The sequence below is a fragment of the Pistacia vera genome, unplaced genomic scaffold (assembly GCF_008641045.1).
Source record: "Pistacia vera cultivar Batoury unplaced genomic scaffold, PisVer_v2 Contig144, whole genome shotgun sequence".
Taxonomy (NCBI): Eukaryota; Viridiplantae; Streptophyta; class Magnoliopsida; order Sapindales; family Anacardiaceae; genus Pistacia; species Pistacia vera.
The window spans coordinates 878,166-948,084 of NW_022195510.1; the positions used below are offsets into that span (position 1 = coordinate 878,166).

General features: G+C 35.7%; 9 protein-coding genes across 12 annotated transcripts in view; 3 read left to right on the forward strand and 6 right to left on the reverse strand.

The window, feature by feature from the left end:
* The window catches only part of LOC116123710 (formate dehydrogenase, mitochondrial), a 3,803-nt gene extending 1,340 nt beyond the window's left edge, over positions 1-2,463 (forward strand). The window contains exons 2-6 of the mRNA XM_031409463.1: positions 1-159; positions 530-1,070; positions 1,429-1,553; positions 1,785-1,897; positions 2,208-2,463. The exon at positions 1-159 is cut by the window's left edge and continues 13 nt beyond it. Of these exons, the coding sequence (XP_031265323.1) occupies positions 1-159; positions 530-1,070; positions 1,429-1,553; positions 1,785-1,897; positions 2,208-2,321 (1,052 nt within the window). The 3' untranslated portion in view covers positions 2,322-2,463. The remainder of the gene's footprint in view (positions 160-529; positions 1,071-1,428; positions 1,554-1,784; positions 1,898-2,207) is intronic.
* Positions 2,464-6,819: 4,356 nt separating this feature from the next.
* LOC116123715 (photosystem I assembly factor PSA3, chloroplastic-like) lies at positions 6,820-9,326 on the reverse strand. Its single transcript, XM_031409472.1, has 3 exons — positions 8,897-9,326; positions 8,578-8,742; positions 6,820-7,148 (listed from the first exon to the last, which is right to left on the reverse strand). The coding sequence occupies exons 1-3, from the start codon at positions 9,251-9,253 to the stop codon at positions 6,828-6,830; spliced, it is 843 nt and encodes a 280-aa protein (XP_031265332.1). The 5' UTR covers positions 9,254-9,326; the 3' UTR covers positions 6,820-6,827.
* A 1,603-nt stretch (positions 9,327-10,929) lies between these two features.
* Positions 10,930-16,322, forward strand: LOC116123712 (deoxynucleoside triphosphate triphosphohydrolase SAMHD1 homolog). Its single transcript, XM_031409465.1, has 18 exons — positions 10,930-11,149; positions 11,241-11,382; positions 11,880-11,986; positions 12,080-12,131; positions 12,209-12,293; positions 12,575-12,665; positions 13,084-13,122; positions 13,277-13,344; positions 13,448-13,510; positions 13,652-13,707; positions 13,791-13,864; positions 14,054-14,146; positions 14,237-14,338; positions 14,513-14,593; positions 14,699-14,790; positions 14,911-14,926; positions 15,634-15,744; positions 15,839-16,322. The coding sequence occupies exons 1-18, from the start codon at positions 11,024-11,026 to the stop codon at positions 15,938-15,940; spliced, it is 1,500 nt and encodes a 499-aa protein (XP_031265325.1). The 5' UTR covers positions 10,930-11,023; the 3' UTR covers positions 15,941-16,322.
* Positions 16,323-19,976: 3,654 nt separating this feature from the next.
* LOC116123713 (serine/threonine-protein kinase STY13) lies at positions 19,977-24,684 on the forward strand. 4 transcript variants are annotated; one of them, XM_031409468.1, is made up of 7 exons: positions 19,977-20,067; positions 20,301-20,694; positions 21,948-22,069; positions 22,824-23,020; positions 23,162-23,336; positions 24,004-24,138; positions 24,264-24,684. In XM_031409468.1, exons 2-7 carry the CDS (start codon positions 20,328-20,330, stop codon positions 24,468-24,470), a joined length of 1,203 nt encoding a protein of 400 aa, XP_031265328.1. In that variant the 5' UTR covers positions 19,977-20,067; positions 20,301-20,327; the 3' UTR covers positions 24,471-24,684. The 4 variants fall into 4 exon arrangements, with proteins under 4 accessions (XP_031265328.1, XP_031265327.1, XP_031265329.1 ...); XM_031409467.1 differs by having other exon boundaries at positions 20,000-20,096; XM_031409469.1 differs by having other exon boundaries at positions 20,049-20,107.
* A 337-nt stretch (positions 24,685-25,021) lies between these two features.
* On the reverse strand, positions 25,022-28,216 carry LOC116123698 (peptidyl-prolyl cis-trans isomerase CYP38, chloroplastic-like). Its single transcript, XM_031409445.1, has 7 exons — positions 27,858-28,216; positions 27,490-27,774; positions 27,204-27,403; positions 26,403-26,638; positions 25,846-25,988; positions 25,523-25,594; positions 25,022-25,429 (listed from the first exon to the last, which is right to left on the reverse strand). Exons 1-7 carry the CDS (start codon positions 28,011-28,013, stop codon positions 25,202-25,204), a joined length of 1,320 nt encoding a protein of 439 aa, XP_031265305.1. The 5' UTR covers positions 28,014-28,216; the 3' UTR covers positions 25,022-25,201.
* An 18,351-nt stretch (positions 28,217-46,567) lies between these two features.
* LOC116123726 (bidirectional sugar transporter SWEET6b-like) lies at positions 46,568-48,182 on the reverse strand. The gene is made up of 7 exons (XM_031409486.1): positions 48,140-48,182; positions 48,004-48,037; positions 47,902-47,905; positions 47,547-47,765; positions 47,021-47,182; positions 46,812-46,931; positions 46,568-46,705 (listed from the first exon to the last, which is right to left on the reverse strand). Exons 1-7 carry the CDS (start codon positions 48,180-48,182, stop codon positions 46,568-46,570), a joined length of 720 nt encoding a protein of 239 aa, XP_031265346.1.
* Positions 48,183-48,988: 806 nt separating this feature from the next.
* Positions 48,989-52,732, reverse strand: LOC116123689 (bidirectional sugar transporter SWEET4-like). Its single transcript, XM_031409432.1, has 6 exons — positions 52,690-52,732; positions 52,278-52,314; positions 49,653-49,869; positions 49,407-49,568; positions 49,202-49,321; positions 48,989-49,132 (listed from the first exon to the last, which is right to left on the reverse strand). The coding sequence occupies exons 1-6, from the start codon at positions 52,730-52,732 to the stop codon at positions 48,989-48,991; spliced, it is 723 nt and encodes a 240-aa protein (XP_031265292.1).
* A 2,038-nt stretch (positions 52,733-54,770) lies between these two features.
* On the reverse strand, positions 54,771-55,097 carry LOC116123690 (secreted RxLR effector protein 161-like). Its single transcript, XM_031409433.1, has one exon. It carries the CDS (start codon positions 55,095-55,097, stop codon positions 54,771-54,773), a length of 327 nt encoding a protein of 108 aa, XP_031265293.1.
* A 3,726-nt stretch (positions 55,098-58,823) lies between these two features.
* LOC116123691 (bidirectional sugar transporter SWEET4-like) lies at positions 58,824-61,562 on the reverse strand. The gene is given in 7 exon segments (XM_031409434.1): positions 58,824-58,915; positions 59,161-59,271; positions 59,313-59,448; positions 60,128-60,244; positions 60,329-60,490; positions 60,574-60,720; positions 61,545-61,562. Coding segments are annotated over 7 exon segments (783 nt in total).
* Between the last annotated feature and the right edge of the window lie 8,357 nt (positions 61,563-69,919).

Consider the following 69,919-nt stretch of genomic DNA (forward strand, 5'->3'; position numbering starts at 1 on the left):
GCAAGAAGATTGTTGGGGTGTTTTACAAGGCCGATGAATATGCTTCAAAGAATCCTAACTTTTTGGGTTGTACGGAGAATGCTTTGGGTATTCGTGACTGGCTGGAATCGCAAGGTCATCAGTATATTGTCACTGATGACAAAGAAGGACCAAACTGTGGTTAGTATTTTGACTTGAAGTACCTTTAAGCAAAATGATAGTAAACATCATAATTTGAAAGAATGTGAATAAGCTTGTATACAGATGCCACCTTGCTATGCAATTTATAAGGTTTTCCTATCATTCTGTTTTTTGAGCAACTATTGAGATTGATTGGCTGACCGGAAGGCCTCATTTGAAATCATGAATTCAATCTCTGGAGTAAATCATTCAAATTTTAATATCACTGCTTAATGGTTTATATAAGAACTATAATTCCTTGGATACCTTGAAGCATACTGATTGGTGGTTTCCTTATGCAGTCAAGTAGTTGATTTGGGAAGCTTCCTGGCAAAATTTATTGATATTCATTTTTGTGGTTTTGTTGCAGAACTTGAGAAACATCTTCCTGATACGCATGTCCTCATATCAACCCCTTTCCACCCTGCCTATGTTACAGCAGAAAGGATCAAGAAAGCCAAAAATTTGCAACTTCTTCTCACTGCTGGAATTGGTTCTGATCATATTGATTTACCAGCTGCTGCTGCCGCTGGTTTAACTGTTGCAGAGGTCACTGGAAGCAATGTAGTCTCAGTTGCAGAAGATGAGCTCATGAGAATCCTTATTCTTCTCCGTAATTTCTTACCTGGATACCATCAAATTGTCAGTGGGGAATGGAATGTTGCAGGTGTTTCTTATAGAGCTTACGATCTTGAGGGGAAGACAGTGGGAACTGTTGGTTGTGGACGTATTGGCAGGCTTTTACTCCAACGGTTGAAACCTTTTAATTGTAATCTCCTCTATCATGACCGGCTGAAAATGGATCCAGAATTGGAGAAGCAGATTGGGGCAACATTTGTGGAGGATGTTGACAGAATGCTTCCCAAATGCGATGTAATTGTCATCAACATGCCTCTTACTGATAAAACAAGGTATAATTGATATTCCCGGTCTGATTTTTTCAAACTTAGCTTTTCCAAATGTCTGTCTTTTTTTTTTTTTTTTTTTTTTGGTTTAAAAAAATAAAACTAAATTGAATCTTAACTAATCTTTGACTGCTAGGTTGGCATACATTATTGAGGTTGTTCACTGCCACTTCTTCTTTGCAGATGATTCAATTTTGGTTAAGGAGCTTGATTATATGATAGACAATAACAAATATTGTTTTCTAATTAAATATAGATTATATGATAGACAATAACTAATATTGTTTTCTAATTAAATATGGCATATTTATTCTTTTGGTCAATTAGGTTTTATGCTATGTCCAACATTTTCATTTTGTCGCAGAGGAATGTTTGACAAAAATAGGATCGCGAAGTTGAAGAAGGGAGTCATGATTGTTAACAATGCTCGAGGAGCCATCATGGATACTCAAGCAGTCGTTGATGCATGCTCAAGTGGACACATTGGAGGTAATTTTTATAAGTTAGTTTATGTCATTTGTGAAGCTGGTGTGCTACACATATAAGATATTGCATCCTGTTTGTTTTCTTTTATCTTTTAATTATTTATTTATTCCATCAAAAGACATTCCTCCATACTCTCAGAGAGGAGTTCTTGAATATCAATGTTACATTTACTAAAAAGAAGGCGTGCCAATCCTCTCTTTTATCTAATGGTTTTCTTTTTTACCACATTTTTAGGTTATAGTGGTGATGTCTGGAATCCACAGCCAGCTCCAAAGGACCACCCTTGGCGTTACATGCCAAATCACGCTATGACTCCTCATGTTTCGGGTACAACTATTGATGCACAGGTATTTTATTTATCAAAGTTTCCATTTCACGGGTATTAATGGGTATTGATCTAAAAAATCAGACTTAAAATATTTCATTCTGATGTGGCAATTTTGACAGTCAAGGTTAACCTTCACCTAGTTAAAAGTTCTACTTATTATAGCTCTTGTATTCCCATATCCAAAGAATGATAGTTTATGTCATAACTCATTTATACGGTGTCAGTATCCAGAGGTGAAGTATATACTTCTCAGCTCTTTTATTCTTGCTGAATTCATGCTTCTCTGTTTCATTTTTGGCTCACAAGTGAAATAATGTGAAATTTTACAGTTGCGATATGCTGCCGGAACTAAGGATATGCTTGAGAGGTACTTCAAGGGACAAGATTTCCCTGAACAAAATTACATAGTGAAGGCAGGCGAACTGGCACCCCAGTACCGATAAGTCCACGCTTCTCATTTATGCAGCATCTGAAGGTTTAACATTGGCAATGTTGTTCTTTCTATCAGCAAGCTCCCTCTGAAGTAATGTGCCTCAGCAGATGTCTTTTCTTTCATTCTTCAAGTAATAAACCTTTGTAATATCAGAACTTTGTGATAACTGCTCGGCGAACCTATACTTTATGATCTATGAATGAAATCACCAGTGAATTTGGCATTAGAGATGAGTAAATTTTTCGAAAATATAATTATTGTTGATCTCCCTTGTAATTCTGGTTAATGGAGATTTTCTTTCGTCACATACTTTACGAACGATAAATTAGGTAATGTGATGAAGTTTTAATTAAGATTTCCTTAATTTTAACCAAATCAAAATCGGGCAATCAATCCTTCATCAATGTTCTTTCATTTAACTCTTCCAAGTTTGAACACCCCAGTTAATCCTTCACAACATGTATTGCATGGAGTGCAGGTGAAAATAAGGGTGAAGAAACCACTACTTGGTGGCTAGCAGTCAACTAGGGTTTTTGGATGTATTACTTAAATGGTATTGAGTTCGATCTACGTAGTTAGGTTGCTAATAGGGGTAGCCTGAGGAGATTTATTCAACTATCAACTTTAAGACTTCAAATGATTAGTTGAGGTGCGTGTAAACTAGTTCGGACACAAAAAAAAAAAAAATAAGGGTGAAGAAATTCAAACTAGAGCGCTGTATGTTTAAACGAATTGAGGCTTGTTACATTAAGTTGTTTTGAAACGAATTGAGGCTTGTTACATTAAGTTGTTTGTCATAACATCAACGCTAAAAAACTTGAGAAAGTGCTAGTTTGTATAATGAATTTATACATTTAGTATTCTTAAAAAATTAGTCCCAAATCCAAACATTTGTGATTAACTAAATATTTATTCATTGTTCCATCAAAAGGTGGAAAAGTGGCCGGGCCCGCGGCGGGCCTAGCCAATTTGCAGGTTGGGCCTCCTCTTTTTCAAAAGGCCAGCCCAGCCTGGTCCAATAATCCTAACCTGGCGGGTTTTTGTGCGGATTGGGCCAGCCCACCAAAAAATTAATTTTTATTTTTTAATGTTTTTGTCTTTTGTGTAATTTTTTTAGTTAACTTTTCAAATATCAACTAAATTAAATTAATTTTTTTTAGTTAACATTTCAAATATTAATTTAATTTTAATACAATTAAATTATAATATCAGAAAAATAAGATTTATTTATTTATAAAAAAAATGAAATAAAAAATAAGAAATTACAATAATTATTGCCTCGTAAAATCCTTACCAAGAAAAACCCAATTAGGATAAAAACTTGGTAAGAAAAAAAGAGTGCAATGATTGACAGTTAATTTATAAATTACAAAGTTACAATTTACAAAACAACTAATTTGAGAGTTGATTAGGACCTTCATTATCTGTATCATTTAAATTACAAAATTGAAATGATTATATTAAAGTATCGTTGACAACCTCGTATTAATCATGATGGCACAACCGTTCCCAATCTCGAGGACATGTGATGACTTCAATCAATTTTGATAAAAATTTAGTCATCCTTTCATTTAAATTTTTTCACTTGCACTAAATGTTTGTTTGAATGAGACGGTAGAGACAAGAACAGAAAAAATATCCAGGGCGGTCTTGATAGTATCGGAAAAATATATTTTTTGGTTTTCCAATAATTTAAGAAATCAAAGTTGGCTCTTTCTTGTAGATCTGCTAGTAGCAAGTCAGGGGTTCCTAAATGTTGGTGAAGCTCATTACTCTACAGTTGCATGGAGGAGATTATATTCGTTGTTGATGCTTCTGAAGAGGAGGCTGTGCTTCGGGTTCGGGTCTTCTTTCGTGTTCGGGTCTTCTTCCGCCTATCAATTGCACTCCAGAAGTCGAAGTCTGCATTTGTGTCTTCTGCTGGTTCTTCTTCGGGTATTGCGCTTCTTCGCTAGTTCCCATACCTGCTTTCATATTGCAAATATACCTTTCTAAGACACTCTCTTATTAGTCCTAGTTGATTGGTATAGTCTTTTTCGTATAAATTTTCACTTAACATGTCTAAAACTTGTTCTAAACCCGCTAATTTAAGTCTAGGATCAAATATGACAGCTAAACAATAAAGAAAAGGAATGAGTTTCCAATATTTTTTAAATTTAAATTTCATTGCTTCTATTGGACCTGCTAAAATTTTATTGTTTCTATTTCGAGCAAATAAATTTGAAATTTCTAAAATTGTATGTATTATCAATTGACTAGTAGGATAATACACATCATAAAGTTTTAAAGTGGTAACATAAAAAGTTTTAAGAAAAGAATGAAATTTTAGAGTTATATGCTAATCACTTTCTATCAAAAAATGAAGACCCCTCTTATTTGCTACAAAATAACTAATTAAATTTGTATAAGGTAAACATGAATCAAGCATTAAATAAATATTATTCGACCTAATTGGCATGTCTAATGCAAAAGTTCTAGGAGACAAATTTGAAGTTTTACAAGCATCTTTAAATTTTGAATTTATTCTATTACTACTTTTAATCCACGTTAAACAATCTCTAATTCTATTAATATTATTTCTAATTCTTTTCACATTACTTTTTACAATTAAATTAACAATATGACATGCACAATATTGGTGAAAAAACTTCAAATTGTCATAAAAAGAAAAATTTAGTTTAAAAAAATCTACAGCTCTACTGTTATCACTTGTATTATTTAAAGTTGACTTATTACTTTGTTAACCAAATCATATTCTTCTAAAACTTCAACAATTTTAAAATAAATTTATTGACAACTATGATCTACATCCATTAATTTAAATCCTAATAAAGATTTATTTAATTTACATTCGTTATCAAAATAATGACTAATCACACAAATATAATCTTGTTTAGCTCCATCACTCCAAATATCGGTTGTTAGAGCTATACTAACATAACAACTATATATTTTATTTCTTAATTCTAATTTCATTTTGTTAAATAACTTGCATTAAATCATTCCTAGTTGCAGTTTTAGAATAAGTTTTAAATTTTGGTAAAAATGAATTTTTAATAAATCTTTCAAAATATTTATCTTCAGTCATATTAATAGGTTTATCAGTTGTAGTAATATATAAAGCTAATTGTTCTCTATATACATAAGAATTATAACGCCAAATATTACTCGTACTAGTTATTTGAGTTTAATTAGTTTCTCTATTTCCATGATGATTTATATGTTTACCAGCATGCCTTTTTAAAGTACCAATATCATTACCGGCATCAGCTTTATAAATATTTATACAATACTTGCATCTTGCTTTTTTCACTTGAACTCCATTTTTTGTCTCGTAAAATTTTACGAAATGCATCCAAACGTCTGATGTGTGTCTGTCGTTGGTTATGATAGTTGTAGTTGATGAACTCGCTTCTACTTTAGATGGAATTGGACAAGGACGATGATTACGAGAACAACCTCTAGAACCATTAGGAGCTGTAGCAACATGGGAGGAGGGGAGGAATATTATGAGATGTATCAGATTCTGAGAATGGGAAAACGGAACTGTTTGAATCTACTACGTTTGTGTTAGTAAATTCAGGGAGAATAGGATAATTTTCTTCATCATCAAAATTGATGGTGGGATTATGGAAATATCTTCATTCTAGTTACAGAAAAAAAAAAAAAATGGATATAAAAGAATTAAAGAAGGAGAATTGGAATTTTGAAATATGAATTGAAAATTGTAAAAAGTAATAAAAATTAAAATGAGAGCAAATTGACAACTGAGATTTGAGAGATTTTTAGAGCAAGAGCAAATAAAGCAATTGAAGAAAATAAGAGAATTTTGGATGTGAGGAAATATGAGAAGGTTATGCCTTATTTATAGAGAATAATGAGAAAGAAAATGATAAAAAAGACATCTACAACAGCTATAAAACGGTTATACTAAAGGGTAAAATTGGTTTTTGACGAAAGAAAATATACATATTCTTTTTAATTTTTTTTGTCAACCCGTTGGGTTGGCGGTTGACAGCCCGTGGGCCAACCCGTTGGGCCCGACGGTTTTTTTTTTAAGAAAAAAAAACCACCTGTCAAGCTTGCCTATGTAGGCCTAACCCACTCGACGGGGGATACCCAAGCCCAACCCACTCGGCGGGGGATACTCGAGCCAAGCCCGGGTTTAGCGCCTAACCTGATCCATTTTTTTCTACCTCTAGTTCCGTCCTAATTTTTGAAAATATGAATAATGTGATATAGACAAGTGAAGATATTAGGGTAATTTGTTACAAATTATTTACTTTTTTTTCTTTTCTAAAAAAAATAAAAAAATAAGACGTTACAAAAGCGTTGCACCGAAGAGCAATACTAATATCTCAACAATTTAATTTTCAGCCTGCTTATTAATTTCTTTAAAGTAAAATTTAAAGAAATAAAAGAAAAGTAAAAAAGAAAACGTCTTCAGTAGGCAATGCTTCGTTCTTTCTTTTTACTAACACCAAAAACTATTCAAATGTTATGATTAGTACTTGATTCAAGTGTCTCTATTTTGTTGAAGAAATTGAAGGTCCTTCATTTGAAGTTTTACAGCTTCTTCTGGTATAGGTGTCGGCTCTGGGAAACTGTTCTCATCGCTGCCTTCGGCTACCTTCCTTGCCTTGTCTTTCACAATTCTCTCTATCTCCGCCTGCTTAACTGATGGGAAAACAGCACTAAGCATAATAATTAGAAGTCTCTCGTCCTCCTCTTCTATGCCTTTCTTCCCGAAGCAACAAACATATACCGCTTCAAGAGCCTTCTCAGCGCGAACCTCCATTGGGACACTTGGGGTAGCAGCATTTAATTTAGCTCGTCGCTGTACAGCATTTAAATCAGAATTTAGATCATTATGCGTAGACATTGTCATACTTTTAACTAGTAAGATATTGACAGTTAATGCTGAGATGCTGAAACCTATAACATTTAGTTTAAATCTAGAAAGTCTTCTAGGTACCAATTAGTATTGAGACTATAACATGGATCAAAATAAAACAAAAGCTTCATGATACAATTTTTTTAATGACAGCCTTTTATGAAACATTTCTACAAGTTTGCATTTCAGATCTAGGCTTTATGAAATAATATGAAGAGATGCTACAAACTAATATTTTTATAGTCAAATACTGGCTTTAAGATACCCCCCAACCAATAGGCTATCCAGTAGGGCTACTACGTTTTCAATCTGAAGCAGCTATATCTGTGAAACTGAATAATCTCCATATTTAGCTTTCAAAAGGTGATCTTTCAATTAAGTAGCTTGTGAGAATGAAAAATAAAATAGCATAGACAGAATGGTTAAGTATCCCGACGACAGTGTGAGAAAGATTTGGTTACAAGAACAAGACTTCCTATATAGCTGGGAGACACCTTTACTAGATAAAGCTGCTAGTACCCCAAAACATGGTTAAAGATATGTTAATCATATAGCAGTAGTTATACTGTTACCTCTTTTAACATCAGTAGAACATAAGATAGAGAAAAGGTGTTCGTTCTCTGGACGGAATATGTATCCAAACAATATACAGACAGAATAAGTTTTTAACATCCAACAGCTACGACTAGCTGTATTTCATCCCCTAGCCAAAACTAGCTACTAGTCCTCCACCTCAGCTGTCTTGTTTCTCCAATCTACTTATTCTGAATAGTCAGTGTTAAAAAACTTGTGCACCCTTCCGCCCTGTGTACACTCGCAGTGATATACAGAAATAAAAGAATCATGATGATATGCAGACAAAAATTGTCCTTTCCATGATTCATTGTAATGAGTTTAGTGAAACTCGGACATCCATCTCATGCTATCTACAGGAATGCAGCCAACCAAAAAGAAAGAATAACAATTTGATTGGTTTGGGTAGTGATAGAAAGTCATAAGAAATACTAAATCTTTTTTCACATCAACACAACAAAATTTGGAGTTTCGAGACGCAACTTTCTTAATCCAAATTAACACCAGACAAAGCCTATCACTTTGAATCTCTCCCACCAGACATGAGCACAGTGAGTATACAAATGAGTTTTTGAACTAACCAAGTATTAATGTACATTACTTGCTGGAGTGCCAGCAAGTGGCTTTTGAACTAAAACTAGTGCTCAGTATTCCTAACTGAAAGAAGATCAAAACTGGGTATCTCATCCAACAAATTTCTTCCAAATAAACTCAATTCAAGCCTATAGTCTTTGACCACAGGAATTAAAAATGTTTGACCAACAATGGATATTAAGTAGGATATAAGAGATTAACCAACCTCTTTGGCCTCATTCATCAAGGCAATGAAGTTCTGCTCTTCAAATTCGAGATCATTCGAAATACGAAGCCTTGCCGCCCCCTCTAAAATGTCCTCAGATTTGAGTAGACCGGCACCAACAGCAGCTACCCAGCAGCACATCAAAACATACAAAGGATCTCCTGCCTACCCAAAACCAAGACCCAACTCGATAACTTAATTTCATAATCCATTTTACTCAATTTACAACCAATTAACCAGAAATAAAAAAATAAAAAACTATCAAACATATATAACCAAAAAGAAAAAGAAAAAGAAAGAAAACTTAAAGCACAAGTACCCGTCCACGCCGTTCTTGGAAGTCATAGAAAGCTTTAGAATCATTGATGCCACATTTATTCCCAACCCTTCTTCGAAACTCAGCAAAATCAATAGTATCACTACCAACACCACCTTCATCACTGAGAATTCTAGCTACAAGGCCAATAAGCGGCAGTGAACCAATGACTTTGTTTACAAAACCAGAGATAGAGTTCTGGTTCTCGTGGTAGGCTTTTATAGATAAGGCCCCATAAGAGGAGGAATTCGCAACTTTACTCGACGTGGGGTTGGTTTGAATGGGGCGGAAAACATGAAGCGAAGATGAAATTTGATTGCAAGAAGATAGACTCGTTAAGCTTAAGGATGTCACAACCATGGTGGTTGTGAAAATATTGGAAGTTAATTTCGTTGGTTTTTGTAATTAAGTTGTCATTTTTGGCCTCTCGTTTATATACGTTATCCAGTGAAGTGAGTTTGTGTTTTGATCAAACATTCATCTATACCAATGTAATTTGGGCTCATTCAAAGAAATTGAATTTGGGCCAATCTCATGCCAAACCCAACAATGCAAATACAATACTCAATTTGGACTACATCCATTTAGTACCCCTGAGTTATCCGATAATAAATCTTCTCCTTGTGGCATCCGAATTATCTAACCACCTCTCCTGCCGTTATTTTTTCCGTCAAAACTAACATTTGACCAATTTTGACCACTAAGTAACAATATCACCCTTAAAAATAAGCTTTTTAATTAAAAGAGCAAAAACGCATAATAAATTTTAGAAAAATTAACCAGAAATCTCCAAGTTAAAAAAATTTCTCAAATTTATCTTTTTTGGTTTTTTAAATTGCTTTCAATTTTCTTATGTCTTAAATAATTTTATTGAATTTTCAAGCTAAGTTAAATTTTTTTGAAAACTTTTGATATTCTTAATTTTATGGAACTTATTTTTAATTTTGAGTAAACGACATGTTCCCACCCAAGGTTTGACGAAATCCCAAGTTAGTCCTATTGATTCCATTTATTCAAGATTCCCACCCTTAAAGTGACGGAAAAACGTTTGATATAACGGTAAAGAGGTAAATTGGTCATTTTACATGAGAGGCGCACGTTAGCAGACCACCGCCTCTAACAGTCCTCCGGCGCACGTTAACAGCCGTCGTTCCCCGACGTTTTTCGCTCTTTTCCGGCAATTCTTCCACCCAAAATCACCCTTGTCACCACCATTTGAACCTCCATCCTCCCCTCTACAAAACCATACCATTCACAACCCCTCATCACTCGCCGATCTCTGGCCACGACAACGAAAAACGACCGATGAACATGAACTCTCGGCCGACGAATGACGACGAAACGGTTGCTGGGGACATAGGGGTTTTATAGATTTTGGGACGGTGGTTGCATTGGTGGTGTCCAATTGGATTTTCATTGCCGGAATCGACCGGAATCCGGTGAAGAACATCGAAACCCTAAGCCTAATGGTGCCGGCGATCGGAGGGGCAAATGAGTCGGGAACCAGAGGGGTTTTGAACGACGGACTACGGGGAAGTTGATAGAGGTGACCAGGGGGTTCGTCGTCGTCGGAAACAGCCCAGATCGGGCTGTTTCCGGCGAGGGTGTATAGTGACCGAGGGTGTTTTTGATATAATTTGAAAATAAAATTGTAAGTATTGTAATTTTACTAATTTAGGGGTTAAAACATAATTTATTAATTTAAGTTTAAGGGCATTATGGTAATTGTACCCTCTAAACCCTAAAAATTCATAACACTGTTACTTAAGGGTGAAAATCTGGAATAAATAAAACCAGTGGCACTAACTTAGGATTTTGTCAAACCTTGGGTGGGAATATGTCGTTTACTCTTTAATTTTTAAGGGTGATTTGATCATTAGATGAGTCAAAATGGGTCAAAAGTTAAGTTTGACGGAAAAACTAATGGGGAGGGAGGTGGTCGGATAATTCCGATACCACAGGGAACAGATGGATTCGTCCTGCTTAATTTAAGGAATTTTGACGCCACTTATAATTGAGTAGCTTAATAGTTAATGCTTTACAGTATTCCAGTAAACGTGGGGAATAAATTCTGGCGCAACGATTCGAACTCTAAATTCTCCATTCTCTTCACTCCAAAATCCACAAGAAATGGGCGCCATCTGCCACGAAGACCTCTCTCTCTCCCCGCGTCGCACCAATTTTGCTTCCTGTCAAGATCTCAGATTCTCCAAGCACGTGCACGACAATGTCCACGGCAACATTTATCTCGACCCGGTGATTTTTTTTTTCTTTTGGTTCTGTAGAAAATCTAATTAAAGGATAGTGTATTTTATTTTGTAGTTATTGGTTGTTTTTATTGTTGCAGCTGGCTTTGAAGTTTATTGATACAGAGCAGTTCCAAAGGAAAGTTGATTGTTCTTTTTTGTTTGCTTATTTATTTAATGTTATGTTGCTAATAGCTTTAAATTATTTTTCTCATTACAGGCTCCGTGACCTGAAGCAGCTCGGTGAGTTTTTCTGCCGTTTTCTTTTTATAGCGGATTTTCTAATAATTACGTGACTGGGATTTCTCATGTATTGTTGAGTTTTATGCAAATGTTTGTGGGAATATATGTATAAGTAACTCATAATTATTTTTGGAATCTTTTTATTAAAAATAGGGCTTGTATATTGGACCTTCTTTGCAGTTTTGCTTGATATCACAAAACCTCGTTTGGGTTAAAATTTTGTCACTTAGTTTTGCCCCTTCAAAAAATCTCAGTTGTGAGAATTTTAACTCAATGTTTGGATGGTAATTTTAGTCCTATTGTTGGATACTTATACAATCAACATTTAAACATTGCATATTTTTTTTTTAATTTTCGCTTGTTATAGTAGAAAGACTCTATTCTTGAATCAAGGTTTTCTTATTTAGCCATGTTGGGTTCAATACAGTGGCAAGTTATTCACTGAATTTCCTCTTCAGGAATAGTATTTGTTAAGAAGATATTTTTTCCTTTGCTAGGTATGACACACATGGTTTATCCAGGAGCTATGCATTCCAGGTTTGAACATTCTCTTGGTGTGTACTGTCTTGCTGGTGAATCTGTTCAGCAGTTCAAGAAGTACCAAGTGTGTAATTGTTCTTTATGTTTTCTGATTATTTGTAATTCCGTTATGTAAACCATCTTAAGACCTTTTACGTGAGTGGTCCAACTGTTGTAGGGTTTGGAGCTTGGTATTGATGCCTTCGACATTCAGACAGTGAAGCTTGCTGGTACTCAATTGTGTTTCCCATGAGTATCTCTTCACAGGCGACTGGTTCCTTACATTAATTGTTGTTTAAATCTGTAGGACTTTTACATGATGTGGGCCATGGGCCTTTTAGTCACTTGTTCGAACGCGAGTTTCTTCCCTGTGTTCATAGTGGCTCAAAATGGTATAGTATACATTATTTTACAGGATATGTTTATTATTCCTTTTCTGCGGCTAATAACAACATCAGAATTTCATTAATTATTTATGCTTTTGATTGAAAGTACTAGTTGTTATCAAGAAACCGTGTTTTTTGTTTGTATTTAAGCACCAAGTGATCTCATATATGTTTCTGTCAGTATCATATGAATAGATTTGTGTGTGTTTCTCTATCTCTGCCTCTCCTACCCAAGTGCTTCTTAGACAGAACTCTCTTTGTTTTTATGTGATTCTTGTACTTTTTAGGTCTCATGAGCAAATGTCGTTGAAGATGGTTGATTATATCGTAGATGAGCACCATATTGATGTTGACTCTGGAATGATTAAAAAAGTTAAGGTAAAGTCATCTTACTAGGAATCCTCTGTTTCTACTTTTTTTTTAAAAAAAAAAAAAAAAAAAAAAAAAAAAAAACTTTAAAGGGATATATGTCAATTTGAGGCATTACGAGAATAAATCTATATTGACTTTATGTCTTTGGAAATAAAGTCTTTGCAAGTTGTGCTCTTAGCAAGTGAATCAGAAGGCTGTTCATTCTCTTCTGTGGTATAAGAAAAGATTGAATCGTAAAACTGAAGTTTAAGCAATGCCATGAACACAAATTTTCTGACAAACTAACTTCTCTCTCTCTTTATGTGTCCTCCATCAGACTTTAACCCTGTCAGTGTTTTAGTACTGTTGAAGTGGGCTCTAGCCTTTTTACATAATGAGTAATTCGCAGATTAATTTTTGTTCATTTGTTTATTTATTGTGGCAGGAGATGATTGTAGCTAGCTCAGAGTTTGCACTTCCAAAAGTAAGATCTGTTTAGATTTTCCATTTACTTCCTATACTGTTTTTGATGGAAAATTTGTCACAGTTATACACTTAGTTTAATCTAATATGAAGTTATCATGTTATTTTGTTGTTGTTGTGCTGCTTGCCAATCATATTTAGCCCGTAATTTGTAGGGCACAAGGGAGAAGCTTTTCTTGTATGATATTGTTGCAAATGGTCGAAATGGCATTGATGTGGACAAGTGAGATTTAGTAATTTATTCATCTCACATTATATCTGAAGTTTCAGCAAGTGCCTGTTTTGTTTCAAATTTTTGATGCTTTGGCTATAATTTTGATATTTAGGTTTGATTACATCGTCCGAGACTGCAGAGCTTGTGGTGTGGGGTGCAACTTTGAGTTTCAGAGGTTAATATTAAATTGTGGTTAATTTTATTTGTTATTGGTGCCTTCAGGTTACTCTTATAACTAGTGTAGTAACTACCTCTGTCCCTCTGAAATAAAATGAGGAACTTATTGTCAGCACGGTACAATTTTCATCTCTTGCAGGTTAATGGAGACTATGCGGGTTTTGGATGATGAGATTTGCTATCGTGCTAAGGACTGTCAGTATCTTCTGTTTAATTTTATTGTCATAGCTATGTAGGATTTTGTTATTTCCCACTAAAATATTGGGTAATCTTTCTAGATCTGACCGTCCACAAGTTATTTTACACTCGTGCTGATCTGTATAGAACTGTATATACACATCCAAAAGTTAAGGTATGAAACATAATTGTTTTTCTATTTCAGAAAAATTCTACATCTGCTTGTTATGTTGTTCATTTATTATTTTTATCTATTTTTTACTCTCTTTTATTTATTTATTTATTTTTTTAATAATTTTTTTATCAGTGGCCTTTAAAGTAAGTAGTATATAACTTTCCTTAATGTGATACTATTTTATTGCAGGCAATTGAGCTTATGATAGTAGATGCCCTGTTGAAAGCAAATAGCTTTCTAGAAATTTCATCTGCCGTTGAAGATCCTTGTGATTACTGGAAGGTTTACAGAGCTGAACTATATTTTTTATTTACAGATTTTAGTTCCTGAACGTATGAAATTCTATATTAATATCGGTTCTTGACAATTCAGTTGGATGACACAATAATCAAATCAATTGAGATTGCTCCAGACCAAGAACTCAAGGAATCAAAGGATTTGATTTTACGCATCCGCAGAAGGAACTTGTACCAGGTATTGAAGCTTTGCTTATTATTTTGTTTTTCTCTTTAGTAATATCACATGGAACGAATTTCTAACATGTAGATAGGTTCCTGTGCTTTGATAATGTGCTCAATGTTTAGTGGACCTGTTATTTTGAAATTATATGTTGAAGCTTAAGATATTAAATTGTCTCTGCTGTTCCAGTTTTGTAATGAGTATGCTGTTCCGAAGGACAAACTAGAACATTTCAAAGATGTCACCGCGCAAGATATTGTTTGTTCCCAGGTATATATCTTGTTTGCATATTGACGTTTACTTACGTATTTGTTCTTTGCAGATCAAGCCAAGCAGAGTTTCTTACATTTATTATTTCAAAATTTTATTTCGCAGAAAAATGGTGGAGTGATACTAAAAGAAGAGGATGTTGCTGTTAGCAATGTCAGGATTGATTTGACTCGTGGAAGGAGTAATCCTCTAGAAAGGTATTTGAAGTATGACACATTTTTGCTGATTTTAGATAGTTCATTTGCTTTCATCCTGTACTTTTGGGTGCAATGACTAACTTTTGATATTGATTTTTTATGGTGCATGCTCGTTTCCAGAATCAACTTTTTCAAGGTACTGAAAATCCATTTGATATTTTTGTTAAACATACATTTTTACAGTTTTTTATTTATTATCATTACCATCTTTTTCAAATAATTTCTTTATCCTCAATGTATTATCAATTATGTACCCTGTTTCAAAAAGTACTGCAATCATTAGGTCTTTTCTTTTTCTTTTTTCAGTCCCTCCATAATGAGGATGACTGTAAATACCGATAATAATAGTGGATGGGCATGTGCAATAGCCCACTGAATAAAGTGACCACAATCTGTTGATAATTTTCTATGCCCACAGAATAAGATTTGGAAATGACTAAATATGAGCAAACTCTCTTTTTCGTTTTTCCTGTCATTTTCTTTTAATTAGTGACGGCAATCCACAAATTAACTAAGAATAAAAAAGGGATCTAGAGCTTGCCTTATAAGTTACTATTGACCTCGAAATTCCAAATATCTTCTTGGGGATCTTGATAATATTCATATAATAAAGATTGACTCATAATCCAATTTCACAAACTTTTTCTCACAATCCATACGTGACAACTCTTAGTTTTTTATTGATGAATTTTGAATTTTAGGAAATTCATCAGCAAAAAACTGGGAACTGCCACCTAAGGGTTGTAAAAGAGAGTTTATGATATTAGGTTGTAAATGTAGTATTGCAGGGGTCCAGTTCCATTGGTTAGGTGCAGCCTTTTAACAAGCTTAATGTCTTTTCAGGATTATGAGAGCGAGGATAAATTCACCATACCTGATGATCGCATTAGTCATTTGTTACCCACATGCTATCAGGATATGATAGTTAGGGTTTACTCCAAAAAACCTGAGCTGGTCTGTATATTTTCAGTAGCTTAATCACATTGTTTTCGTACCCTTTTGTCTTCTCACCAAGTTACTGACAGCAACTTTTCTGTACAATAAACAGGTTGGAGCAATCTCGGAAGCTTTTGAAAACTTTCAATTAAAAACATATGGGCTTAAAGCACAAGTACATTCAACACCAGAGAAGAAGAAAAGGCGCGTATGAAGTGACCATCCGCTTTCTTCAAAGAATGTAGAACTTATTTTCCCAGTCAGCAAATGAATACAGTTCACATATCATACAAGACATAGAAGCATATTGTTTATGAAGCTATTTTGGACACAGAGTTTCAGCCTTCCATCGAGGTGAAATCACGGCGGATTCACTTCCACCACGTAAAATCAATTATTTGTATATTTGATGTCCTTTTGTCATCTATCGAATCGATTTATTAAATATTTGAGGCGAACATCAAGTTTTGTAGCTAGTATTACTCAATACTGAAGGTGTAATGTCGAGAATTGTTTAAGCTGTTGTGAAGGAGGATAAGGGGCTTGACTTTGAGAGTCAAAATCACGGGAGTTAAGTTAAATTTTATTTTTATCTCTAGTGATTGTGTTTGTGTTTGGATGAAGAGAAAAAGTTGTGTCCTCGTGAAGTGAGCTTCTTTTGATGTGGAATGAAGTCAAAAAGGTAAGCTTTCACGTGCATGGTGATGTAGAGCAGAGCAGCAGCAATAATAGTGTTATTTCATGGGAAAGGGAAACACAACACAACACTAAAACGATAAGGTTCTTTTACCATTGTCGGTATGCCCACCCTTGTAGAACATCCATTTTTTAAATTTTAATTTATAACTTTTTTGGTTAAAAAATATCAAAAAGTAAGAATGGTTCTGTAAAATTCATTACAAAATCTCTTTAAAGTTTCATAAAAATTGTGAGAAGCTTTCCTTGCCAACAAGGTATATTTTTATGAAACATTTAAGGTTTGACTGAAATTCTAAATTTTTTAACGTACAGTGAAAAATTTATTAAAAAGAAGACACTATGATTGTTGATGAAATGACAATGCCTAAAAAAGGAGACAAAGTATACAAAATGCACTCCTTTTCTGCTAATCGTAACGTAAGCCTGTCAATGAATTGAGCCCCGAACTTACTCACCCAAAAGAGCACTCCTTGTCTTTTAATTTTAATTTTTTAAATTTATTTTTACGAGCATATCAAAGAATTAAACCAGCTACGTTTTATGGGATAACAATGACGTCAAACTATAGTAGTTAATTTTGGGATAAATTTAATCACTTCTTATATAGTTTGGGTCTCACTAGCTTGATGCCAAAAATAGTATCAATGTTTATGATAATTTTTTTAAATTTTTTTAAGCTGTATACTAATTTGAGATGATATTTATGATTTTTTTATAAGAAATTATTATTGTTAATAAATTTTTTCTTATATCATACTTATGATATCAAGAAAGTAGAAACATATTGGTATATTATATTGATCAATAATTACCCCATCACCTTTTTCATGAAAAAAGTATTTCTTCTTTCTTAAAAATCCCACCAATGCCTCTGTGTTACCCTATAATGAAAATGAAGAATTTATAAAACCATTAAAAAAATATATATTTTGCATCTTTATAATTATACACTCTAGCAGTGGCGGATCCAATTAATGACTTGTGGGGACTTGAGTCCCCACTCAATTTTTGAAAACAGTCCACATCTTTTATTTATTTAAATTTTACCCTTATAGAATTATGAGATTTTGGAAACAGCCCCCACGGTTAGTTTGGATTTTATTTTTGTAAAACCTTTTTTTTAATCCTAGTATATATATTTCATATTTTTTGTGATTTTTATTTTTATGCAAGAGGATCGGTTAGTTTTTAAAAGTTTTATTAGGAGTGAAAATGAAAGGAATAAGAACTGTTGGATTTGCATTTAACTGAGGGAAGAAATCTGAGCATTTTTACATCACAAAGCTAATGTGGTGAGGTCATGATGAGAATAAGAGAATCTTGGGTAGTTTTATAATTCAAAGAAGTTGTTTTATATATAAACTGGGTTGTTCGCCAAAAATAAAGAAAAAGAGAGAAAAACTCGTAAAGAAGAAAGGAAGAAGAAGCAAAGGAAAATGAAAAAAAAGAGGGAAGAATGGGTTTGATCAGTTTTATCCATTAGATTTTTCTGCACTTGAGTTGATGGTACTTGAGAACCAGATTGAGATTTATGTTATTAACATACGTTCTTGTGATAAATTTGCTGAGTTATAAGGAATTTGTGATTTGGTTAAGAATTTAGTTCGGTTTAAAAGCAATTTTGCATGCGTGGTGTATAGCTTGTGAAAGTTGCATTGGTTTTATCAGTTGCGACTGCGACTTTGAAAGAGTTTTTTCTATAAGAATCTTGTGAAAAATCGGTTATGCAATCGAATAGAGATCAATGGATGAATGATTGTTTGGTCATCTATATTGAGAAAGATGTATTTGATACAATTGACAATGAGATGATCATTATCCAATGTTTTCAGAATAGGAAAACTAGTCAAACAATTGTAGAAAAATGTTTTATTTTTACAAAAATTGTGTTTTTTGAAGATATTTATTTGTATTTTATAACTTCCATTGAAGCTCATTGTAATAAAAAAAAAAAAGTGTAGTTATATTGGTTATTTTTTTTTTTTTTTGGTTTATATTTTGCCCCCATTGCGGAAATTCCTAGATCCGCCATGCACTCTAGAACTAATTTTTCATATCATATATATGGTGTAGAAGATTCCTTCTTACAGAAATGATTGGAGAGCATTAAGTTGTCCCCCAACTATGTTTCTTAAATGATTTGAATAAAGAAGATGCAGAATTTCCTCACTTTATTTCAGTTAAAAAAAACAAAAAATCGATGCGCAACAATGCATCAAACCCACAATTAATTCTTCATTTTTTTTTTTTAACTCCTGCAAGCAACCCTAGCTTCCTTTGCTACTTTTGCACCAATCAATAATATATTTGTTGATTTGAATGAAGTGCAAAGTTGTTCCAGAAAATATTGCCTAGTTTGAAGCAGCCTTAAGTACAACCTCCCCCAAATCACCCATTTTCTTTTTTCCTTTATTAATTATAGAATTGCTTTCCATTTTGCTTTTTGCTCAAACATTCTTAACTTTTGTTATAAAATTAATTTAATTTTATTAATATTATATTTATGTTACAAAACAACCTAATTTGAACTGACGGTTAAAGAGGTTTGTTCAATTCCTTTAGTTCTTAGATTTAAATTATGAGTTACATACCATAAATACATTGTGACTTACTTGGTTCTTTGACTTGTGGGATATTTAATAGATTGTAAAGATTAATTGAGGTGCGCGTAATCTGATTCGAACATCCCATTACAAAAAAAAAAAAAAAATAGCCCCATTTTGCAATGTAGCTAGACCGACCAGTCAAATGTATAAAATTTTATGGTGTACGAGACACTGGATTGTGAAGGGTATGGTGAGTGATAATGTGAGAGAAAACTATTCAAGTGTTGCAGATTTATGAAACATGAAATGAAAGAAAGTACTGGAAAGGACTTCCTACTTATGGCAAAAGCCTATAAAGAAGTCAAATCCTTCGGAATCTCACTATGCTTTCCTTGCTTAAATCCATCAATTATTATTTATTCAGAAAATTCTGATCACAAATGTGAGATTCCTGAACTGTAATAAAATAATATTGATGCCATGAAATCATCAGCACCTTCAATTATTATTTTTGGTATGTAAACAACTTATGTTATATACATATCACATTGCCTTCCAGATATGGTTATGTTATTCATGCATAATTATTCTTTCGAAAAAAGTGTATTAAAGATCAAAATAAAACTTAAAATTTGAGATATTATTTTAAGATAATAGTAATACCATAGTCCAATAGAACTTGGAGATTGATTACATTAAATAGATAATTTCGATGTCCCGGATAATATGGAGATGGGATATGAGTATATTATGGTTAAAAAATAGTAAATAATAATTAAAGAATTAATGGAATATCAATACTCAGTAGAAGCATTAAAGTGTTTCAACTGTTAAGATAGAGATTGTTATTTAAAGAAGTTTTAAAATAAAGAAATTTACAACTCCCATGTAACTGTCTCCAGTTTCCAGTGTCAACTGCAGTGTTGAAAGAGAAAGATTACAGAAAAAGTGTATAATAAAAAAGGTTCATTGACCGTGAATACCATAAAATAACAATAAACAACAAAGCACGAGAGAGAGTTTGTGTTGTTTTTTCTTTTTTGATGATGAAATGAGTTTAAAGAAGAGGGAGATGAGATTATGAGAAGAGATCGAGGTGGGTCAGAAAACACACGTCGTCTTCAGGCAAAATCCATGTGCCCACATGCCTTATACTAACAAACAAACACATTAGTATTTCTACTCTTTTGTTTCTCTACTGCTACTCTTTACCACTCATCATAATAATATTAACAAACCAAAACTTCTCTAGTTAGTTTAGTTACACTTGTGCTGTGTTGTGTTATGATTTTGTTTTGTGTTTTCTGTTTGTGGGTTTGACGCTTTCAGGGGAGGCTGTTGATTGTTGAAGAAGCAATGAAGGAGAAGAGTGAAAGTGGCGGCGGTGGGTATGTGAGAGCGGATCAGATAGATCTGAAGAGCTTGGATGAGCAACTTCAGAGGCATCTAAGTAGAGCATGGACCATGGAGAAGAACAAGAACAAGAAAGAACATGAAGAAAGTGAAGGTGTTCATCCCCATCATCCTTTACAACTACAACTTCATCATCCTCATCAACAACCGCAATTACAAAGACCCTTCACCAACAACAACAACCACAGTAGTACTGTAGCTAGGCAAGAATGGGAGATTGATCCCTCTAAACTTATTATTAAAGGTGCTATAGCTCGGGGAACTTTTGGCACTGTTCACCGTGGCGTTTATGATGGCCAAGATGTTGCTGGTATTGATTTCTTGTTCTTTTTTTATTTATTTATTATTGTTATTTTTATTTTCATCTTTTTTCATGTGAATGCCTATTTGTCTAAGAAAAACCACCTATAGTTCAATAGTTATCATGTGGATATATTGTCGTTGGCTGTTGTTGCCATGGACACATATTTAGGGTCTTTCCATGTTTAGGAAAATTTATTATATGGGATTTTTGCTTTTGGCATACAATTAAATGCTTTTTGTTTGACCCTTTTGAATAAAAACAAAAAAAGGTTGAATTTTGAAGTGGATGACTGGGTTGAAGGTTCTGTGTTTGTTCTTTGGATAATGTTTTGGTATTAACAAGAACTACTGTTACTATAGCTCGTCAAGCAATAGAAGTCCTTCAACAGATGCAGACCAAATGCTCTTCATTTTGAATTTTTGTGTATTATTCTGATTCTTTTATTTGTTTTTGGCTGTAATTTGATGGGGTTATAGTTTTAGTTTTGAAGCCTTTGTGGATTAAGGACCTGTTCCTTCAATTTCTGTCTCAATATTCATTTTGAGTTGTTATTCCTCCCATTTCTAATCCTGGATTTTAATCGTTCGTGGCCTTAGACAATACCAGTTTCGTTCCCATTTATATGCCAATCTCTTACCGTGTATTTCCATTATTTTTAGTTTCTTTCACGTTCTCCAGATTTTCAGTGTGCTTTTTCTAGCAAATTATTTCTTGTGAAGGACCCCCCCTTACAGATCTATTCTTTCAAAATCCGTGATTCACGAGACTGGTTGAGTTGGCAGTTAGCTGCAGTAAATTCAGTGTTGTTATATTCTTTTTCTTTAACTTTCATGTGTCCTCACTTCTTGTTGGTTCACATTTTATAACTTCACCTTTTGGGGATAAAAAGCCAAAGAATTAAAAGCACCAAAATTAATATTGTGACTTGCAGTTCTGGCTGGCTAGAAAGCTGCCAAATGGATGCTTGTATCATCACTCAATCCCAGTTACTTTGTGACGGCTAAATGAATCTAATGGTTGAACTAATTTCTAATTAAAAGCTGTGAATAAGTTTTGATCTATTCTGTATTTTTTTTTCTTTTGGGTCTTAGGTTTCATCTGATTCATTAAATTTTGTTTTATGATGTGCTGTTGCTTTAACTATCAAACGATGAATCTTTTTCTTCTGAATGCAACTTATGTTGTTCTAATTTCAAAGTGAATCCTAGAACTTTTCATTTTCCGAAAACCATTAACTTTCACTTCCTTCTCAAGCTCAGTTAAACTTCTTGACTGGGGGGAAGAGGGCCACAGAACTGAGGCTGAAATAGCTTCACTTAGGGCAGCTTTTACGCAAGAAGTTGCTGTTTGGCACAAGCTTGATCATCCTAATGTAACCAAGGTAAAATTTTCTGCTTTGACTCTTTCTTTTCCTTTTCCTTTTCGTTTTCCTCTCTCATATACTCAATAATGGAACTAAAGGAGCAAAGGTAATATGCTAAACTGAAAAAATATAATCCTTTATGTGATGTCTCCAATGACTTGAGTGAATTCTATTAAGAAAGGCTAAATATTGAATGTTGGATAAAATGGTTATTTAACATTTCCATCAAAATGATCGTTCTTGTGTATTTCCCAAGTCATTTCTTTCAAGGTTATGTCTTCAATACTCTATCTTTTCTTGTCTAGATATATGAGTCTACAACTTTGACAATATTTCCTGAGTCCAGCATTATTAATATTCGATGTTTGATGCTGTAATGAATTAACATGGGTTGTAACCAACCCTGGGTGGCCTAGTGGTTCGATAGAGACTTTTGGATGTATTATTCAAGAGGTTTTGAGTTCGAGTCCCTCCTTGGTTACTAATAGGGGTGGTCACTAGAGCTCTTATCCGACCGGTAGTTCTAAAGTCCCGGAGAATTAGTTGAGGTGCGCATAAGGTGGCTCAGACATCCTCAGTCATCAAAAAATAAAATAAAATAGAATAAAAATAAAAAAATAACATGGGCTGTAACATGTGTGTCAGTTGTCACTGCTTGAAATTGTTTGGCACCCTAAATTTCTTGAGTGGGAGTGAAGTCTATTTGCTCCAGATTTTTAGGTACTTGTGTGAAACTAATCTAAAATTCTATAAGCCAAAATCCTTGTTGCAGTTTATAGGGGCAACAATGGGCACATCAGAGCTAAATATACAAACAGAAAATGGTCATATTGGTATGCCAAGCAATGTTTGTTGTGTTGTCGTTGAATACTGCCCAGGGGGTGCTCTGAAATCTTACCTCATAAAGAACCGCAGAAGGAAGCTGGCTTTCAAAGTTGTTATTCAGCTTGCCCTGGATCTTGCTCGAGGGTAAAATCTTCATGCCTTATTTTTACAATATATTCCATATGAATGTGCTGAAGCTTTGCACGTGTCGGTCAATTATGTAAATTGGATAAACTGAAGTTCCTGAGCAAACTGTAATTTAAGCTGGCTTTCTTCATTTTGTAGGTTGAGCTATCTTCATTCTGAGAAAATTGTCCACAGAGATGTTAAAACAGAGAACATGCTTCTAGATAAGACACGTACTGTGAAGATTGCTGACTTTGGGGTTGCTCGCCTTGAAGCTTCAAATCCTCATGACATGACTGGAGAGACTGGAACCCTTGGATACATGGCACCAGAGGTATATAACTAAGTATCACTAATGAACTTTGCAGTGAAATCTCTCTTCAATCTCATGCATATTTATGATTCCTTCTGTGGGGGTATGCTTTACATGTCAATTTGAACAAGACAAAAAGAAGCCGCTTATGCAACTTAGCTATGTAGGAACCTTTTCCAATTTATTTCTTGATCTATGTTGATTGAGAGCAAAAATTCTCCTAAGAAATTGAATCACAAAGTGCACTTTTATAATTAAAGTTATTTGATATATAAGCAAAGGCTATTAATATGTTTCTTCCTTGATTTTAAATACAGCCAAATAATATAGTCAACTCTTCTTATTTGGGTTTGTGTTATTGGACTATATTATTTGCGTTCTAACAAGACTGAATCAGCTACCTATGAAACAAGTGGATTCTTGGGGTGAACCTATATTTTTTAATTTTAAGTATCTTTTGTGAGAAACCAAAAAAGAAGAAAACAGCTCCACAGTTGTTTTTCCCTCTTTTGGGAGGTTTTGGAGGCAGGGGAATGTGGGGTTTAAATTTTTGCATAAGCTGTAATAATGATTGATTATCAGCAATGTCTTGTATTTTCTTAGGTATTAAATTAGACTGTATATGCTTTTTCTGCTCCTTTAGCATTGTTCCTAACCTAATTGCCAATGGCTTTATGGAGTGGTACAGGTTTTGAATGGCAACCCATACAATAGAAAGTGTGATGTGTACAGTTTTGGTATTTGCTTATGGGAGATATACTGCTGTGACATGCCATATCCTGACCTTAGCTTCTCAGAAGTGACATCAGCCGTTGTTCGCCAGGTAAATGATTCATTTCATGTCTTTTGTTTGCAATGTAAATGATGTTTTACGCTATTTATAATGATTGTAAAGCCATTCATAATATCGAAAGCTAAAGAGAATTCTAACTCATAATTGGACAACAGAATTTGAGGCCAGAGATACCTCGTTGCTGCCCAAGCTCCCTTGCGAATGTAATGAAGCGGTGCTGGGACGCTAACCCTGACAAACGACCAGAGATGGATGAGGTTGTGTCCATGTTGGAGGCCATTGACACATCAAAGGGTGGAGGCATGATTCCTGTAGATCATCCTCAGGGTTGTTTCTGTTTTCGCAGATATAGAGGACCTTGAACTAGTTGCCCTTTAAATTTGAGCAAAGATGATATGTTTGAGATATGGACTGCAAGTTTCGAAATCCAAGCTGTATTTAATTCAATCAAAGGAATGGCACCTAAGAGCTGATGGTATACAAAACTTTGGAGGCTATAGACTAGGAGGAAATCCCTGATAGTTGTTTGTTCTGGATAATGCATTCTGTAAAGCTTCTCTTTCTTTCTTCTTGCCCTTTGTTTAAGAAAACAATTACAGCATGGATTGGCCGGACACACTCTCTGAGATTTGATAACCAATTAATATGATCATGAGCTTCATCTATCTTATTTGTGGTTAGTAAAATGCCCTTCTGAATATGATAAGCAATTTCTTGGGTGATGATATTTGGTCGTTTGACGTTTAGAATGGGGATCAATATTCTGTTTAAAATTTATCTAACAATTAAAATGATCAGCAATTTCTATGCAGTGAAACAAAATTCCATTTCCAATGTTTTGTTAAAAATAGCATTCATTAGTTGGAAGTGAGCCAAGAGAGTGCTTATAAAAGAAATGATGAAATTGTCACCATTTAAAGTTCAAAAGAATACATTGTCGATGTGAATGCTACAATTCTCTCACAAGTGAAAGATTACAGAATATTATTGAGCAAACAATAAACTAAAGTTTGAAACAAATAAAGAAACAGTCTTCAATGATGAACCTTAGTAGAAAGTGACTAATATTATCCAATACCGGTGACAAAACGGTCTAGCCAGCAATCTTGTAGCTTGGATTGACTAGATTTTCCAGGCCAGAAACTACTTGAATCGACTCTATAACATCACCAACCTTAAGATCAGCCAAAAAGTCCTCGTTTTCTGTCACATAACCAAACACTGCATACCGGCCATCCAAAATATTGGCATTACTGGGAGTTAATTCACTTTCTTTCAGTAGCCAGAACACCTGGCTTGAGGCAGAATTATTCTCAAACTCCTGAAAAGTATTAAATTCAGGCGATTTCTAATTAGCTTTCAAACTAATACTTGGATACGTATGGAAAAAAAGTATTAAAATTCAAATTCTCACCTCTCTGGCCATGGCCATTGTTCCAAATGCATTGAATGGAAGCTTAGTTTGAGCCTTGTAGAGACCAAGCTCCTGTCCAGACACAAGTCATATTGAATTTCAGAAAGGCAAAGCAAAAATAAATTCTCAAGGGAATTAGGAAAACTTCTAATTGTAGAAGACAAAAAAGGTGTTATGAAGACTGGTAGATGGTGAAACTTTTCAATGCCTTAACATATCCTCTCAGAAAGACAGCTAGCATTCCACAGTCAACACTTCTGAATTATAACAGAGTATAAGGCTTTGGCATAATATATTAATGCAGAAAGAATTGAGAGGCTTACTTCCAAGGTTTCTCCATAAAAGGGTGATTTCTCCCCATCCACCATGATTTCTAATGGTATTGTCCGGGTTTTTTCTGTACTAGGATCAATGAAACCCTCAGCAGGGCCTTCTGGATCTCCAGTTTGAACAACAAACCCATCCGCTGCAGCCAATACAAAAAAGGCATTTATTAGTGTTGTGGCCACATAAATGAAAATTAAAATTTGCATCTTCAGACAATTCATAGCTCACAGCAATTAGAAAATTGGTCAAGTCTACAGTGAGAGAAGTTGTTAAATAAAAGGCGAGCTACGATGGGCAAGACAATCATTCAGATGAATCCAATTACATGCATGGCATCTAAGTACAAGTTTAGCAACCAGGTTATTCATCAATCTTGATACCAAATTTCTCTGATTAAAAACATTACATGATGGGATGTTTATGGCAATTCATGTTAAAAACATTTTCTCTTCTGAAGGCAACAGAAAAATTTAACATGCTTTTTTATTAGCATAGAAAATAAATATCAACACTTCAACAGCAGAATCAAACTAACTTAATATAAACCCTTTACCTCTTTGGATTTCCATGCCATCATAGAAGTTCCTTTCTACTAAGTCCACAAAATTTCCAGCAGTTACCGGCGCATTGTAACCATCTAGAACTATCCGGAATACACACTCATCTAAATTAGGATTGTCCTTGACCTTGACCTTCATATCAACAGCAGCTCTCCCCTTTAATAGAGGCATACTTTGGTATTCTTCGGGCACTTCGTATGGGAAGCCATCCACCATATCCTCTTCAACACTGCAGAAACCCAATGCCCCAGGAAGATCTCAGCTGCAGTCAATGACAAGGTATATATGAGAGTTTATTCTAAGAGGATTCACTTCTATTAGTCCTCCCAACTTTTTTGTTCAAAATAGGATACAGTTCTTATGGAAGGAAGACATTGTCAATTTTCATTAGTAATCTAGTTTCATGGGACGGACCTCTACAACATGAACAATGTCAGCACAATATTTTTTACTGTACTAACGACTGCTTGGTACCGAAGGAGACTGGTGATTGGATTGAAGAAAACATAATGATCCTAGTTCATAACTTGTGAGTCAACTAATAAAGAAAGAGAATTCTAGATAAATTCCCCATCTTAGTCACAGAACCTCATATTTGACTGAAGTGCACAAGTTAATGCCCTTTCAAAGAAGGAAGAAAACCCTGGGGATAAAATCTGATTTATATTATCACCATAGATATTTAGCTTAACCTAAATATGAGCAATTTAGAACAAAATATGAGTTTTCAGCAACAATTTTTCTAATGTTTTTTTCAAGCCTCTATGTTATTGATGCAATAGAGTGATACTCACCCGCCAACATAATTAAGCAGCTCCTTCTGTTTAGGTGCAACAGCATCTCTATTCCTATCCTCCACAATCTGTTGTAACTCATCCATTCCAACTTCCAATTTGTCAAGTAGTTCAAGCCCATGCTCCTTCTTCGATTCAGCTAAACCCGTTACAATCAAACTCTTACCTTGTTTAAGTGCTCGTGATGCCTGCCTCACATTCTACACATTTCACACACAAAAATAAGCTTTTTTTTTAAGCCACAATTAATTATCCCAACTATAAAAATAAAAGTTGAAATGCTTACTCTCTCAACAGAATCAAGAGCTTTAACCCCAGCAACCTTAAGACTGTCTGTAATATCTTCAAGTGGTTTTTGTACTTCCCTCACAGCTTTATTGTTAATAGGCAAAGCGTATCTCAACAATGCACCCGGATCCTTAATTGGCGGACCAGAGATTAACACAGACAAATCAGGCAACGCCAAGTTATTTGCATTTACATTTACATTTACATTTGCATCAGCAAATGAAGGTGCTCCTGTAATCAATCCGACAGCTAAAGCTAAAGAAATAGCGCACTCCTTCAATTTCTGCTTAAAAAATGCAACTTAGTTATAGTCCTTACATAAAACTAAACAAGACCCATCTAATAAATCATGGAAAATGTACTTACCTGACATGGGTTACGATTAAAAGAACAAGTAGTCGGAGTAAAACGCTGAGTCAACCGATCATTATTGTTGGTGGCAGTGGTGTGAGTTGTTGCAAAACGAACACGGTTGTTGGGTAATTTCGGAGTGATTAAGTTACAGGAAATAATAGCTGCCATAATGAAATTTTGAAAGCTTGTTTCAAAGAGGTAGGAAAGGCATATGATTGATTTGAATTAGAATGAGAATGGGAATGAAATGGAAATGGAAATGTGAGGAGAGTTGAGAGGGAGATAATTGGTGATAAGATTTTGGTGACAAGGAAATAAATATAAGGATATGCTGCAAATAAAGAAGGGTCGTACTCACTTCAGTCCTCAGGCTTTGGATAAGATTACAGATTTTCGGATTTTAGAAACGTTATGGCTGCCGGCCCTTCATCAAAATCTTCAAGATCCGATTAAATATACTTTGGGCTAATTTCAAAAAACACCCTATATTTTTAAAAAGGACATTCATGTGCTAAGCGTGGGATATTATAAAACTGCCCTTGTCTTTTCATCAATTAGTCAAACACCACCACTGATTTTAGTGGTTTCTCATTTTTTTTTTTCAGGCAGTAGTTGATAGCAATGTTCTGAAAACCAGACCGGACCATTCGATCGGACCGGTTCGACTGAGAGCCGGAGGTACTCCGGTCCGGTATCTTCTAAAAACTGACATTTTCAGTTAAATTGGATTGAGCCGCGGTTGGACTATCGGAATAGTGTCGAGTCGCGATCCAATCGCAACTCAATCCCGTCGGATTCCGACATCGTTTGATAGAGAAAACACCACCATTCGACTTGACGACATCTCCACGACAAAACCCATCCATTTTCAGTGGCCGTTGTCCAGCCTTCATCGCTCGCCGTCTACCTAAAGTTCACACGACCGTCGGACTTCATTCTTGATTCCGACAATTTCCGACGCCGATGGAACTCCTTAACACCACCATCAGATTCGTCGGAACCTATACATCAAAAGCCCCATGATTCCAACTTCAATTGGCCGTCGATCGTCGCTGAAACCACCACTCACCAGTCTCTTCACACGACATGAGTGTTTTAGAAAGATTTCAAACCTTAAGGGAGTATTATTGGGGTGTTTTTGATGAATTTCAAACATTTAGGGACTAAATTTTTTTTACAGAATACGATCCAACCTGTCAAACCGAAAACCGGTCAAACCAAAAAATAGACCCTTGAACGTTCATAGTCCGGTTCGATTTTCGGAACATTGGTTGACAGACAGAATTGTCATTTGTTAGAGGAAAAATATTATGCTGGAGTAAAAGAATTTTAAAACCCCCTAATATAGATGTTATTTCATTATTTAATAAAGAGTATATCAATCGTTTTGAATTTTGTTAACAATATAAAAAAGTTTATGCTTAATAATATTTTAACATTATAATTAGTATTATGAATCTATGATAATTTTACTATTACATAAAAAAAATTTATGCTTAATATTAAGAAACCCAATTTTGAAGTATAAAGAAAATAGAAAACACAAAACGATTTGAAGAAAAGAAGTGAAAGAATTGAACCAATAGCAAATCTGACATTGAGAAGAGTGATAGTTTAAAGAAATCTGGTTCCACGCAATAACTGCTTGGAAGCAATTCCAGGCATCAAACTTATGGAAGTAAACGGTATATTTCCACCCAAGGTTTAGCTAAAACCTAAGTTAATACTTCTGGTTTCATTTATTTTGAATACGTACCCTTAAATTAACACAGTTAATGACTGTTGGGTTCTGACGAATGCTATTACCAAACTGCCCTTCACCCTATTTCAAACCACCACAGCACCACCCGAGCCAGCCAAACCACCACCACAACCCATTCCAAACCAACCCATCCCAAACCACTACCATAGCCATCTAAACTATACCCCATTCCAAATCCCACAGCCGGCCAAACCACAACCACCACATCCCATTCCAAACCACCCCATCCCAAAACCACCACAGCGTCCAAACCACCACCACAGTCAGCCAAATCACCCCATTCCAAACCCAATAGCAACCACAAAAAATCACACCATTTCAATAAGAAAAACAAAAAAACATAAAACAAAAAACAAAATAGAAACCCTAGGGAGAGGGGGCTTAAATTGGTGTTGAAAGGTGAGAAATCGGGGACGGAAAGCATGAGATTATTGGAGAGGGCTCTTTGATGAGTTAAATGGTGGACTTGATTAAGATTTTTGGTGATGGGGCTGCCGGAAAGAGGTTGGCGGAGTGCGACAGTTGAGCTAAAGGGTGACGGCGAAAAGGGTAGTCAAGGTGGTCGAGGGGGTAGTGGGTTGGGATGGTGAGGCGCCGGGGAGGAGGAGGTGTAGAGGGAAAAAGAAGAAGATGGGAGGAGGAGGCGGAGATAAGGAAGAAAGGGAAAGGGAAGAGGAAGAAGATGGGAGGAGGAGGCGTACTGGGGAAAGAAATGGGAAGGGAAGAGGAAAATAAAAAGACCAATTTGCCTTTTTACTGTTAAAATAAAGGAAATGGTGTTAATTTAAGGGTGGGTATTTGGAATAAATGAAACCAAGAGTATTAGCTGGTAATTTCGCTCAACCTTGGGTGGGAATATGTTGTTTAGTCAACTTATGGCAACAAAAATAACATCTGTCGGATTGCTACTCTCACTAGAACTGAACTTCCTGTTTTCTTCATTTAATTTTCTTTAGGGAAAGAGCTCCTCTTTCAAGCTCTCCATATATTTTTTTTTTTTTAATTATTTTTAAAGAGTAAACATTTCATTCTCCTCACTTATTTACAAACTATTTTCAAATTAAAAAAAATATAGAAAACAACTTTTTTATCAGTTTCCAATTATACACTAGTTTTAGGATGGTATCAAAAAACTATTTTTCCAAACAAGTTGACTCATTTCTGCCAAATGTATTTTTATAAGATTTATTGTATCTCTTATTTTAAAAAATAAAACACTATATTTGAACTATATCAAACAGCTCTAAGTAATTTCATACTGAATTATTAAAGAGAATATGACGTAATTAGTATTTAAGAGTTTGAGCAATTTTTGAAAAGGCATGGGTTGTTTGGTATAATAGATCCATACTTAGTGAATGGGGTATTTTCTGAATTTTCAAAATTAAGCCAATGTGTAAATTGGTTATATAAAACTTGAGTAATACTAGCCTTATAAAGAGGTATATAAAGAACTATACAAAGAGTCAAATCCAGCCCTTAAAATTCATGATTGCCTCTTTCTCTTTTTTTTTTTTTTTCTTTCTTTCAAGAATTGGATTTGACTCTTTGTATGCCTCTTTGTAAGGCTAGTATTACTCATAAAACTTTGTGCAAACGATGTTTAACTATCAGAGTGGCGCAGCGGAAGCATGGTCCCAAGATCGAAACCCGGCTATGATAGAGTAGCTTCCGAAATATTTTGTTTTTTTGGGCCTGAAATTAACCTTGTATGATTTTTGGGCCTAAATAAAGTTTTAATTAGACCAATTTCATCAAGTTAATTTTCCTCACTACACAAATTACTGGCTATTGAAAGTAGACATGTTGAATCTCATCAGATTTGCATAACTTGCGCTTTATAGCATCAAAATCATACCGACGTTTTTCTTACTTTCATCCATATGGTTTTGAATATAAAAGAAGGCCTGCTAGTAAAAAAATGTTGTATTTCAAGCATACGTCAACTAAACTCTCTGTACTAAATCCTGAACCATCCTAAATTTGTGATTAATTGCTAGCAAAACATAAAACTATCCAATATACAGCACAAATGTTATTTTGATAAAATAATAATTAAAAAAAAAATGAGAAAACAATATATGATTGCACTATCTAAAATGACAATGACTTAAATCTTGATCAGTTGTTTTAGGTTGCAGCGCACCTTCTGCAGATAGCTGAGTCTCAGTTGGCTTGACGTCGTCTTGAACTTTTGTCGGTATTAATTTGTAGTAGAATGCATGTATTATGATTTGTGCAAGACCTAAAATTTTTCCAAGATCATTGCTTTATCTGCCATTGTTAACCAAATATAATAGTATTAGATCCTCTTGTTAAACTATTATTAGTATGATTAAATTGGCAACTGGGAAAAGAAGTTTTACCAGAATGAAATAGTCCAATTTGATGAGAGCATAAGCTGACCAGATGCAACCATTAACAAAGCTTGCCAATGAGAGACAGAACGGCATGTACTCCAGACTCTTCGTCTTTATAACTTTTCGCTGTTAAAATCAACGTGAGACAAGGAAAGATTGAAGAAGTGAAATGATTTACAAGTTTAGTTGAGTATTATAATAAAAGCTTATAGAATTGGATTTAGGAGATGCATAACACAATGGTGAGAGGTGAAGCATACAAAATGATGTTGAAGACAACACATATAATTCCAACAAAAAATGATCTGCTGGTCTGGGTGTGAAATCCCAGCGTGTTAGCACTTAGAAGTTATAACTGTATATCAGTCTGCATGCGGATTACTGAATCTGCATGCTCTGAATAAGATTTGACTATCATCTACCTCTATTGACCAATATTTAATATGTATATGTTCATGTTTTATATTAAATTATATTAAAAAGAGCAAAATATGAACAATATTGATAGATATATCTCCATAATTATGTAATTAATATGATCAAAACCAAAACTGAAAAGAAATATAAAACTTTTCAAATATGAACGTGTAACATAACCTTTGAATATTCCATAACTAAGCGAGAAATTAATCAAGCCAAATTTGGGTTTGACTTGAACTATATATAGCACTCATTAATCTTCAATATGTGATTTACAATATTTAAGTAATAAATATGAATAAATTCGCTAACTAATGACTAGATGTCTAACAATATTTGCTCTTGTACTTAAAATATTATGAATATGCATGGTTAAAATACCCTTCAAAATATATATGGTTAAATCATTCCTTATATCTTTGGAAGAGTGAGAATGTGGGAATATAGAATTAGAATTAATTAAGTTAAAGTGGACAATGTCACAAATTAATTAAGTTATACCTATTGTTTTCTTTCATTTTCAAACCATATGAAGCCGAATTATTTTGATGAGGTATATTCAAGTACAATTATTTAATGGCAGTAGATTGATAAGCTGTTCATTTTATTTACTGAGCATTTCAAATTGGCACTTCACTTGTGCGAAATATTACTTTATAGATTATTTTTAGAATTTGATTTTTTAGAATTTGATTTTTCATCATTTTATTATCAGAGTGGCGCAGCAGAAGCATGCTGGGCCCATAACCCATAGGATCCCGCGATCGAATCCTGCTCTGATAGACAGGCTTTTGATTTTTATTTATTTGTTTTTTGTCTATTACATAGCAGCAGCCTGAATGAACCTAAATTGGGCCTAAAGTGCCCATGTTTGAGTGTGTTCCATAATAGATTAAAAGTTTTCTGATTGCCACACTAATATATGAAGTTTGTTCTTTCAGAATTGCGATAGAAAAAGATGGAAGATTTTCTTATAGTAATTGTTGATGCGTGATTTTAATACCAACGACCTGCACGTGCAAAGTGCTAAGCTGTTCTAAGAAATTACACGTGATTGATTATGAGAGAGCTAATCAATATAATTGAATACAAAGACTAAATAGTAAATTAAAAGTGATTTTTAAAGTGGTTCAGATGCTTAAAGCGATTCCTACGTCCACTGTTTCTTTTATGTATGAGAGTTTACAAGAGGTTGTGTATAGCGAACATCAAGCAGAGGTACAATAATTGAGTATTTAGAGAGAATATCAAGTCAGTCTCTTCCTCGTAGGTTATCTTTGCTCTGAAAATAAAGATTACAATCAAAATCAGAATGAGGGTTCAGGATCCCGAAAATGAGAGGGGGAGTCTTCTATTTATAGTAGCTAAATTTAAGATAATGATTACAGATCTGCAAGTAGGTAAGTGTCGTGCAAATCCTTCATTGCCTCATATTAGCTGATAACTTAGGAAATATCCTCAAATTATTTGGGGTTTGGATAGGTGTGCGGTCCTCAGTCACTTATAGACGAAACCTAAATCTGCTAAGTTGATAACAGCCGTATTCTTTCTATCTTGGGGCGACATGCAGCCCCTAGATAGCGTAAAGCCTTCCTGAACTCTGATTGGTGCTTGTTGAAGTAAGCTTACGTTAACCCTGGTTTTTTAGGCATAACAGAAGCTCCCCAGTTCTTAAGGTTCAAGAATTGAATCTTAAGAACTTCATAATTATGTCGCGATCTAACTTGTCTTTAAGAATGTCTGCTCGAGCCAACAGCAGAGAACAACCACGTTGTCACAAACGACATGAGGCTGATGGCTTGATCTGACCAGTGAACTGAGTGTAGATCATGACATGGATTTCGAGAATTACACAAGCGACCTGACGTGATCATCCACAAAAGTCTATTGACCTGAGTTAGATCCTGTTCGGTGCTATAAAAATGTGTTTCGACCTCTATCTGTCATTCACCACCTGAAAACAATTAGAACATTTTGCTATCGAAAACTGAGAATCATCTCGTTCGATGTCTGAGTTTGACATGTGGAAAAAATGTCTTATTTGAATGACCTCTTCAGATGTTATTCATTGCGCTTGATAGCTGTCTTAGTCAATAAAATAAGCTTTATCTGACAGACGTGTCTCTGTGCAATAAGTGTCAGCCATGAGCATTAAATGCAAGCCATGCTGAAACGACATTCTTTTTTGAAGCATTTAATATGGATGAGGGCGCATTTAATGTGGAGGAGATAATCATGCCGGCATTTGACAATTTCAATAAAGAGAAGCGCCGGTTGATCTTCACGTGGATTGGTGACATGTGGTCATGATCAACGGTTGGAAATGCATTACCACCCAAACGTCACTTATAAAAGAAACCAAACGTCTTCCACCTTATAAAACCCAAAGCCCATTCTAAATTTTTCACAGAACTCAAATTTTTAGAGAGAAAACAACGCTTTGCACTCAAAAAATTAGTTTATCCTCTTCTTGGTTAATGAGCACTCAACGCTACGACAAAGTGTCCGTCCCCAACAATCAAGAGGTAAAGAAATTTCTTCCCTTTTTCTCTTTTTCATTTGTGTCAAAAAGCTTACTTTTTATAGTAATGGCAGGTATGGACGTTTGATAGACTTAGATGATGAACATTCTTGGATAGTGTTTGAAAGAAACACTTTTAAGAGTCGAAACTTAGGGCATAGATCTTTAGAAGATCATGCTTATGAATTTTTAGGGTTTTTGGTGGCTATGGAAGAGAAACCAGGGTTTTTTTACTCTTCCGAGTCGTCGTACGAGGTAGATTATGTAGAGTTTGAGTCATCCTTACATGTCGCACCTTTACAGACTCCAAAGGCAATGGACATCCCTGAGGCGAGAATAGTTAGAGAGGGAAACTCACAACCACCGGGCCCCTCGGCAGGTCTCGGAAACTCGTAACCATCGGCACCTTGGCGGGTCCCAAAAAGGTGATATAATCAACCGTCATGAAGGATGAAATTCAAAAAGTAATAGACTAGTACGCGATGAATGTAGACGTGTATCAGTACAGGTTGTACACTACTCAGGATCCTCCCAAGGGAATGACCATGATCTCGGAAACGATCTTCAAATGTAGAGTGAGGATACCCCTTCACCCCTACATCAGGTCAATTCTCGACTACTGCCAGGTCGCGTCATTTCAATTGACGCCAAATGCATATATGATATCGGTCGTTATGTATATTGCATTTGGTGAACACAACCTCGGCGAGCCAACAGCAGAGGAGCTCGACTATGCCTATTACTTAAAGAAGAGTAAAGACAAGGATTCGTACTTCCTCTTCAAACGATTAACGATTAAGGGAGGGATATTTGGTTACCCCAACAACGTGGGGGCTTATGAAACCAAGTATTTTTTCCTTGAGTACGATAGAGTCTATAAATTTAAGGAATTGAGTAGGTTTTCCTTTTAATTTTTAGATCGCTTGTCTTTTAACTTTAACTTTTCCTTAATACATTAGGCTAACAAACCTTTTGCTTTCTTGTAGGAAACAAAACAACCAGATTATCGGTGCTAGCTAATTATAGCCACATTGAAGCGTTTGGTCGATTGTCCGACTAGAGTTGTGATACAAAACTACTCGTGACTACTGCCAACCTTTGAAAATACGAGTTTTTTTAGTCCTGACGCATATTTGGATGGTTCAGCTCGTAAGTATTTCTTTCACAGAAAAACTTAAGTCTTTTTAACAAAAGAAGATCCTTTTTGCTGACATGTCCATTATGCCATACAGTAGCTATGCCATCAAAGATTATGAAAACAACGAACAAATCTGGGTGGTTCGCATTCCCAAGAATCAACCTAACTAGACCAGCTGGAGCGACCTCTAGTGATATCCCTGTAAAGGGGATACAAATTGGTATAAAAGGCAATTACTTGTTGAGCGATGTGGAGGAGCTCCCTAGCCCACTGCTGCTCGTTCGCCAAGGAAGATGACCACGGCCTTGAAGACGAAGAAGAGAAAGATAGTACCCATCAAAGAAGAAACTGAGTTTGAATCAAAAGGCTTCGGGATTTTGCCAAATAGGCTACAACCCTATCAACTCTTCTCTGCGAGGCCGACCTCAAAAGACACTCTCGGGACCTCGACTACCCTAGGAGTGTGCAAGGGAAAGAGGGAGCGACCACAGCCGCTCAGGGGAAGGCAATCGAGGAACAGGTCGAAGAGGTCCCTACTGCAACGAGGCTTGACTCATTTGTGTTTGATCTTTTAGGGCAATTACTAGACCATTTACGGCCGGTGGTTTACAACCTTTGAAATGCCAACTTGCCACAACCTTTGATCGGCACGTGGCCTCTCGACCTACCGACCTGGTGGCCACTGTACTTCAAATGCAAAGTCAGGTAAGATGACTTGTTCTCTTCGAGAACTCTTTCATATAAGTCAGTCATTTTTTCAGAAAAAACAAACTCTTTATTCCTTTCTTTGAAGTCTTTGCTCGCTCTAAATGTGGCCTACAACAAGATGAAGATCAGCTCTTCTGGCAAGCTCCACGAGATGAAACAAGAGATTGCTAAGCTGAAGCAAGATCTTGCGGCTTCAGACGAAGAGGCAAAGGCTGCTCACATTCAGGCGAATATATATCTGAATGAAATGAATTCTGCTCTACGAGTAGCAGACTTCCAGAAGACCGAGTTCCAGAAGAAGGATGGCGACAATAAGGGGCTCCAACTAACAATAGTGAGGCTCACTAAGGAGTTAGGCCAAAGAGAAAAGGAGATGCGAGAGAGCTTAGAGCATGAAAAGGCAATAGAAAAGACTCGAGTTGAGTTATGGGAAAACTAAAAAAAGAGAAGAGGGCGAGGCAGACAGATCTTGAACTGGCTCATGGGCAAATCATTTTGTTGATCGAGCAAATGAAGCAACAGAACCTCGAACTGGAGAGGAAGGGTGCTCATTGGGCATTGCAAGCTATTCATAGCTTGCGGCCGAATAATCGTAATATGGATATCTCCAACCTCCCCGAGGAGTATCAAGTTGCTCTTGCTTCCATGATTTCTGCCGAAGAGTAAGAATAACAAGAGCTTGCCCTAGAGGATGACCAACAAGAAATAGAAGTCCTTGAGAATCAAGCGAAGGACCTATAGGTCAGTGATAAGCCAAACGACCCAGAGGTCGTGGTGACTGAAGTTAGGGATCCTGGTAATCAAGACCAATGATTGATCTCTCCTCTGTTCGAATAGAGTCTTTTGTATTATCTTTTTGATGTAGCTCCAAGTTGTCCTTTGTAAATATTTTTGAAAAATATATAAAAGAACTTTTTAACCAATTGTGATAAAACTTTTATAGCTTAAGTACTTCACAAAACAAATATAGCATATCTGATAAAAAAACTTTTAAAATGTCATAAATAATAAGATTATGTAAAACTTGAGATTACGACACAAGTGATTCTTTGAGGAGAATTGGGATAAACTTATTCACAATATTTACAGCAATGAAAAATTTACAAGTTAAAAACTGGTTAAGCTATAAATGAGTTCTGAATTACTGATAATAAGAGCGAAGATGTTCAACATTCCAAGCTCGCGGTACTTTAGAACCATTAAGTCTTTTGAGGTGATACGTTTCAGGTCGTACCACCTTTGTGATGTGGTATGGGCCTTCCCAGTTAAGTCCTAATACCCCCATACTTGGTTCTCTTGTACCGAGAAGGACTTCTTTTAACATTGGGTCACTAACCTGGAAGTCTCTTCTACTGACTATAGAGTCGAAGAATCTTTTTACCCGCTGTTAGTAGGAAGCTATCCTTAACCAAGTCTTGTTGCAGTGTTCTTCAACTAAGTCCAAACTTGCACGCAAGAGTGCTTCATTGTCTGTTTCATTGTAAAATTCTCTTCGAAGTGAACTAGTTCCTACTTCCACTAGAACCATTGCCTCACAGCCATATGCTAGCAAGAATGATGTTTTTGAAGTAGAGGTTCTCGGAGTTGTTCATATGCCCATAGAACTTCTGGGAGATCATCGACCCAATTGCCCTTGGTTGCACCAAGCTTGACCTTCAATGTGTGCTTGATAGTCTTGTTGACAACTTCAACTTAATCATTAGCTTGCAGTCTTGCTACTGAGGTAAATTTCTTATGAATCTCCAGCTCTTCGCAAAACTGCTTGAATTCCTCATTATCAACTGTTTCTTGTTATCAGAGATGAGTGTATGAGGAATCCTATAGTGACACACTATATTCTTGAAGACAAAGTCTTTGAGCTTCTTTGTAGTTATCACGGCCAACGGCTCTACTTCGACCCACTTAGTGAAATAATCCACTATAACCACTGCATATTTGATGCCACCTTTATCGGTTGGCATGGGTTCGATGACATCAATTCCTCCCTACATAGAGAATGACCAAGGACTGGTCATTGTTGTCAACTGGTAGGAAGGAGCTCATGAGATGTTTGCGAATCTCTAACACTTATCATATTTCTTCACAAAGTTGAAGACATCTTCATGAAGCAGAGGCCAATAATATCCTTGGCAGGTAATTTATTGGCGGGAGATCGTGCGGCAGTGTGATTACCATAGATCCCTTCATGTAACTCTCTCATGATATAGCTTGCTTCATTGTCTATTGCACATCGGTGGAGGGGAGTGCTAAACCCTTGTTTATACAACTGATCTCCAATGAGAGTGTAACAAGCAACTCTAGTTCACAAGAGTCTTGCCTCAGTCTTGCTGTTAGGAATAACCCCATCTCTGAGATACTAAATAATCAGAGTCATCCACGAAAAGGATCAGTTGCAGCTACGACCTGCTCAGGTGAGCTGATGTTGGGAACTTTGATGTACCTAACCGAAATACTGTCTGGCGCATCGAAGTCTAGCGAAGAGGCTATCTTTGCCAAAGTATCCATGATAGAATTACTATCTCTTAGGATCTGCTTGATCTTATAATGCTTGAAGGGCTTGAGTGCGGCCTTGGCTTTGTTCAAATAACTGATTATATTATCTTCTTTGGCTTGATACTCTTCCAGAATCTGGTTGACAACTAGCTGGGAGTCGCTATTGATGTTGATCATATCTGTCCCTATTTTCCTTGCTTGTTATAGACTAGCAAATAGCGTCTCATATTCGGGCTCATTATTCGTAGCTTTAAATCCAAACCTAAGGGCTCCATAAATGCGAGTCCCCTCAAGGCTAATGAATAGAAGACTAGCTCTAGGTCTCTCTAGTTCGAATACCCATTAATATAGAGACTCTTGGTTGACAAGTTCCGAACAGTTTCCTAGACAACTTCACTAGCTGGCTGTTCGGATTCCCGATCTGGTTGATGAGAGAATTCTGAAATAAAGTAAGCAATAACCTGCCCTTTAATTGTTGCTTTTGGTTTGTAATGCAAATCGAACTGGCTTAGTTCCATAACTCACTTGAGCAACTTACTCGAAGCCTCTAGCTTCTAAAGGACTTGCTTGAGTCGGTAGTTGATTAATACATGAATGGTGTAGGCGTGGAAGTAAAGTCATAGTTTCTTGGAAGTGATCAGTAAGACATAAGTTAATCGTTTCATCTCTGGATACCGTGTTTCTACATCCAGCAGTTGTTTGCTTGTGTAATACACTGGCTATTGAATTCTACCCTTTTCCCGAATGAGAGCTATGCTGACCGCATACTGAGAGATAGATAGGTAGAGAAATAAGATTTCCTTGGAAAGAGGCTTGGACAGAAGAGGTGGTTTTTCGAGATGCTCTTTTATGCTCTGGAATGCTTACTCACACTCTGGAGTCCATTCAAATCTCTTGTTGGCCTTGAGTATATTGAAGAATAGGAAACAATGATCTGTTGCTCTCGATATGAAGCGAGTGAGAGTCGTTATTCTCCCATTCAAGCTATGAACTTGCTTTCGATTGGTGCGACTTTCAATATCTAGGAGAGCTTGGATCTTCTCGGGGTTGACTTCAATTTCCTAATTGTTAACAATATACCCCAGGAATTTCCCTGAGGAAACTTTGAATACACACTTAAGAGGATTAAGTTTCATTTTAGATCTCTGGAGTGTATCAAACATTTCTGCAAGGTTAGTTATATGATCTAAAGCGACATGCGATTTGACCAGCATGTCATTGACATAGACCTCCATTGATTTCTTGATCTGCTTGGAAAACATACGGTTAACAAACACTGGTAGGTCGCCCCAGCGTTTTTCAGACCAAAAGGCATGACTTTGTAGCGATACAATTCTCGATCTATGATAAACGAGGTATGCTCCTCGTCGGATGTGTACATCAGGATCTAATTATATCCCGAGTAGGCATCCATAAAGCTTAACTGCTCATGCCTAGAAGTGACATCAACAAGCTGATCGATTCTAGGCAAAATGAAACTGTCATTCGGATAAGCTTTGTTGGGTTCCGTGAAATCAACACAGGTTCACCACTTGCTGTTGGGTTTCTTTACCAAAACAGGATTGACGACCTAACTCGGATAATGAGCCTCCTGAATGAACCCAATTGAGAGGAGCTTATCCACCTTAACCTTAAGAGCAACATAACACTTTGGGTCTATGACTATTCTTTTTTGGTGAACTGGCTTGGCCTCACTATCGATATTGAGTACATGACATATTACATTCAGGCTGATCCTAACCATGTCAACATGAGACAATGCAAAAACATTTATATTCTGTCTGAGAAAGCTCATTAGATCGGTAGCAAGCTGAGGGCTGAGATTGCTTCTGATTCTCAACACACGAGTTGGCTCATTCTAGTCAACTAATACCTCAGATAGAGTTTCAACAAGCCCACTATGGGAATACTTCTCCTAAACTCGAGGATTAATGCTGTCTTCCACTGGACCTGGTTGTGGTTCGATCCTACTAATCGCCATAACTTGCTTGGGAATGCCCACTAGCTTCCATTTCCCTTTGCATGTCATCTGCACTACTCTTGCATAGCAATCCCAAGATTCACGCTGAGACCCTTTGACTTCCCCACACTCTATTGGAGTGGGAAATTTTATCTTTAAATGATAGATGGAGGTGACAGCTTTGAAGTTCTGGAGTAGAGGTCATCCCAATATGCTATTAAAAGAAGACAGACAGTCTACCACTAGAAATTGTGTAATCTTAGTAACTTCATGGGTCTCACCCAAAGTGACAGGAAGTGTGATCATTTCATTGGAAATCAGATGATCCCCAATAAAGCCATAGAGAGGCAGGCTTCAGATCTGCCTCTTCCAATTGCATTTCCTTGAATGTTCACTGAAATAGGATGTTCACGACACTCCCATTATCCACCAACATTCTGTGGACTTTGCACCGACCTATTTCAGCCGTGATGACGAGTGCATCCTCATACGGGTGATGCAATTGTACCGCATCTTTCTCTGAGAATGTAATCTTTTCCTTTTTACACACCTTAACAGGTCATGGTGCCATGTTTAATAGATCATGGGATCATGACGAGCTTCTTGAGCGTACTTCTCCTGAGCACCTCGAGAATTCCTCGCGAGGTGTGCTCCTCTAAATGTAATCCCAACGAAATGGAGACCCTTGCGACCACAACACTTTTTTCCATTGTCCTCTTGATCTTTCTCCCGAGTGAGAGTTGGACCATCAACATACTCCTTGAAGTGCCCCTTTTTAATGAGGTCTTCAATAGCCTGCTTAAGAGCTCGACATTCATCAGTATGGTGCTTGTTATCTCAATGATAATGGCAATACTTCTTGTTGTTCCTTATTGAAGGGGGATTTTTCATAGGCTCTGGCTCTCCGAGCAGATTAGCTTCTTTTGATTTATCTAGAATAGCTGATACCGATGCATTCAATGGAGTGAACGGATTCTTGTCGTGATCGCGATGAGGCACATGGACATAAGATTTCTTAGGCTCGAACCGTTATTTTTTTCTCTTTCTTTGATCGTCATTAGCCCATTTACCATCAGGTCTTCTACTACTCTCTCCCCGGTTTTTCTCCCTCCGATTGGGAGTGCTGGTCGAAAGAGCGGGGTCATGGCGATTCAGAGTAGCCACTGAATTTCAATTCTGAGATATTACTCAGTGAGGTTATAGAAGCGAGTGAGGGAAATATCGTCCTTAGATTGCAATTTCTTCTATAGGTCAGTTTGTAGGCAAATTCTTGCAATAATAAGAGTTCAAACTAAATCTTCGGGTGTATTAGCCACCTTATTCAGCTCCTTGTAGAACCTGTCAATATAGGACTAGAGGGATTCTTTCCTCTTTTGCCATATGTTGCTAAGATAGCTCAACAACATTGAAAACTTCCTATTAGCCTAGAAGTGTCTAAAAAATAACGAACTCATTTGTTGCCACTAGTTGATAGATCTTGGTGGAAGCGATATAAACCAAAGTTTAGCATGGGCAATCAAAGTCATTGCTAAGCAATGACATTTTGCCAAGTTGGAAACTTGGTGAGGCTCCATGAAGTCCTTAAACTCATAGAGATGATCCTACGGATCATAATTCCCATCGAATGCTCGCATATCGGGTATTCTAAATCTTGACCGGAAAGGAGTAGTCAAAACTGCTAGAGAAAAGGGAGACGCCTCGATGACCTACCCTCGCTCATTCTGCTGAGCTTTAAGCTAATCTAGAGCTTGTTGTAACTCCTCAATCTTAGGAAGCGAAGCCACTTGGGGATCACTTTTTGCAATGGGGGTTTGTTCCCCATGATTGTGATTAAGGAAAGACCGCAGATTAGACTCTTCCACGCCTCGGTCGAAGCCTTCGGCATACCTTGGGACATGCTAGCTGGAGCCATGTGAAGTCACTGAATGGCTTGGGGAGTTATCTCGACCACCGCAGTGGTCAGAACCCGCGAATGGTAGATATTTCCCTCGCGGTGATGGTCGGAACCATCATTCGAACAATAATGAGAATCTCTATGCTGTGCACTCTTGTGGGAGTGTCCATGCGATGTGGCGTGAGATGACTCATGATGTGACATACCATCAAGTCGCAAAGCTACATGTATTCTACTTGCTTCACGATCGGTATTCACTGGCCCTTTCGAGCCTGTTGGCTTATTGTTAGCCACCTGTTTTCCCTTATTCTTATGCGCTATAATGCGCGTGGTATGAGCTTTCGCCCGTTTCCATGCTTTAGCGCGACCTACATGCATTTTTGGAGGTGGTACTGCCTTGTTAGAATTAGGTGGTACGACCTGATCCAAATGATCTAACCTTCAGTTAACCGTTTGGACATTATTACTGAACCTCTCCAGGTAGTTCATTATAGCCTGATCGAGCTGAGAGGTCGAGGGGATGTTTGCCGCAGCACCTAGGGGAACTGGAGGTACTTTGGGAGAAGTAACATCCTGTACTTGGGGGATCCCCTCGTTGTTGGTGTTAGTTCGCTCGGTTTCAAGACCACGAGCCATTTGTTCGCAAGTAGAATTAATTGATCAGAAATTTTGAATGAAGAGCATATATAAAATCAAGCCCTCCTTTTAGTGCCAAACTGTTGATGTGAGGTTTTGACACCAACAACCTACACGTGCAAAGTGCTAAACTGTTCTAAAAAATTACACGTGAATGATTATGAGAGAGCTAATCAATATAATTGAATGCAAAGACTGAATAGTAAATGAAAAGTGATTTTTAAAGCGGTTTTGATGCTTAAAGTGATTCCTACGTCCACTGTTTCTTTTATATATGAGAGTTTACAAGAGGTCGTGTATAGCAAACAGTGAGTAGAGGTACAATAACTGAGTATTCAGAGAGAATATTAAGTCAGTCTCTTTCTCGTAGGTTATCTTTGATCTAAAGATTACAATTAGAATCAGAATGAGAGTTTAGGATCCCGAAAATGAGAGGGGGAGTGCTATATTTATAGCAGCTGAATTCAAGGTAATGATTATAGATCTGCAAGTGGGTAGATGCCATGCAAATCCTTCCTTGCCTCCTATTGGCTGATAACTTAGGAAATATTCTCAAATTATATGGGGTTTGGACATGTGTACGGTCCTCAGTCACTTATAGACAAAACATGAATCTGCTAAGTTGATGATAGCCATATTCTTTCTGTTTTTGGGTGACGTGGCAACCCTTGGACGGCGCAAAGCCTTCCTAAACTCTGATTGATGCTTGTTGACGTAAACTTACGTCAGTCCTGGTTTTTTAGGCATAACAGTAATAAGCCTTGTTTATCTTAATTTTGAAGTGTACTAAATAGGCAAACCACTTTTTTTATGGCCATTTTCACTTGCAAATTGTGTTGTTCTTATAGTAATAATAAAAAAAAAAAATTAACCTAAGATTTATATATACAGAGTACTCGCGATAAGAATTAGAGCAGAGGGTTGGTTTCCACATCATACTGAGAATTCGATTAAGTATGCTTAGAAATAAGAATTTAGCTTATTTTGCAAGTATGATTTTACTTGACTATCTGGATTGTACGATTTTATACATATTTTTAATGGGATCAAATATTATTAAGGTTAAGGGGTTCATAATTTTAATAATTTTATTTGATATTTAGAGTTTATTAGATGTTTACGAAGAAAGAAATAAGAATTTAGCTTATTTTGTAAGTATGATTTTACTTGACTATCTAGATTGTATGATTTTATACATATTTTTAATGGGATCAAATATTATTAAGGTTAATGGGTTCATAATTTTAATAATTTTAATAATTTTATATGATATTTAGAGTTTATTAGATGTTTATGAAGAAAGAAATAAGAATTTAGCTTAACTCAACATGAATATTTTCGATCAGTATTGAGTTTGTATTAACGTTGGGTGGCATGGTTGGTTTGTTGGAGGAAGAACGAACGGTATCACTTGAATTGATTGACGATTGTATGGGTTGTGTTATAGTATAATGTATTTATAAAATTTACATTGAGAGAAAAGTATTAAAGAGAATGTAATTTTAGACTTTTAAGATGATTTTGTATATTCTTAATACTACATAGATACATGTACTAGCTTTTTACAAGAGTTAACAACTTTTTTCTACTAAAAAAGATTTTAAAATATCATTTTCTCACCTAAAGTTAATACGGGTACCTACTTAAATTGAGTTTTGTTATTTGTTACTCGACTATGTTATTTTTAAGCCACATCCTTCGATCATAATTCAACTTATTCTCGAATCATGATCTAAGAATTTCGTTAGAGGTCACGTTTGATATTGTGTAATACCCTTTAATTGTTAGTGAATCCAATGTCACTAATTTCTTGAAGTTAGCTATTTTAACAAAGAAGTGTTTTAGATAACAAATAATTTTTATATATACATTTTTAATTGGCTTCAATATAAAAATTATAATAGTTGTTTTAGACTGTATAAATTAATTTAAAAATAAAAATAAAATAAATACACGGAAATCTAAAAAGCAATCAAAATCGTATAACATAAACAAATAGTAACCTATGTGCAGTGGCCAAAATTTCTTCCTTCGCATTTCTGATTTCATTGCTTATTGAAACAAATTCCGCGAATATATGGATTTTTCTGTTGAGCACATTGTTTTATTCATTTGCCTTGGCGACTGACTTAAATATCATAATCGTCAAACAAGTTATTCACAGTTCTTCGATCCTGTTGCCGTCATCTCAACCTCATTCTTCAGCATCAGTCATCTCCATCTTGCTTGGAGATTTCACTTTTGTAATACGGGCTTTTGTGCCTGTTATTCTTGCCTACCAACATGCCACATCAATTAAGAATGCTTATAATTTGATTCTTCAAAAGATCAAAAGTTGGACATTTATCAATATGGCCTATGATTGGCTTCACAAGAAGATAGAATACCAACAATTCGAGATCTCCTCATGGGTCTGATTAAGTAACAATGTGCACATAGCCACAACATATGCACTTCATGCATAAAATGTATACGACATAATCTAATGCTTCTATTAATCTTATAATAAATAATTACATTTATAATAATAATTTTTAACTTATATGAAATATTATAATGGTGAGTATTTTTTTCCATATAACACACATTTAATTTCATTCCTTCAATATCTTATAAGTAAACAATGGAATTATAATTCATTATTTTCTTCATTCGTTATTCAAACATGTATCCATTTTCATTTCCCTTTCCCTTTCTCTTTCCATTTCCATTTCAATACAATCATAATACATTATGTTCTTGATTCAATATTTGAATATGCAAACATTTCTATTTCACTTTCCAACTCCAACGAGTAATTTAAAAATAAAGACAGAAATTTCCGTTCAATTTAGGCCGTGGATGCAGCAGATAGTTGAACCTCAGTTGGCTTTACAATATCTTGACCTTTTTTGGGGGTTGATCTATAGTATATTCCATATATTATGAGTTGTACAAGACCGAAAAGAGATCCAAGACCGTTGCTTATCTGCAAGAGCAAACGAAAATAATAGCATCCGTTAGTTCAATATAGTAGTTCTTTGCCTCATTTATTAAAGTTGCCTAAAATTATTTGAGAAAAATATTTGGTTTACCAGAATGAAATAGTCCAACTTGATGAGAGCATAAGCGGTCCAGATGCAACCGTTTGTGAAACCTGCGAGTGAGAGATAGAATGGCATGTACTCTACACTCCCTGTGGTTATAACTTTTTTCTGTTGAAATCCACACAAAGAAACATTCAACAATTGAAACCATATCTTCTTCTCATCAATGGATGGATTTGGGAATTGGGAATACTTACCACAATGGTAAGAGGTGAAGCATACATGATAATGTTGAAGACATCGCATATAACTCCCACAAAGAATGACCTGCTGTTATGGGTGTGAAATGCCACCATTGTAATTATAGCAACCACTGCCACGAAAACCACTTCCCCTGAAAGTCCAATCGCAACCTTCTTCTGTAAAGAGATTATGATACAATAAGAACATATCATGTATTATGAGTCAGATTCAGTATGTCAAATTATCAAAATGCCTCTACTTAATCAATTGACAAACTGTGGTTTTCAAAAGTCGCTCCAATTAGTTCAAATCAGACAATGGATCTGCAAGCATTAAATTAACACACATACACTATTGACTATGTTTTCTATGATCATACTCCGAACAATTTGCCAATTAAGTTTCATTCTCTTTCAAACAAATATCAAATCTGTTGTATTCCGGGTACTACAATACTTGTGAGAACAATGTGTGATAAAATTAATACACAGCGATAAATTAATACTTGAACAATATGTGAGAAAGAGACAGAGAGCATACCCTTCCTTTGTTCTGATGATCATAGTAACAGAATATTGATAAATATATCAACTCCATTACCAGGCCAATAGCGTTGATGGTGATGACCAAAGTGCTATCAGGATGAACAACTGGAAGACCATATAGAATCCAAAACATGCAATTCATACATGTTGCAATATATGCATATGGCTGGAACTCCTCCACCGATTTCCTCTTAATTATACGCCAAAAGTTGGACTGTCAAAACAATCAAAGGCTTATTAATTACTCAATAACAATTCAAATTTCTATTCATTAAAATCAATAATGTTAGTCAACACATCAATGATCAAATCAACAATCTAAAAAAAGATCACTAAGTTTATTTAATTACAATACTGAAATTCATAAAAGCCATGTCAAAGTAGTGTTTAGGAGAACTCTGATAACTCGAAAACTAAAAATCAAGTTTTAAAGAGATATAAAAAGTTACCACGGCGATAGGAAGAGACCAAAGGAGATGACATTCCCTGCACCAAAATCAAATATTTTATAAAACAAAAAAAGTGATTGAACATACAACAATTCATGTTTTTTCGTAGCAACAAATGAAAACACGCAACATAACCTACCGATGATGCCAACAATATTGCGAGCAGCTTCGGCGCTAACCATTATGAATGGAGCTAATGGGAGAGAGAGCAGAGACTGTTTCGTCAAATTTGTTTTCAAAAAATAATTGAGAGGAGTAAGTGTTTATACATGTTGAGTTATGAAGCAGAGTTTGAGTGGAAAATAAAGTCAGTTTAACTTGATAAGTAATAGCCTAATTAATATCCTAATCTTATCTATAATTTCGTAATCTCTCCTAGAGTTTGAGTGGAAAATAAAGTCTGTTTAACTTGATAATTAATCGCCTAATTTTGTTCAAATTAATATCCTAATCTTATCTATAATTTCGTAATCTCTCCTAGAGTTTGAGTGGAAAATAAAGTTGTTTAACTGTTAAAAACAGCAGTGTAAATCACTCAAGATCAATATGTATATATTCATATATTCATGGAAATTTGCAGAAACAAAATAATTTAACTACTAACCTCCAGTCATAGCAATTTTGTTGTTGCTGTGTTCTTGAAAAGTTACAGACTCTTCTAATGCACTACAATCCTTAGAACGATGGTTTTTGGGATTAGAAGAATTGTGTGTATTAGGAATCTGTAACTGTTCCCCTTTTAAAGTATGTAAAAGTCTTTCCATCAAAGACAACTTTTGTGTGTAGGAGAGCATTTGTAGAGAATTTAATGTCTATGAATTAAATGTCACAAACATCATGCCCAATTTCCAATTTCCAATACATAAATGATATCAACTTCATATTAATGATAATAAATAAGAAATATTTAAGGCTAGTTTGTATTTTAAAACGATAGAAGTGTCTTTCTCAACAGCTAAAATTTATCTTTGTGGACAAGAGAAATTAATCAAGATGAAGTAAAAACAGCGAGCTGAAGTTCAGTGGGTGGCTTCTTATCTTCATCTTCATCATCTGTAGGGGTAGACTTGTAATAACATGCGTACAAAATCAGTTGTACTGCACCCGAGAGTGCTCCGAGCCCATTCCCAATCTACAAAAATCAACCCACAATTAATATATTTAATCAATCACAAATTGATTTTATTAGGAATATAATTACCAAGATATAAAGGTCGAAACGAATCAAGGCAAACGTCACCCAAATCACTCCATTCAGAAAATTGGCCAATGAGAGATAGAATGGCATGTATTTCACACTTTTTGTCGTGATAACTTTTTTCTGTCAAAACAAGATAAAAACATAAAATTATAATATAAAATTATATCATTAATAATATTTGACTAGTCAAGGATAGAATAATTACCATGATAGTAAGAGGCGACGTATACATGAGAACTCCAAATATAACACAAAGAATACCAACAATTCGAGATCTCTTCTCATGGGTGTGATTAAGTAACAATGTGCACGTAGCCACCACGCCCAAAAATAGAAGCTCTATCATTATCCAAATTATCACCTTAAACTAAGATCATTAATATTCATTAGATGATGATTACTGAAATTTGACTCAGTAAAGAAGTATTTTTAGATAAATTAATGTGCTTACGCGGCTTTTCTTCTTGGCAAAAATGAAGAAAATAGTAATGTAAGCGACCTCCATTGCAAGTCCAACACCATTAATGGTGACAACGAGAATGCTATCTGGGGTGACGAATGGTAAGCCATAGAAGATCCACAACATGCAATTCATAATGGTTGCCAAATAAGGATCAGGCTTGAACTCTTCAACTGATCTATTCTTGTAGATCTTGACAAATGTTGGTCTGTATCATCACATCAATTACAATGTTTATCTTTAGTAAAATTTTCGATCAAGATATAATCCATAATTTCAGGAAAGCTTCTTCAGTAGTAGTAATAAACTAGTGATAATGAAAGATAACAGAAAAGAAAAAAAAAATTATGGATCATCGATGTAATTAATATTATGTTTTAACTTATGACAGATAAACATTAGCGTTTTTAATGAGTTGGGTCCAATTAAAGAAGGCACTAGGCAGTAGTCTTTTTACTAAAAGCCTTAATGGATCATTATTGGAAAAAAAAAAAAAAATATTAGAATAAGAGTGAAATTTTTGGAAAAAGATAAATAATATTAGAAGTGTAAAATAGACCCAATGAATATTGTGGAATCGTACCGTTCACTCTAGAATGTGCACAGGATAAAACTTAATTCTGTCAATAGGTGACAAAAAGACTGAAATATATACTGTTGATGCTTGATTTTGACACCAACGATTCACACGTCTAAAGTGCTAAGGTGACTTAGGAATTACACGTGAAATGGAAATGAAAGGAAATAAAGCGGAAGATGAGATTTGAATATGATACTGAGATTATATATATTGTAGAAACATAAATAATAGATTGATAAGAGGGGTTTTTATAGTGGTTCGGATGCTTAGAACAAATCCTACATTCACTGTTATTTTATTATTCTCTGACTATTTTTATGATATTGCCTGTAAGACATACAAAGATGAAGAAATACTTTGCTTTACAGAGAGAAATAATGAAGCTCAAATCTATGCCTAGCTCTCATATGCTCAATCTCCTCTTTTCGTGAAAAGATGTGCTCATTTATACACCTTTTAGGTCAACGTAATGAGTTCTTCTGCAAGTTGTCATAACATGTGGGGACCACTCCTTAATCCTTATCTTTTTATTTTGATAAAGTTGGGATAAGTGTGCGGTCTTCATCCACTCATAGACAAAACTTGATTCTGTTGGGTTGGTGACAGCCGTATCTCTTCTGTCTTGGGGCGATGTGGCAGCTCCTAGATGACACAAAGCCTTTCTGAACTTTGATTGGTTGGTGCTGACATCAGTACGATTTTTTAGGCACAACAGAACCCCCCCCTCCCCAGTTTTTGGAGTGCGTAATTGCACTTCAAAAACTCATGTCTTAGATCTGAATGGTTGTCGCACTATAGGTTGTAGTCTCGAACTGAAGAGCTCAAACTATGCTTGGCGCGATCGGGTACTGAGAGCTAGAACTGTGATCTAAGAGCTTGGAGTGATCTGAAGCTGAACGCGATCTGATAACTGAAATGAAATGTCCAGTAGATGAATTTTTGGAGGGAGCTAACGTTAGAAACCCAAACGCACGGCTTAGAAACCTTAAACAGATAAGCCAACTTAAAACAACCATAACTTTTGATTCGGGAGGAGTTTTGGAGCCCGTAAGATATCCACGGAAATCTTGTTTCGAGCTCTACGTTATGGTGACTAGGGAACCTAATTGGGGCTATTTTTAGGGCCAAAATCCACCGTTTTTGCATGTTTAGGGGTTGTTTTGAGTTTTCTACGTGTTTTTTCTAACGCTGCCAGCTAGTCGCGATATGAGAACTAAGAACGATCACGTTTTGAGAGTTGAGAACACGACTTGAGGTTGTTTGCAATATCAAAGCTAAGAGCTGATCGCGATTTGAGAGTTAGGAGCTGATCGGGATTTGATATGAGCTCGACCTGAGAGCATAAAGAGCTCGATTAGAGAGCTTAAAGAGCTTGATTAGAAAGCGTGGAAGGAGTTCGATTAGAAAGCATGAAAGGAGTTCGATCAGAAAGCGCGAAGCTTGATATGAAAACTCGAGATCAACGATCTAAGCGTGAGATCAGCGATCTGACCACGCGATCTGAAGCTAAAGATCAGCGATCTAAAGCTGAAGATCAAGATGATCTGAGCGTACAATCAGCTATCTGACCACGCGATTGGAAAGCAAAAGAAAGATCAGATATCTGAGCGTGCGATCAACGATTTGAACACGCGATTTGAAGCTAAAGATCAGTGATCTAAAGATGAAGATCAAGACGATCTGAGCGTGCGATTAGCAATTTGGCCACACGATCGGAGAGCTAAAGATCAACAATCTGAAGCTGAAGATCAGTGATCTGGCCATGCAATCGGGGAGCTAAAGATTAGCGATCTGAGCGTGCGCGAGTCGTTGGTGTCAAAATCAAGTATCAACATATATAATTAAATGAAATATTTTCAGATTAAAGAGCGTGTCAAATTTTTTATCCTAAAACTGGAATTTTTTTATTTCTTCTTATTTTCATTAATCTGTGTCCTAATAAGTATTTTATGAACATGAAAAAAGAAATATCATTTTAATATATAGAAAAATTAAAGTCAATTATATATATCAAGAAAAGAGAGAATGAGATTTACATTGGTGATGCAAATAGGAAGAAGGAGATGACATTTCCTGCCAAAAAGAAAAAATCAAAAAGAAAAAAAAAAAAGATAGAAAATGAGGCAGGTTTAATCTCATTTTCAGAATTAGCGCTAAGCATAACCTTATAAAAATGGTTGAATATATACATATGAACAATTATAAAATCCTTGGACATGCCTGGTTATACATCTGCGTGTTTGATTATATCTTTAGATAAATTCTTTAAAAAAAAATGGTAAATCTGGTTATACTTCTTCGAGATGCAGCATTTGTCATATCAATGGACAATAAATGAAAATAATCATGCATCAAAAGCATGATAAACCAATTAATAATTCCTCTACATTTAAGTGCAAAATATTTTTATTGAAAAACTGTGAGTAGAAAATCAAAGGTAAAACATACCGATGATGCCAACAATATTCCGGGCGGTTGATGCAGTAACCATTTCTGAAGTTTCGATACTATGCTAAGAGCAAGAAAAATTAAAACGGGAGGACAAAGAAAGAAGGATTAAAGAAAGCATGAAGTAGTGTTGTGAAAGTTCAGTACTTTATTATTGAATGATAATTTGATTTATTGGCAAGATAAGAAGAACTAGTTGTATATGGAAAGAAAATATATGAACAATATTAATTGTAATGATTGTAAAATCTTTCTAAAACAAGATTGATATGATCTTGTAACAGATGGAAACAGATATCTGGCTATTAGTATCTAGTTATAAGAATGCCCATTCACGCCTACAGGGAAATTAAGTAATCTCTTGCATGCATGAGTACGTGGAGTATTTTATCATGAAATTTCATTGGTATTTTATCTGTTCACAGGATGATGTGGTGTGTTGTGATTGGATAAATAATAAAAAAGAAAAGAAATTAAATTGAATTGAATCAGAGAAGAACAACAAGAACCCTGTAATAAGATTTGTTTATGTAGAATCGACATTTATGGAAAGATATGGGCATATATAGTAGATAAGCAGGTAGAAATCTCTAAGAATAAGACCGTTTCTGTTCAATCTATTTTTTCCCTTGAAAAAAAGAAAAAAACAATGTAAGAAAATAAAACATAATATAATCAGCCCTACATACCGATAATGCGGAATTTATTGCGGATTACATTACGATAAGAAAATTAAAAACTGAAAATTAATCTTCAAAATAAAAATTAGATTAGAACATTAATCAATTATGTATTTAAACGAAGTGAATATGAATGTGTAAACGATTTAATTTATGGAGGTGAGAAAGAGAAATGGAATTTTGTATTCAGTCTGTAACAACTTTTGTGTATAGGAGATCATTTGTAGAGAATTTGATGTCTCTTAATTAAACGTCACAAACATCATGCCCAATTTAATTTGTGAAGGTGAGAAAGAGAAATGGAATTTTGTATTCTGTCTACCACAACTTTTGTGTGTAGGAGACCATTTGTAGAGAATTCGATGTCTCTGAATTAAACGTCACAAACATCATGCCCAATTTTCAAATTCCAATACATAAATGATATAAACTTCATATTAATGATAATAAATTAGAAATATTTAAGGCTAATTTGTATTTGAAAACAATAGAAGTGTCTTTCTCAACAGCTAAACAATTTTTTTGGTGGACAAGAGACCCTATATATATATATAAAGACCATTCTCAAATCCATCTTTTTTTTAACCCCTGTCCGTTACCCTACCATTTTTGTCCACTTCTTTCTGAACCAAAAAATGTAAATTTCTTCAATGGAAAATTAGTATATTATTTATTTCATTCAAAGCATGGAAATCTTCAAAGAACTCTACTTGCAAAGAACCTATTATGAGCGTCCAGCGAAACGTGGTGGATTCTGAATGTTTTTGTTGGTATTTGGCCGGAGAACTCTACGAAAGAAAAGAAGAAGAAACTGAAAGTGAACTGCAGATTCATTATACTGTAACTTGCAATAGATACACATCAAAGGCTTATTATTTTACCAACTACAACAACCATTCAGACTTTAAATTTCAAAAACGAAGTTGGTAACTTAATACACATTTATCTTACATTGATTACACCTAAACATGACACAAAATTAACAACTCCAGCAGCTTCAATTTTGGCAGAAAAGGAAGGAATGCATCTGCTGCTTGGCGCCAAGCACTCATTCAAAAAGTAAACTGACTTAACTGAATTTTCCAGCAAATTATCAATGCTTCAACACTCCTCCTTGATAATTTTGCTGGAAACACCAAGTCTAATCCTGAAGCTTTCAAACTTGGTTTTAGATAATCCCTTAGTTAGGATGTTAGCCACTTGATCATCACCATTACAGTGGACCAGTTTCACTTCTCCTTCCTGCTCAGCCTCTCTCACTGCATGGAACTTGATCTTTATATGTTTGGTTCTCCCATGATGGACTGGATTCTTAGCCATAGCCACAGCCGATTGATTATCACACATTATCACAGTAGGATGCTTTTGTTTCAGCTTCAAATCTTCCAAGATTTTTCTCAACTAGATAGCCTGATTTACAGCAGCTGCAGTCGAAATATACTCTGCCTTTGCTGTGGATTGTGAAACCGTTTCTTGCTTCTTCGACATCCAGCAGATTGCACCATGGTTCAGGAAGAAAGTATACCCTGAAGTGCTTTTCATGTCCTCCACTGAACCAACCCAGTTACTATCTGAAAAACCAATTAAACCAAAGTCTTCTGACCTCCTGTACCATACTCCAAAGCTGGTGCTCCCTTTCACATATCTGAGCACTCTTTTTGCAGCTCTAAAATGTGTTTCTTTGGGCTGACTCATAAACTTGGATAGTAGGCTAGTTGCAAAGATCATGTCTGACCTAGTTGCTGTAAGATACAACAAACAACCAACCAAGCTTTTGTACTGTCCCTCATCAACACTTTCTGCATTTTCATTTCTTGACAGCTTCAGATTTGGAACCAGAGGCACATCCACTGATTTTCAATTTTCCATATTGAACTTCTTCAACACTTCAATCGCATACTTCTCTTGATTAACAAAAATCCCAGCTGAACTTTGATGAACCTACATTCCAAGAAAGTAAGCAATTTCTCCTAAATCTGTCATCTCAAACTCATCAAACATGGACCTCTTGAATTCTTCAACTTGAGTTTGCTTACTCCCTGTCACAAGTAAATCATCAACATACAAGGAAATGATCATAATATCTTCATCAATCTCCCTAACATACAATGTATGTTCATTTGGACTTCTCACAAAATCCAATTCAGCAAGTGATTGTTTATTCTACTGTACCAGGCCCTATGTGCCTGTTTAAGGCCATACAAGGCCTTCCTTAGGAGATACACTTTGTCTTCCTTTCCTTTAACTTTATACCCTTCCGGTTGCTCAACATATATCTCCTCATTCAGCCATCCATTAAGGAAGGCAAATTTGATGTCAGCTGAAATATTTTCCATGAGAATTGGGCTGCCACTGCAAGTAGTAGTCGAATTGTGTCATGCCTTGCAGCTGGTGCAAAGGTATCCAGGAAATCAACTCCATATTGCTGAGCAAAGCCTTTGACAACCAGCCTTGCTTTGTGCTTAAGGACTGAACCATCCGGATTGAGCTTCTTCTTGAAAATCCATTTAACTTGGATCACTTTTCTGTTTTGAGGTCTGTCCACCAAGTTCCAAGTTTGGTTCTTTTCAATCATTGCAAGCTCCTCCTTCATGGCTACTCTCCACACCTCTGATTTTGCAGCCTCAAAGTAACATGTTGGCTCAAGTGAAGCCATGTTGCATCTCTCATAAACCTCAACTAAAGGTCTGGTACCTCTAACTGAAATTTCATCTTCCACATCACTCTCAACATCATCAAAAATCTGCTCATGTACAGCTTCTGTCCAGCCTGGTTTTATCTCTACATCAGGTTTGTTTTCTTCCCAATTCCATACTCCATCCTCATCAATCTTGACATCCTTGGAAATCTGAATTTTCCTGGTTTCTGGAACATATACCATATAGGCTTTAGATTGACTGCTATAGCCTATAAAGATACCAATTAATGCCTTGTCATCCAACTTGGACCTTTTTGCTGCTGGAACCAAAATGTAGCATATACTCCCAAAAATTTTTAGCCTTTCTACTATTGGTTTAACTCCATACCATGCTTCATAGGGTGTTTTACTGTCCAAGGCTTTTGTGGGAAGCCTATTGAGCAGAAAAACTGCTGTGTTAACAACTTCTGCCCAAAATTTCTTTGGCAATCTCTTCTCAGCCACCATGCATCTAGCCATCTCTACAATTGACCTGTTTTTCCTCTCATTGACTCCATTTTGCTGTGGAGTGTAGGGGCTGCTATATTGGTGCTTAATTCCAGCATCTTTGCACACTTGCTCAAACTCTTGAGAAGTGTACTGTGTACCATTATCACTTCTCAGGATCTTTATGGTTTTTTCTGCGTGATTTTCCACCAGAAGCTTGAACTATCTGAATACACCAGCAACCTGTCCTTTTTGCTTCAGAAAATACACCCAACACATCCTAGAATAGTCATCAATGAACAACACAAAGTATCTACTTCCATTTAATGACAAGGTTTCCATGGGACCACACACATCTGTATGGATAAGTTGCAATTTTTCAGTTGCTCTCCAGGTTTGATTTACGGGGAAGGATTGCCTACTCAACTTGCCAAGTAAACAGGCTTGGCACATAGTATTACTCTCCTCTAATTCTGGCAGGTTATGGAGCAGCTTCTTGGTCTGAATTTCTTTGAGACCTTGGTAATGGACATGACCAAGTCTCTTATGCCATTTCACAAATTTATCTACCTTTGCACTGCAGACCCTATGTTCAATTTTTTTTTTTTTTAGTTTGATGGGAAAGCTTTTTCCCACCATTTTTACCCTCATTAACTCACACCCCTTACTATCTAAAATCTGACATATTTGATTTTCAAAATGTAAAACATAATGGTTTTCTAACATTTGTCCTACACTGAGGAGGCTTTGAGTGATTTCAGGTGCATAGAGTACATTTGAGATAAGTTTTGTACCTGTGGAAGTTTGGATTGCAACATCTCCCTTCCTCTTTGCTTCAACATAATCACCATTTGCCACTTTAATCCTGGACCGATGTGTTGAGTTTAATCTCACAAAATCCTGCAAGTGTGGTGTCATATGGTTTGTACACCCACTGTCAACCAGCCAGTCATCATAGCAAGTTGGTGGTGCACTACAAGAGGCCATAAACAGCTGTTCTGCTCCCTGTTCTGGTTGCTAGTCCTCTGTCACTTGTGTTTGCTACTGGGACTGCTCTCCCTTGCTCTTGCACACTCTCTCTATATGGCCATACTGCTTACATGCTCTGCATTGTATTCCTGGCCTAAACCAGCACCTTTTTTCAAAGTGCCCTTTCCTTTTGCAGTGGGAACAAGGTGGATATTCTTTCATCCCACCTGGTTTTCCCCATTGGCCATTACTCCTTTCTTTCCCTTTCTTTTCATCGGCATACCTCCTGTTATTCCCTTGAACTGGTTTGGTTTTGTGAGTTGCCATCATTGTACCCTTACCAACATCTTCTTGCCTCAAGAGCCTTCTTTGCTCTTGTGCTTACAATGCATGATCCAGCTCTGTGAGTGTAACCTGTCCCATGTCTCTTGAGTCCTCTAAAGATGAGATTTTGGACTCAAATCTTTCGGGTAGGCTGACTAAGACTTTCTCCACCACTCTCCTATCAGTCAACTCCACTCCCAGCAGCCTTATCTTGTTTACAACACCCATTAACCTGTCAACATAGTCCTTGACCTTCTCTGATTCTTGCATCCTCTGCATCTCAAATTCTCTTCTTAAATTTAGCACCTGTATCTCAAATTCTCTTCTTAAATTTAGCACCTGCATGTTCCTTGTTGTGGTGCTGCCCATATACTCTTCTCTTAGCTTATCCCATGCCTCTTTTGGAGTCTCATATGCCATGATCCTTGTGAATACAAGGTCTATTACAGCAGCATGAATGTGGGAGAGAGCTCTTGGTGCTTTGGCCGTTTCTTCCTCATGCAATCTCATTTGGTTCAGGGTAGGATTCTGTCCTAAAGGAGGTGGCTGCCTATTTTCTTCCACATACTGCCACAGCCCCGACCCCAGAGGAAAACCTTCATCTTAACAGCCCATATGTGGTAGTGCTCCCCATTGAATACTGGAGGTGACATTAAAGCTGATTGAGCAGCCATTGTTTCAAGTTTTGTGTCTGACGCAGGGTAAACAAAGGTGCAGATGTAGGTTGTTTTAGGCTGAAAATGAGAGGTGTTCTTGAGTAGAGGTTGATGACTGAGTGTAAGAGAGAGTTCAGGTTGTTTTGGTGTAAAGCTCTGATACCATTTGTTGGTATTTGGCCGGAGAACTCTAAGAAAGAAAAGAAGAAGAAACTGAAAGTGAATTGTAGATTCATTATACTGTAACTTGCAATATATACACATCAAAGGCTTACTGTTTTACCAACTACAACAACCATTCAGACTTTAAATTTCAAAAACGAAGTTGGTAACTTAATACACATTTACCTTACACTGATTACACCTAAACATGACACAAAATTAACAACCAGCAGCTTCAATTTCGGCAGAAAAGGAGGGAATGCATCTGCTACTTGGCACCAAACACTCATTCAAAAAGTAAACTGGCTTAACTGAATTTTCCAGCAAATTATCAATGCTTCAACAGTTTTTCTTAAGAATATAAATTTGAGGAAGATAGGTGCTTGGAGTGGAGTAGGATGGGAGAACTCTCTCTGACCACTTTGCTAGGCATTTTATTCTTTCTTTTTTAAAACGTTTGGTTACTTTATTCTTTCCATCATTAGTCTGATTTTTTACTTTCTTAACTGATTCTTCTTATTTTCGTTTGATATTTTCCTTTTTCGGATTGAGTTGCCTTTTGGAACTTCCTCCTCCATGGAGGTCGTCTGCCCATGGGGGTTTCTCTCTTCGGACAATGAGATACATGCCACTGATGCCAGACCTTCATCATCCACTAAGGTGGTGGCTGCAAAGGTTTGACAAGAGAAATTATTCAAGATGAAGTACAAGCAGGGAGCTGAATTTCAGTGGGTGGCTTCTTATCTTCACCTTCATCATCTTTAGGGGTAGACTTGTAATAACATGTGTACCAAATTTAGTTGTGTTATGTTGCACCAGAGAGTGCTCCCAGCCCGTTCCCAATCTACAAAAATCAACCCACAATTAATATATTAATTAATCACAAATTGATTTCATTAAGAATATAATTATCAAGATACAATAAAACCTCCGTACAGTGATACTCTATATAGGAATAATCTTTACATAATCATAAAAAATTTTAGTTCCAATTTAGGATAATTATAAATAAAAGTAAACTTCACATTGTAATAAGTTATAATTTTTCTAATTCTCATCTTAAGAAAGTTGTCTCCACATAATAATAATTATCTTTATATATATATTGAAGGTTTAAGATGAAATAAAATATCTATTTAAAGTTGTTTGAGACAATGATTTATGCTTTATAGTTATTACCACATCTTTTAACCTTTGGATACTAATAACTTCATAGCATGAACATCCTTTTATTGAAGCCAAACTATTTATAGTTTCTCATGCATGTTTAGAGCTTCTTGACACAATTTTTTTTTGTATTTCTGTACTATCATCCTCAGAATTATTTCCGTTCACTTCTTGTCTAATCACAGTAATGATTACTAAAATAATGAATTGAAATCCTAATACATACTACTAAAACATGAATTATAAAATAAGAAATCAAAACAATAATTTTCGTAACTACACCTCTATTAAGTTATAACCCCCTTATAGTAATAAATTAATTTGATCTTACAATTATAACTATATTGAGGTTTTACTATATAAAGGTCGAAACGAATCAAAGCAAAAGTCACCCAAATCACTCTATTCAGAAAATTGGCCAATGAGAGATAGAATGGCATGTATTTCACACTCTTTTTGGTGATATCTTTTTTCTGTCAATACAAAATAGAAACATAGAATTATAATATAGAGTTAAATCATTAATAATATTGATTAGTCATGGATAGAATAACTGCCATGATAGTAAGAGGCGAAGTATGCATGAGAACTCCAAATATAACACAAAGAATACCAACAATTCGAGATCTCTTCTCATGGGTGTGATTAAGTAACAATGTGCACGTAGCCACCACGCCTAGAAACAAAAGCTCTACTATTATCCAAATTGTCACCTTAAACTAAGATCCTTAATATTCATGAGATGATGATTACTAAATTTGACACAGTTGAGAAGTATTTTCAGATAAATTAATGAGCTTACGCAACCTTTCTTCTTGGAAAAATAAAGAAAATAGTAATGTATAACGACCTCCATTGCAAGACCAACACCATTAATGGTGACAACGAGAATGCTATCTGGGGTGACGAATGTTGTTAGCCAAACTGTAAAGAGGGCAGTTTTGTAAAACTGCAACTTCACAAATGAGCTAACGGCGTCATTTTGAGAAGTGTCACTTTACTCTTTATCACTAAGCTGGGTTTACTCCTTAGCGTCAGTCTTTTCTCTTTGTATATAAACTAAAGCCCAGCTTTCAACTTGTATCTCTCTGAAATTAATAGAAGAATTTCACGAGTTCTAGAACTTTTTCAATCTTTAATTTTTAGTTTCTCATGGTATCAGAGCTGAGGTTCAGTTGAGCTGAGTGTTTGACCAGCGGGTGAGGAGTTAGAGCCGACAACTACCTCCAATAACAGGAATAACCCAACATATGGGCTTGACCGTGAGGGGGAGTGTTGGAGTCCTACACTGACTAAGCACGCTCAAGCGTACTGGTTTATAAGAGGGGGTAATCCTTCCATTCAACAAGGCCTTATTGGGTGAGGAGTCAGGCCCACCTCAAATTCTATCATGGTATATCAGAGCTAGAGACAAGCATCGACGGCAATGATCCTAACAATTGATCTCTTCCTCAGTTTCAATGGAGAAAATGCATAATGTTTCAGCTAGTCCTCAACTCTCGATCTTTTCGTCAAGCCTCCAGGTTGTCACTCCCAAACTCACAAGAGACAGTTACACTGATAATTACCGATTCTGGCGATCGCAAGTTCTTTTCACCGTAGGAGAGCACGAACTCGAAGAATTCCCTGTCCAGCTCTCTTTATTACCTCTGTTTCTTGTTCAATTAAGTTGAGTGATAGTAAGTCATCTAAAACCTTAGCTAAAGAAAAACTGAATCCAACTTATGTAACCTGGAAACGAATTGACAAGTTCCTTGTTACTTGGCTTCTCACCTCAATTTCTGAGTGCATGTTCACTCTTGTCTTAAAATGTCAGTTTGCATCTGAAGTATGGTTTAAACTTGAAGCTGAGTTTGTAACTAAGTCAAAGGCCAGAGCCTTACACTTGAAGAATTTGCTTCAAGCAACTCAGAAAGGTAATTTGAATATTCATGAGTATGTAAAGAAAATGAAAGGCATTACTGAAAGCTTGTCCGCGAGTGGTCAAGTGATCTTAGATGAAGGTCTTCTTCAACACATTTTAGATGGTTTAGGTTCGGAATTTGGCACTGTTGTTGTCAATCTGACCTCCAGGGTAGAATTTAAGATTGATCCAATTACTTTGCAAGAGGCTCAGTTTTTGTTACAGAAATATAAGTTACGGCTTGATAGGTTTAACTCTATAGATTTTCATGGAGGTTATATTAATGTTGCTTCTCTTGGGAATTCAAGTGTTTTAAGTGGTCAAAATTTGTTGTCTGTTAATACTAAGGTTTCCTTTGCACCTACTGACACTTCTGGTTTGGTTACACATAATTAGTCTCAACTGCAAGAATTACCTAATCCTCCCATAGGATCTCAGAATTATCCATTATCCTCTAGTTGGTCTGCCCCTCCAGGAGTTCAGTTCAACTCTACTGATCCTGGATCACACTTTGGACAATTTGGTGGAACTTCAGGTCACTTTTACTCTTCATATAGAACTATTTTTGGGAGAGGTAGAGGAAGAAGTAATGGTAGAGGCAAGCCTATTTGTCAAGTTTGCAGTAAAATTGGCCACACAGCAGCTCACTGTTATCACCGCTACAACTCTACTTACACTGGTGTACCTCCTCAAAGTAACATGTCAGGACAAGGTGGTTTTGGTCCAGGTTTTCATAGTAGATTTTATGGACCTTAATTTGGAAATTAGCAGAATTACAATACTAGCAGTCCTTATAGTTCTCAGTCTGGAAGTTAGCATGTTATTGTTTCCATAAATGGATCCTACGACTCATCATCTCAGTCAGTTATAAATTCCAACTTGCACAATCAACAACAACATACTGATCTGCAAGGCAAGCCATCTTTCCTTCATCAATAGCAAGGGTTTCATGTCCTTAGTCAGCAAGGTTCCTACCAAAATCCAACTCCCAACCAAGCCTTTCTTGTGTCTAACCAAACACCTTCTCAAATCATTACCCTCAAACACATATGAATATCCCAGCAACTGCTCTTGTTGATCCAGCTTGGTACACCATGTTATTCCTGATCCTACTCAACTAACTTCCAGCAGAAATTATGATGGGGTTGAACAACTACAAGTTGGTAATGGTGAGTCTCTACATATATCTCATATAGGTTCAACTTTATTTCCTAGTTCATTTCATTCTAAGTATTTACATTTGCACAATGTGTTGTGTGTTCCTAGAATAACTAAAAATCTTCTTAGTATTTCTAGATTCACTAAAGATAATCAAGTAACTGTGGAATTTGACTCTGATTGTTGTGTTGTTAAGGACAAGGCTACCAAAGCAGTGTTACTACAGGGAGGACTTAAGGCTGGTCTGTACCAATTGCACATACCTTCTTACTTCTGTTCTGGTTACACTTCTAATGGTCTAGAAAAGTCAACTGCTTTGAGTCCTAGGTTTTGTAATACTTTGTTTTCAAATAGGCCAGTAGGCACTGATAGTTAGTATACTCATAGATTGTCTAAGTCTATTAGTTCTATGAATAATCAAGCTACTAATGCCAACTATAATATACTGACTAGTAGTCCACTGAATGCTTTAGTTAATCATAATCATAGGTTGCAAGTTCCTCAATTACTTTGTAGTAATCAAAATCCTATCTCATATGCAAATGTTTGTAATCTTGATTTCATTAATAAGACACAATCTGTGGAACACTCTGATTTAAACTATGTTAATTCTGATTCTGGTATCTGTTTCTATTGCTGCTGTTCCTGATATTATTGTTACTAAAACTGATAGGTCTAGTTTCACTGATTCTGCTAATAATAATAACATCTCTGATATAATTGATAATTCTGACAGAATTCCTGATAATACACCTGATATTGCTAGTTATTCTAATCTGGACAAATCTGATCCTGGTTCTATTTTGCATATTGCTTCTGTGTTTGATGTTGATGTAAATTCTGAAATGTCTAAATCTCTTGTTCACAATGCTGCCATTGGAAAACCTGACACATACCAACATCATTCTATAACAACTAACCCTATAGTCTTCCAGGCTAGTGATACTAGGAACAATACATTGTCCCTCTGGCATAATCGTCTAGGCCACTCTCATAGTGATGTATTAAGTAAAATCTTAACTCACATTCACCCACGACCTTCAGAACCTGTTTCATCCTTAAGTTTTTGTGATGCATGTAAATTAGGAAAACTACATAGAAATCACTTTCCTAGTTCAACCTCTAGAGCTACACAGCCACTTGAAATTGTTCATAGTGACATTTGGGGACCAGCACTAGTAGCTTCCTTAGAAGGCTTTAAATACTACATTCATTTCATTGATGACTACAGTAGGTTCACCTGGATGTTTCCCTTAAGAACCAAAGCTAAAGTTCAGTCCACTTTCATCAAATTTCACCATTTAGTTAAGAGACAGCTTGGCTATAAACTCAAAGTCTTATAGTTTGACCAAGGAGGAGAGTATAGAGGTCTAATACCTTATCTTACAACTGCTGGAATTCAGCTTAGGCATTTCTGTGCCTATGTGCACCAACAAAATTGGAGAAGTGAAAGGAACCATGGACATATAGCAGAAACTAGCCCATGCATCTATGCCTTTACATTTTTGGTGGTGTGCATTTGATACTGTTGTTTTTCTCACTAATAGAATGCCTATCTCAATTTTGAGTTTTTTGTCACCATATCAGGTTCTTTACAGTAGGTTTCCTAAATATTCTAAGTTAAAAATCTTTGGTTGTGCTTGTTTTCCATTCTTGAGAGATTTCAAGAAACACAAGTTGAATTTCCACTCTTCTAAATGTGTTTTTCTGGGTTATAGTTTAATTCATAAAGGTTATAAATGTCTTAGTTCAGAGGGAAAAATTTTCATTACTCTTGATGTTCAATTCAATGAACTAGAGTTCCCTTTTGCTATTGGTTTTAGTCAACCTTTGTCCAGTTCCTGTTCTCCTTTACTCAAAGCAGCAGTCCCTCATAGTTCCTCTACAAGTTTTCCTTTTGTTTCTATTCCATTCTCCAATGGTACAACCAGCAAAGTCTCCTCTGTAGTGAACTGTTCTGTCCCTAATCCTTCCTTCACCACTAACAAGTCAGGTCCTAGATCCTCATTTCAGGACATTAATAAATATATACCTAGTCCATCTATTCCTAAACCATCCTCTAACATCAGTAACTCAATTTCAAATACTCTATTTAACAACCTTGATAATTATACTTCTTCATTGTCTACTCCCATTCCATCTTCTATTCCACATACTTTTCCATTAGAAGTAGATTTATCTTGTTATCATCATTCTCTTCACAATTCCAAGATCCAAAAGCCTTTTATACCTTCAGATTATACACAATCAGCACAGAAACACACCGATTGCTCTCTTGTAGTTGACTTAACTCCATCACAATGTCTTCAACTTGAAAGTCTTACTCATGCACTTGAATTCTTTTCATTAGTTACTCATAATCAACCTATAAACTAGTCTTTGACCACTAATTCACATCCTATGCGCACCAGATCCAAAACCAGCAATTTAACCTCAACTGGACTTACCCTGACTAGGTCTTTACCTATTCCATTAGAACCTATTATAGTGAATAAAGCACCTGAATTTCTTGCCTCTATCAACCATAATCAACCTACAAACCAGTCCCCGATCACTAATACACACACCACAATCACCAAGTCTAAAACCAGCAACCCAATCTCAACTGCACTTACCCTGATCAAGTCCTCACCTGTTAAACCAGAACCTGGTATAGTGATTAAAGCTCTTGCTTGTGATGAGTGGAAAAAGGCCATGCAAGATGAGTTTGATGTTCTCATTAGGAATGAAACTTGGAGTCTAGTTCCTCGAACTTCTGATATGAACATAGTTGGTAATAAATGGGTGTTTCGAATCAAATTTCATGCTGATGGGTCTCTCCAAAAATATAAGGTTAGATTAGTTGCTTAAGGATTTCAACAAACTCTTGGCTTAGATTATTTTGAAACTTTCAGCCCTATTGTTAAACCAACAACCATTCAAATTATTTTCACATTGGCTATCACTTATGGTTGGGATATTCAACAAGTGGATGTGAACAATGCATTCCTTAATGGTCATTTGAATGAAACAGTCTATATGCGACAACCAGAAGGGTTTGAGGATCCTCACTTATCTTCACATGTTTGTAAACTTAACAAGACTCTCTATGGTCTTAAACAAGCTCCACGGCCTTGGTTTGACAAACTTAAATAAGCTTTGGTACACAAGGGATTTCATAATTCAATATCTGATTCAAGCTTGTTTATTCTCAAGGATAACTCTCAACTTCTATATGTTCTAATATATGTGGATGACATCTTAATAACTGGTTCAAGTTCCTCTAGTATTCAACAGCTTGTTCATGATTTAAACAACGAATTTGCCTTGAAAACTCTTGGGGCTGTCATATATTTTTTGGGCTTGGAAGCAACCAGGTTAGCTGTGGGTCTGCACTTAAAACAAACCAAATATGTCCATGATTTGCTTGTTAAAACTAAGATGCAAGAGGCACATGCCTATCCCACTCCTATGGCAGCAGGAACCAAACTTTTTGCAACTGATAGTGAGTTGTTTAAAGACCCCAGCCTCTATAGAAGCACTATTGGAGCTCTACAATATGTTACCTTAACCAGGCTTGATAATAGGTTTACGGTGAACAAACTCAGTCAGTATCTTTAGGCCCCTACTGAGTTACAATGGCAGGTGTGTAAGAGAGTTCTAAGGTATCTTAAAGGTACTCAATTCCATGGCTTGCTGTTTAGACCAAGAGCCTCCCTTAATGTTGAATGTTATACAGATGCAGATTGGGGAGGTAATTTAGATGACCGATGGTCTACTAGTGGATATTGTGTGTACCTAGGTCCTAACCTAGTCCAATGGAGTTCTCGTAAGCAAAAAGTGGTGGCATTATCATCTACAGAGGCTGAGTACAGAGCACTAGCCCAAACAGCATCGAATTGGCCTGCTTGGACAATTTGTTTACTGAAATAGGGGTGTCTCTAAACTCTTGTCCTGTTATTTGGTGTGACAATGTGAGTGCTGGAGCATTGGCATCAAATCCAGTTTTTCACGCAAGAACAAAACATATTGAGATTGACACTCACTATATACGTGACCAAGTTCTTGCAAAAAAGGTTATTGTGCAATATGTTCCCACCAAGCTTCAAATTGTTGATGTTCTGACAAAAGCACTTTCCATTAGTCAATTCTAGAATTTGAAACATAAACTCTATGTTGTTGAGGTCCCACATACAGACGTTAAAGTTGACAGTAGTCCAGAATCATCTTAATCTCTGAAGCAGTGTAAAATTATGCTAAAACTGTGTGCAGAAGCATCAACAGATCTGCTTTGTGTTGAGTTACTATTGTGTTGCTATTGTAATGCTGTTTGTGGTATGATGATGTGAATGCTGGAGATAAGCATTGAATAGAAGTACTGGTTTGTGGTATAATGGTATGTGTGCTGCTGTTTTGTGATGATATTTGTGGTATGATGATATGGATGCTGGAGATAAGCATTGAATTGAAGTATGTGTGTTGCTGTTTTGTGATGTTATTTGTGGTCTAATGATACGAATGCTGGAGATAAGCATTGAATTGAAGTATGTGTGTTGCTGTTTTGTGATGCTGTTTGTGGTGTGATGATATGGATGCTGGAGATAAGCATTAAATTGAAGTGCTGGTTATGGTATAATGGTATGTATGTTGCTGTTTTGTGGTGATATTTGTGGAGTGATGATGTGAGTACTACTGATTGTGGCATAATAAGAATGTAGAGTGTAAGCATGAAGTCGAAATGCTAGTTGTGAAATAATGGTATGTCTGTGGCTGTTTGGTAAATGCTGGTTGTGAAATAATGGTATGTCTGTTGCTGTTTGTGATGATGTTTGTGGTATAATGGTGTGAGTGCTATGCTACTGATTGTGGCACAATAAGAATGCTGAGTAGAATTAATTGGAAAGTGTATTCCATTTATGTTAGTAGAAACTTAGCAGTATATTGATGAGATAAGTTGGAAAGTGCAGAAGCATTCCATTCATGTTGGTAGAAAGTTGGCAGTAGAAATGAGAAAGTGCAAAAATGAGAAAATGCAGACAGTGCAGAGTTTGCATATGAAATGAGAAAATGCAGACATTGCAGAGTTTGAGGAGAAGTCAGCTAGAAAGTGCAGAAGAATTCAATTAATGTCAGAAAATTAGATGCAGTAGATGCAACTGTTATTTTTTAGAAAGTACAGGAAGTGCAGAGTTTGCATATGAAGGAAATGACTGAAGACAACAAACTGAAGTCTATAAGGAAATCCAGTAAAAATTTTNGCTAATAAATCAACATTTAATCTTTTTGATGCAGAAACTTCAACTTGCATAACATTTAATCTTCTCTGAGGACGTCTATTGGTTTGATTTTGTAGGTATTCTGTAGGCTCAATAAATCAATCATGCAACCTCTAAATGACGGCATTGGATTTTTCAAACTAGCGACTATATTAGATTCACCTAGATCTACTCATATAACTATATTATAATTAAAGGGCCTTTTAAGGATTTTTTTTTTTTTTTTTTTTAAGTAAATTTTTAATTAAAGAGAACATTTGCCGGGCCTGACTAATTTTTCAAAAGTGACTAAGCCTCGGCATTCACTTGGGGTTTAGTTTTGTCCTTCTTGTAAAAGTAGGAATAGTCTTTATTTTTTTTTCTTTATTTTCATTTTTTGGGTAACGTCGGCTTGTGTGCATCTTAATTAATCTCTTTTAGGTAACTGGGATGTCTGAGCCAACTTGCGTGCACCTCAATTAATCTACGGGATCCATTAAACACTCTATAACAGTAATGGGTCAAATAAGTCACAAATGTGGTAGGTGACCACTTTTTGAGACTCGAACATAAGACCTCTGGGTAACCCACTCAGAAGTTTTATCATCCAGCCACACACCAAGGGGTTAAAAGTCTTAACTTTTCTTTTAACTAAAGTGGGAGAGTGATAAATCATAACTAATAATACTTTAATTAGATAGTGGTATGTGTTGTGGTTTTTCGCAAGTGTACGAAATCGTGCAAATAATAAAGTGTATGAGTACAGATATCGAACCCAAGGGAATTACTATTATCAATTACCAATTAAACTATCTTATTGCTATTTGATTAATCCAAATTGTATCAAGGAAAACCTAAATTAAAAAAAAAAATTTGAAATTAAAAGAAATCTGATTAAAATAAATCTTTGGGTTTAAAGCAAGATGACTAGACCAAGGGCATAGATTTCACACCAACTCTTATTCATATGTATTGATCACTTATGCTAATTTCATTAAGCTCTTTCGATAGGTCAAACTCCCTTAATTTCCAATAATTTTCGCTCGAACAATTATCAAATTAACTCCTAATTATTAACCTGAATTATCTGTAATCAGATTTAACCAATTGGAGATCATTACGCTCTATGGAGTTTACCAGAACCTCACAAGTCGCGGTATCTTATCTCTAGCNTCGTGCAAGTAATAAAGTATATGAATACGGATATCGAACCCAGGGGAATTACTATTATCAATTACCAATTAAACTATCCTATTACTATTTGATTAATCCAAATTGTATCAAGGAAAACCTAAATAATAATAAAAAAAAAAACAATTGAAATTAAAAGAAAACTGATTAAAATAAATCTTTGGGTTTAAAGCAAGATGACTAGACCTAGGGCATAGATTTCACACCAACCCTTATTCATATGTATCGATCACTTATGCTAATTTCATTAAGCTCTTCCTACAGGTCAAACTCCCTAAATTTCCAATAATTTTCTCTCGAACAATTATCAAATTAACTCTTAATTACTAACCTGAATTATCTCTAATCAGATTTATCCAATTAAAGATCATTACGCTCTATGGAGTTTACTAGAACCTCATAAGTCGCGATATCCTATCTGTAGCATTCGTTCAATCTATGGTTTCACTACCGTAGACCAACTAAGTATCATCTCTCGATCAGAACTTAGTCCATTAATTCATTCAATTATTGGGCTCTTAAGAATCAAAAGCATTAGGCATAATAATAAAACTTAGGAAGAAATCTTAATAAAAATCAACATAAATAAATCAACACATAATCAAGAGATTGGGTTACATCTTAGCCCTAGAGAATAAATTTAGTTCATAGTCAACATGAAA

Excerpts from the sequence above, each read along its gene's own strand:
- LOC116123715 (XM_031409472.1), bottom strand. The coding sequence starts at position 9,253 with ATGGTTGTGACATCCTTAAGCTTAACGAGTCTATCTTCTTGCAATCAA. Across the intron at positions 8,743-8,896 it reads TCCAAGAACGGCGTGGACGG|GCAGGAGATCCTTTGTATGT; the intron begins GTACTTGTGCTT and ends GGTTTTGGGTAG. Across the intron at positions 7,149-8,577 it reads TGATGAATGAGGCCAAAGAG|CGACGAGCTAAATTAAATGC; the intron begins GTTGGTTAATCT and ends AATGCTGTACAG.
- LOC116123712 (XM_031409465.1), top strand. The coding sequence starts at position 11,024 with ATGGGCGCCATCTGCCACGAAGACCTCTCTCTCTCCCCGCGTCGCACC. Across the intron at positions 13,345-13,447 it reads AATGGCATTGATGTGGACAA|GTTTGATTACATCGTCCGAG; the intron begins GTGAGATTTAGT and ends TTTGATATTTAG. Across the intron at positions 13,708-13,790 it reads TTGCTATCGTGCTAAGGACT|ATCTGACCGTCCACAAGTTA; the intron begins GTCAGTATCTTC and ends TAATCTTTCTAG.
- LOC116123713 (XM_031409467.1), top strand. The coding sequence starts at position 20,052 with ATGAGAAGAGATCGAGGTGGGTCAGAAAACACACGTCGTCTTCAG. Across the intron at positions 23,021-23,161 it reads GCCCTGGATCTTGCTCGAGG|GTTGAGCTATCTTCATTCTG; the intron begins GTAAAATCTTCA and ends TTCATTTTGTAG. Across the intron at positions 24,139-24,263 it reads CATCAGCCGTTGTTCGCCAG|AATTTGAGGCCAGAGATACC; the intron begins GTAAATGATTCA and ends ATTGGACAACAG.
- LOC116123698 (XM_031409445.1), bottom strand. The coding sequence starts at position 28,013 with ATGGCAGCTATTATTTCCTGTAACTTAATCACTCCGAAATTACCCAAC. Across the intron at positions 27,404-27,489 it reads CTCTTGATTCTGTTGAGAGA|AATGTGAGGCAGGCATCACG; the intron begins GTAAGCATTTCA and ends TGAAATGTGTAG. Across the intron at positions 25,989-26,402 it reads TGGCATGGAAATCCAAAGAG|CGGATGGGTTTGTTGTTCAA; the intron begins GTAAAGGGTTTA and ends TATTGGCTGCAG.
- LOC116123726 (XM_031409486.1), bottom strand. The coding sequence starts at position 48,182 with ATGGTTAGCGCCGAAGCTGCTCGCAATATTGTTGGCATCATCG. Across the intron at positions 48,038-48,139 it reads CAATATTGTTGGCATCATCG|GGAATGTCATCTCCTTTGGT; the intron begins GTAGGTTATGTT and ends ATTTTGGTGCAG. Across the intron at positions 46,706-46,811 it reads AGTTGGACTATTTCATTCTG|ATAAGCAACGGTCTTGGATC; the intron begins GTAAACCAAATA and ends TTGCTCTTGCAG.
- LOC116123689 (XM_031409432.1), bottom strand. The coding sequence starts at position 52,732 with ATGGTTACTGCATCAACCGCCCGGAATATTGTTGGCATCATCG. Across the intron at positions 49,569-49,652 it reads TTGCCAAGAAGAAAAGCCGC|TTTAAGGTGATAATTTGGAT; the intron begins GTAAGCACATTA and ends TAATGATCTTAG. Across the intron at positions 49,133-49,201 it reads GTTTCGACCTTTATATCTTG|ATTGGGAATGGGCTCGGAGC; the intron begins GTAATTATATTC and ends TGATTTTTGTAG.
- LOC116123690 (XM_031409433.1), bottom strand. The coding sequence starts at position 55,097 with ATGATCTTTGCAACTAGCCTACTATCCAAGTTTATGAGTCAGCCCAAA.